This window comes from Zingiber officinale, chromosome 2A, assembly GCF_018446385.1.
Source record: "Zingiber officinale cultivar Zhangliang chromosome 2A, Zo_v1.1, whole genome shotgun sequence".
Lineage (NCBI taxonomy): Eukaryota > Viridiplantae > Streptophyta > Magnoliopsida > Zingiberales > Zingiberaceae > Zingiber > Zingiber officinale.
In genome coordinates, this window is record NC_055988.1 from 107097538 (window position 1) to 107169626 (window position 72089).

The window sequence follows — 72089 nt, forward strand, 5'->3', positions numbered from 1 at the left end:
CCTTCACATTGCCTTGAAGTACGCTTCCCTCGGCTCCACTCCGTTGCTCCTCGTCCGGCGGTCCCTCGGATGTCTTCCACACCATCCTTCACTGACTCAAGGATCTGAGCCCTAGGATGAGCTTCCCAAGCTTAGCTACACTAAGCTTCTCATGTGTGTTTCACCAAGTCCTGCAAGACCCAAACACACATATCAAACACATATGAAAACCTAAGTTAAACTCTTTGACACACACATCAAAACCATGATCATACCGATCAAGCATAGGTCGATTGCACCAACACGGTACACGTCACCAATCATGGTATCCATCATCAATTGTCACCACAACTCAAACGAACAAATCTCTTGGGTTATCCTAGATATTCTCTCTCTCTCTCTCCACGTGACAGTAATAATCAACATTTTACTCAGTCACACTTCCAGTCAGTCAGTTTGGCACTTCCTTCAACTAAACCAAAGGGGGAGGCTTGTGATGTGATGGTTCATAGAAGGTATCACGTGACGTCTAAGGGTCAACATAGCAAGTGGGACGTCTGTCAAAATCAAGGTTGGAGAAGGGAGATACACCGCTTGGGTGATGATCAAGCCAATTGGAGTAGATAACTCATTTACCAAGACAAGCTCTTATGATTTCCAAGCCTTCTCCAGCACATTTTAAAGTGGAGTTCCCTCTCTCGCTTGGACAAAAATTTGAGCGGCCACTCGAGTACCTTTACAGGTCTCAAGGGATTGTGCCTTAACTCGGCATCACTCAGGTAAGCAAGTTACCGAGTTACAGATCAGGAAAACCATCACATTAATCCGATGCAATAAATACCTAACGCTGACTATATTATATATGAGCTCATAAAAGCATGGGAAAAGGGAACAAGTGGAAGAAGCAAATTAATATTCTTATTCATTTATTATGGGTTTATTAATAATAGCTACATAATTAAAAGCTAGAGGAAGACAAAACAAAGATTCCTTGTGATTCATGAATCAATAATTGGTTCATGACTCCCTCCTCTTGTAATAAATGCAACCTCAATAATGAGGAAGGGAAAGGTGTGGGGGAAGTGTATAAAAAGACCGTAATAAGAAAAGAGATGGGCAAGGATTTTTTTTTTTTTCCTTTTCTCCAAGCTTTTTTTACCACTTCTACTGCTTCTTAAAAAATGCTACTGCTTGCGCCATCTCCTAAGGGTGTTCCCTTGCCTATGCATCGGGGAGTCAACCTCGAAGCTTTCAACACAGGATCATGCTACTATTCCTTTGCGTCATTGAAAGGACCGAACCGGCTTAGCTTCTCTTCGGTTAGGCCACATTGTAGGGTCTCAGTAGCTTTAGTGTCGGCCTCGACCTTCTTCATCATGTGTGGATCTTAGTTTTAGCATGCCATCGATACTCCAGTGTCGTCAAGTAGTATTGAGAAGCTCGTTTGGATGATGATCCACATCTTAACTTGAGTCTTCAAATAGTACTCCATTCAACTCTTCTAGTAGCCGAAGTCTCTGCCGGAGAAAAGGGGTAGTCGTGCGGTGTTGTAGCCTTCTTGATGTGCCATAAAGAAATTCTTGCACGCAACAAAAAAATAAAAATATTCCAAGACTTAATCTTGGATTTAGTAGTGTGGGGAAAAAGAGAAATAGTAGTAAGAAAATAGATTGATTGGTGTTTCACCACTTTCGAGCAAAAAAAATGAATGTAAAGAAACTATTGGAAAGGGTGATTACACTGATTTTGTTTAATTACAAAAAAAATAAAAAGATTGCTCTTATGGTAGTTGCATCAATTCAGAGTATCCCTGCTTTGATACCAATTGTATGATCGAGAAATAGCGCTAGAGTGGGAGTGAATAACATTTGTGGTTTTTTTTTCATTTTTTCATAAAAACTTGTGAGATACGCATTGAAAATTAAAGACAAAAAATAAAATGATGCTAACAGTTTTCTTTTTTTATTTGGTTCAGAGCATGTGACAACTCCACTCTAAGAGATTTGTCATCGTTGATCACTTTCGTTGAGCAATTCACTATCAATTTGATAAGTACAGAAAACGTTGAGCAATTCACTATCAATTTGATAAGTACAGAAAATTTCAATTAAAAAAAATATACTTCATAATTGAAATTACAAGTATACCGACAATTAGATTATCCGAAGTAAGATGTAGTTGTTGGAGCAACATTACAGTGTCGTAGTCGAAGTTCAGAGCAGTGCAAAACTTGATTGATGGTATTGAAAGATGTACAGAAGCTACTGTTGTGCACTGCTTATAAAGGGTAATCCAGGCGCCTCTATGCCATTGAGGCGCCTGGACTAAAGTTGATTGATTCCGAGCTTGTCCCACCTTATCCTTGTTTAGGCGCCTCAATCTCTTTGAGGCGCTTGGATTGTTGTTGTGACGAGCGCTGAGTCGAACTCCCCCTGGTTGCCTCTATCCTGCCCTAAGAACCTCAATCCTTTTGAGACACCTAGATTTGACATGCGTCGACCAATCAGAAGATGACACCTCACCTTGCTCTGCTTGTCGAGGTGATAGAGGCACTTGAACAACATTCAGGTGCTTGTATCTTGAGGCACCTAGATCCATCTAAGCACCTGTATCAGCTAATCTAAGCTTAGTTAACTCTGCAAAATTGATTTAGTACAAACAAATATATAATATGAAATAAGAACATTTTGACCGTTTCAGACTGTCTGATCCTGACTTTTAGGTTTCTCTAAAATCCTAGGTCAACCCGACATCTACTGTTTCCTCACCGGATAACTTGTCCTCACCTACTCCTTTCAAGAGAGATTATCTTTGTCAAACACTTGTTTGGACTTTTGCTCAGCTCCGATCTTGACCTTCGGGACTTTCGCTAGACGTCTGGTCCTCGACCCGTCTAGACTTCCGCATGATGTATGTGACTCCAAAACTTCCACCTGATATCCTTGATCAGCTAAGTCTTCTGCCCACTCCATCCGACTAAGTCTTCGTATCCAATCCTCTTGATCAAGACTTCATGCCCAATCTTTTTGGCCAGGACTTCGTGTCCAATCCCTTGATTAGGATTTCGTTGCCAAGTCTCAACTAGGTTTTGTCTGTATACTCAGATAAACTTATTAAATTATAACACAACTTAATTTTAAATTCTTTGTCATTATCAAAATTAAATTTGATTAGTTAGCACTTTCAAGATCTAAGGTTCGAATTCTAGACAAGATGCCTGATCTGTCACTAATCATCACTCTCTTTGGACAATTAGTAAAGTGGGGGTTTAATCCTCAGTTGATATTTTCTGTAGTGTTGGAAAAAACAAACAAAGTTGGATTTCCTCTTATGTTTAGTCAAAGCATCAAGCATCATGATGCGCAAGCCGTGGAATTCAAGGCAGAAACTGAATATTTCATGGTGCGCCACCAGAGGCTGCTGGAGTTGGGTGCGTCATTCAGAGCAACGAAGTCAATATTCCTACTTTTCGAAGAAAGTTATCAATGGCGGCGAGGACTTTTCGCCGCCGCCGAAGGAGAGATGCAACGGAAGCCGTGGTGGCGTATTCTGGCGTGTACAGGTCACCAAAATCAAAACTAAGCTGTAAACGAACTGAGCTAAGTCGAACTTTAGGATGTTCAAATTTGTTTGATAAAATAACCGAGCCGAGCCGAGCCGAGCTAAACTTAAAATGAACCAAGCTTTTGAAATGAGTGTTCAAACTTGGCTTGGTTTATTTTTTATGAGCTTGAGCTTGTTTGAAGCTTGGCTTGATCTTGGTTTGTTTAGATGTTATCAAGCTCTCAATTCAAGCTTGCCTTGGCTTGGTTCGAGCTTGGCTTGAGCTTGGTTTGAGCTTGGTTCGATTAGATGATATCAAGCTCTCAATTCAAGCTTATTTGATTGTTTGAAACTTTTAATTGTTTGATTGGTTATTAAGATTGATAATTTAAATTTATTTTATTTTATTATTTATTTAGCATATTGAAATAGTTTTATTAATAAATATGGTTCGTGGACATTGTTCATGAACGTTGTTCATGAATATTGTTCACGAACATTGTTCACGAATATTAACGAGCCGAACACATATGTGTTCAAGCTTGTTTATTTAGCTTAACGAGTTGTTCAAGCTTGTTTGTTTAATTAATCTTATGTATATTGAACGAACATAAATAAGCTCTTACCAAGCCGAACATCAAACTTGTTCACGAACGCTTGATTCATTTATAACCCTAATCAAAACGATGGAAAGGATGAGCTAATAGACAAACCGAGGCGGCATGCATCTACGGCAACAAGACAGAAAATTAATACAAGTTCAAAGAAGTTTGTCATGTAGTAGATAGATAAATAATCCCTTCAATGAATGAAATTAAAATAAATAGACTTCCGTCTTTGCACGTGATCCCAGAATTTTTTTTCTTGATGTCTTTGTTCAGATGAGACTTCTGTCCAGTATTAAGATTTCGTGTTTAATATTTTTATCAGACTTCGTACTCAATCTTTTAATTAGAATTTCGTTACCTAATCTTAACTAGGTATTATTTATACACTAGACTTCGTATTATTTATACAATTATTAGATTACAATACAGTTTAATTACTTTAAACTCTTTATTATTATCAAAATCAAATTTTATTAGCTAGTGCTTTCAGCACCATGAATTCTGTCCCCGATAACTAAGTCTAGAAGACACAGGTTTGATCTATCACTGTATCATCACGCCTCTTTGGACAATTAGTAAAGTGGGGGTTTAATCCTCAGTTGATATTTTCTGTAGTGTTGGAAAAAACAAACAAACGTTGATTCATCTTATGTTTAGTCACTGCATCATGGTGCGCAAGCCGTCGAATTCAAGGCAGCAACTGAATATTTCACCAGAAGCAGCAGGAGTTGGGTGCGCCATTCAGAGCATTCAGAGCAACGAGTCAATATTCCTACCGTTTCGAAGAAAGCTATCAATGGCGGCGAGGACTCTTCCCCGACGCCGAAGAAGGAGAGATGCAACGAAAGCCGTACGTGGTGGCGTCGACAGGCCACCAAACATGTCAAAACGGTGCGCAAGCCGTCTACAGTAGTTTTTATTTTAAGTAATAATAGCAAGTACTTTATCATTGCATCGTCACTATCTTTGGACAATCAGTAAAGTGGGGTTTAATTCTCAGGTGTGGTACAAAGTAATAGGTATATCATCAAACACGTCATAAGTAGAATATGAAGACAATATTAATTAAATTTTTTATTTTTATGTATTTTTTAATCTATTATTACATGTACTCCTTATTTTTTAAAAAAATATTTGTTAAAAGTTATACATGTGTTTACTATTAATTATTAGTATTTTTATTAATTTATATATATATATATATATATATATATATATATATATATATATATATTATTTTGATCCATATTTTTATATTTTTACAAATAAGAACACATAATATCGACAACTAAAAAATAAATAAAAGATTAGAAACATTTAATAAAAAATTATTAAAAATAAAAATGATAAAAAAAATAAAATTGATAAAAAATCTCGTTAACAAAAAAACAAAACCAATCAAATAAAAACAAATAAAACTAAAAAAAAACAAAACTTGGATGAGGAAATAAAGAAAGGGAGTAAAAAAACAATGTTTAGTCAAATAATTCTAGATGTACTCTTAATTTAATTTATACTATTAATTTTAGATTAAAAGCATAAATACACTAAGAAAATTTTAAACGTAATAAAATGAAGTTCTTTAAATTCATCCGTATGGATTAAAAAAAAAAGGTATTTTAAAAATATGATACGTCAATTGAATATTATAAAAATGAGATATATGATTTAGATAATATTTATTTTTTATTATTAATTGAGTGTTAAATAAATATTTTAACATATTATAAAAATATAAAATCCGTCATCTCCCATCCCCACCCCTACGGCTGTCCCGCAGCAGCAGCAGGAGTAATAAGTAATAGGAAATTAAAATAAATCACTACGTGGCGACCTTGGGGTGATAAATATTTTAACATAGCGGAATAACTCTACCCAAATTTAAATATCTAAAGTTGATTGCTTCTGAAAACAAAGTGACTAATGGCGTTTGAGAGCGTTTCCCTCTGGTTCGTTCCTCCGCTGCTTCTTCTTCTGCTTCTGCTTCTGCGGGCCCAAAGGAAATCAAGCTCTTCGCATGGTGACCTGCCTCTGTCGCCGCCGGGTCTTCCCCTCGTCGGTAACCTTCACCAGGTCGGACCTTTCATCCACAAATCTTTTGCCTCCCTCTCCCGCCATCACGGCCCTCTCGTCCTCCTCCGCCTCGGCCGCGTCCCGACGCTCGTCGTCTCTTCCCCCGACGCTGCCCGAGACGTCCTCCGCACCCACGATCACATCTGCGCCAGCCGCCCCGCCACAACCGTCACCCGCATCCTCCTCGATGGATCCAGCGACGTGGCCTTCGCCCCCTACGGCTACGAGTGGAGGCAACGCCGCCGGATCTGCACGCTCCACTTGCTGAGCCCTAAGATGGTGCAGTCCTACGCTCTGGTGCGCGAGCAGGAGGTGGCCGCCATGATCGCCGCCATCTGCTCCCGGGGATCGGCGGCGGAGATCGATATGTCCGCCGTCCTGTTTGCCTTCTCCAACGACATCATGTGTCGGGTCGTCGCGGGGAACAAGTTCGAAGGGAGGAAAGGGTTGTTCTCGGAGCTCATCTCAGAGAACTCGGTACTGCTGACTAAGATTTATCTCGGGGACTACCTCCCGTGGCTCGGTTGGGTGGATTGGCTGCTCGGGAACGTGGAGAGAGTGAAGAAGAATCAGAAGCGATGGGACGATCTGCTCGATCAGGTTATCAAGGAACATGCGGAGCGAGTGTCGTCGGATGATGAGAAAGATTTCGTGGATGTTTTGATCTCCCTTCAGAAGGATCCCGTGTTGGAATCCATCCTCACTCCGGAAGTCATCAAGGCGCTTCTTCAGGTAGATTAATTCTTCCTCTGTTCAACTTCCACAGCAAATAGGTCGAATAGCCGAACCACATGCAATTGCAATTTGCAGGACATGTTCGCCGCCGGAACAGAGACGTCGTACATAACTCTGGAATGGGCCATGGCGGAGCTGGTTCGCAACCCGAGCAAGATGCAAAAACTGCAAGACCAAGTGAGAAGCGTAGCCGGCGGCGGAGGCAAAATGGTGAAAGAGGAAGAGATTTGCCAGATGCCCTACTTGAAGGCCGTCATCAAGGAGACCTTCCGGCTGCATCCCCCCGTTCCATTACTTCTACCGCGAGAACTGCTGGAGGATTGCCCGGTTCAAGGCTACAACATCCCGAAGAAGACAAGACTGTTTGTGAACGCATGGGCGATAGGCAGAGATCCAAAGTGCTGGGAAGCACCCCTAGAGTTCTGGCCGGAGAGGTTTATGGACGGCGCAATTGACTTCACCGGGGTTGACCTCCGGTTCATTCCGTTTGGAGCGGGCCGAAGGATTTGCCCTGGATTGAACTTCGCCGTGGCATCTCTGGAGCTTGCTCTGGCAAACTTGGTGCATCGGTTCGATTGGGAGCTGCCTGCCGGATTGAGCAGGGAGGAGTTCGGCATGGAGGAGGTGGCGGGCTTAGTGGTTGGGCGAGAAGGGCGACTTCATGTCGTTGCCAAACCGTGGAATGGATAAACTAACTCTGCGTATGCTACGTCAACAATAAACTGCTGAAGCCTGATGCACTTCAGCTTAATAATAATATGTGAATCTCAAATATGAGTGTTACCTTAAAATTTGGATGCTCATTACTCAGTGCTCCTTACTTCTCCGTGTCCAATGAATAAGTTCCTGCCTGATCTGTTTTGAGATCAGGGAATTGGATGACTTCTCGATGTGTCCATGATCGTGCTCTTTAAGTAAGTCGGATGTGCGTTAGGTTGGCTTCTATTGAGTCCGTTCTCATCAAGTCAATTCCTATCGGGTTGACTGTTGTTGTGGCAAATAATCATACAGACTTAGGCAAACATCTCCGGCGCTGTCTACTAAAAGCACTGGAAAGAGGTTAGAAAGGGTCCATCTCATAACCCCTTCTTCGACGCTTAATATGGGATGTTATACGTGAATCCTGAGGTGACGTAGTTGTCAAAGTTAAGATGATAGTCAAAATTAAAGAGAGGTGGTAGTCAATGTATCCCTCTTGACAGTGTTGGTTGCTACTCGGAAAACCTATAGGTTCCACTGTACACAAATTTTGTACAAAGGTCTGAACCTTTTCCTAACTACCATGTGTTCTTTTAAATTAAATTTTGGATCGCCTGCGGTACTTAACACGTTTGATCCAAAACTTAATCTATTTGTTCTTTTAGGTTTTAACTTGGATCTCCTGCGGAACTTAACACGTTCGACCCAAGTCTCCTTAAGTTATTAATTCCATTAAATACTAATTTCCATAAAAGGTTCCCAGTACTGACGTGGCGAGGCACATGGTCTTCTTGGATATGGGAGCAACCACCACCGACTAGACAAAACCTTTTATAGAAAGCTAATATTTAATTTCCTAAAATAATTTTAGGTTAACCAAAGAAAACAATCAAATCACAAGGAAAAGAAAAAACAAAAGAACACAACTTCGAAAAAACATATTCGAAATTCTAGAACGTAAGCCTCTTGTATTTGGTATTATTTCCATAAATAACTAGCATGATGCGGAAAGAAAAATTACTAGTTATACCTTGTAGAAAAACCTCTTGATCTTCTACCGTATTCCTCTTCTAACCTCGAACGTTGTGTGGGCAACGATCTTCCGAGATGAGAAACCACCAACCACCTTCTTCTCCTCCAAGCAAGGTTCGGCCACAAAGGAAAAACTTCACCAAGGAGGAAAACCAAAATACTAACCAAGCTCCAAGAGATGCTAGCTTTCTCTCCTTCTTCTTCTTCTTCTCCGAGTAGTATCCGGCCATCACAAGAGCTCCAATGGAAGAGAAGGGTTCGGCCACCACAAGAGGAAGAGAGGGAGAAGATGGCCGGCCACACCAAGGAACAAAAGATGGAGAGGAATAATAGATGTTGTGTCTCATGAAGGCACCCTCACCCCTTCTTTTATATTCCTTGGCCTAGGCAAATTAGGAAATTTAATTACAATAAAATTTCCTTAATTTTCCTTGACATGAATTAATTGAGAAAAATAAAATAAAATTTCCCAATCAACTTGTGATGGCCGGCCACAATCAAAAGAGCAAATTAGGAGAGTTTTAATCAACAAATTAAAACTTCCTAATTTGTTTCCGGAAAATTTAAAAAAATAAAATTTCTCTTTAAAAATCTCTTCATGGTTAATAAAAGGAAATTTCTATAATTTTAATTTTATTAACATGTGAATAATTTTAAAGAGAAAATAAAGCATCTCTCCAATCTACAAATAAGGAAAGAGATCTAATCTCTTTCTTTAATCTTTTGTAGATCTTTTACAAGAGAGATATTTTAATTTTAATTCTCTTTAAATTATATCTTCCACATAATAATAAAAATTAAAATTAAAATTCTTTTTTAATTTAATTTGGCCGGCCCTACTAGCTTGAGTTCAAGCTAGGGCCGGCCACCCAATTTTATACCTAGGCCGGCCCTAGCTGGTTCCCAAGCTAGCTTGGCCGGCCCCTATTGGGTGGGTTTAGAAGGTGGGTATAAGTGAGTATAGAACTCTATAAATAAGAGGCTACGATAGGGACCGAGAGGAGGAATTGGTTTTGGTCTCCCGATAAAATTAAACATCCCGTGTTCGCCCCGAACACACAACTTAATTTTATCAATGATAATTCATTCCACTAGAGAACTATCATTGAACTACCGCACCAATCCCAAATTACATTTTTTGGCTCCTTCTTATTATGAGTGTGTTAGTCTCCCTGTGTTTAAGATATCGAATGTCCACTAATTAAGTGAGTTACTGACAACTCATTTAATTAATATCTAAGTCCAAGAGTAGTACCACTCAACCTTATCGTCATGTCGGACTAAGTCCACCTGCAGGGTTTAACATGACAATCCTTATGAGCTCCTCTTGGGGACATTATCAACCTAGTATCGCTAGGACACAGTTTCCTTCTATAATCAACAACACACACTATAAGTGATACCATTTCCCAACTTATCGGGTTTGTTGATTCATCGAACTAAATCTCACCCATTGATAAATTAAAGAAATAAATATCAAATATATGTGCTTGTTATTATATTAGGATTAAGAGCACACACTTCCATAATAACTGAGGTCTTTGTTCCTTTATAAAGTCAGTATAAAAGGAACGACCTCAAATGGTCCTACTCAATACACTCTGAGTGTACTAGTGTAATTATATAGTCAAAATAAACTAATACCTAATTACACTACGACCTTCTAATGGTTTGTTCCTTTCCATTCTGGTCGTGAGTTACTGTTTATAATTTATAAGGTACTGATAACATCATCTTCTGTATGTGACACCACATACTATGTTATCTACAATATAAATTAAATGAACAACTACAAACAAATGTAGATCATTTGACCAAATGTGATTCTTTATTGATAATGAATGTTTACAAAGCTTAGACTTTCAGTATACACTCCAACAGACAGGACCTTCATTCCTCATCCAATGCTAAAACCCTTAACCCAAGGACGATCGGCCCACGAGTTGGCCAGATCAAAGGTCCCTAGTATTTCGCTCCTGTACCAAGACACTTAGTGTATATCCGATCATCCATGAGCTGCTCGAGTTTAAGAAAAGACTAGTCTACCACAAGGCCAACATGGCATATATTCAACCGGGTCTAGGAGACCCAAACTTCCACTCTCAGGGTACAATTTAGTATATGACTGGTCGACCTAATAGCCGGTCAAACCCTTAGGCCTTCACTGCTCATGCATTCGTGCTCCCCCATATAGGTGGTCGATTATAATGTTGATCAGATTTATTTCAACATCCTTATCTTAGATTAAATATGCAAGGCAAATCTCCGAAGAAATCCGACCAGACTTCTAGAGTTCAAGCTATCACTGTAGGGACAAGTTTCCAAGTACATAGTTGATTGGCTAAAAGCACTAGTTAGGTCTCTCGAGGCTTGGTTTTCTATCCTTTAGAAGCGAGTATCCTAGCATATAGTTGGTCGGTCATAGAACCGATCGAATCTATGCGACTTGGCTCTTTGCTCATAATTAGATCTCTACATCACACGACATGTAGTCGGGCGGCCCACAGCTTGAACATCTTTACAGGACTCAATACCTTGCTTATGTATCTGTCTGCCACTATAATATACAACCAATCAGCTAAATGTCTGGCCGAGATATATTCAAGGGACAACCTTGTTAAAGAATCACAACAACCTGTTATAGTGTAACAACCATTTGTCAGAAATATTCTTCTATCACAACAAATGCATTCAATGGAACATTCTTCGAAGGTGACTACGCCTACCATCAACTGACACATTATAACAGCATTTTCCTATAACAGTCTCATCAATAGTGTAAGTAAAAAATGGGTACACATATGGGTAACGGAAGATTCCTCGGATGATGATTGTACACCTCCCAGGCTATATGACTTCCCTGGCTCGACAACCTTTGACACTCGACATTCTTCGTCACCCCATGATTGTGGAGGTTATTAGAGGTGGTATATAAAGGGGTTCTCTCCATTGGCGAGGTGCGCAGACATTATACTTTACATATTGCACGCATCTATTGTTCAGCATTCCAATTTTCGCTCGGCCACTCTACTGACTTGAGTGTCGGAGGACCTATGCCAAGGACCCCTTCCTTGGTTTTGGCGTTGACGTTTTGTCTACTTTTTTTTCTGTGTGCAGAGGGGAAGAAAAAACCCCCTTTTTCTACTAGTTTATAGTCTTTGCTCATCATCTTTGCCAAATTAAGGTCATTGCTTAGTCAACCGCATAGCCACCTGGACAGCGCGTCATCCTCTGGCTTTCATATAGGATCATATTTGGTGTCATTTGTGGGAATCTTCGTCTGAATCTGAAACATAAAGATGGAAGAAGTTGGACGACTCACCACGGCTACCTTGACGCAAGAGGAATTAGAAATGCTGATAAACACCCGATCCCAAAAGCTAATATAGCAACAACAATAATTAGCAACCGGTGACACTTTACCGCACCATCCTGTTGCTTCGACGATAGTCCCTCATCTTGAACAAGGAGCCCGAGTGGAAGGCCCAACAGGATCCTAGGCAATCCCTCTAATGCCTGGCTTTGTACAACAACCTGTGCCACCGGTTCACTTACCGTGTGTGCCACCCTCACCAATTACACATCACTGGGTGTTATTCTGCACACCATTCAAGGGCATGGGTCGGGAGGAAAGGCCTCAATTATCATCTTCTGGAGATGCCCCTCCACGGGATGTACGCAAAGGGAAAGCCCCGATGACCAGCAGATCCCCTGAGCGGATTAGCATGTCATTCTCATAGGAGGTACTGGAGGACAAACTGTCAAAACACTACCATCCCCTAACGATAGGGGAATAACTGAAGCAACTGATCTAAAGGACTACCTTCTCAAGTTTGAGAACGCCGCCATCCTCCACCGATATATGGATGGTGTAAAGTGCCGAGTGTTCCTCACTACACTCTCAAAAAAGGTGGACCCGCTACCTTAGCGGCCCCCCTAGTGTCGGCCCCAGATTCCTCACTCACTACACTCTCAAGCTCGACATAAATGTGGTTCAACCGACTGTCGGTCGAATCTATCTACTACTTCAAGGATTTCCGCAAGGTTTTCTTTCATCATTTTGCCAGCAGGCCCCGGTACCATAAAACTACTTTCACTACAACAAAAACATTAAAATACAACGGTTAAAACCGTTGTCATAGGCCCTTTAAAACCGTTGTAATTGATAGTGTTGTTAAAAGTAGGGGCTACGACAACGGTTTTAAACCGTTGTCTTTGAATGAAAAGACAACAGTTTTGCAACGGTTTTAAACCGTTGTCTTTGAATGAAAAGACAATGGTTTAAAACCATTGTTGTTTAGAGTATTTTTGATTAACATTGCAAGTTTACAACCATTTTTGGGGATACGACAACGATTTTTAATCGTTATCTTTGAGGGTGATAGACAACAACAACGGTTTTAAATCGTTGTCTTTTAAATTATTATCTTTTAATACCAATATATCATATTTCAATATAAATATATAATAAAAAATCATAATCACAAAAGAAAGAATTTTCCCCATATCAATGTCATTCAAAATGTTACTTATATAAGAATTACAATCACAAAAGAAGAAGCATGTCTAATATTCAAATAAAATTTATCCTAATACAAATAAACAAATAAACTTCATTTACAACTAATGAACAATAGTCAAAAGAGTAGAAACTTGTGATGGTGGTTCAGGCCATGTAGGATTGCAAGTAATTATTGTCAACCCAAGCCCCATCACAATCTTCAACTTGTAGAATTTCATTGGACTCCTCTTTCTCACTTGCTAATCCTTCCATGCCAACCTTTTCCAACATTCTGGATTTTTGTGAAGCAAAGTATGTGAGCAAAGCACCAAAAATAAAAGGGAAGAATAGAATATCTGTAGAAGACGTAAAACAAGGTTGATAGCTGAAATTTGGAGAAATGTAGTTGCTACAACCACAATAATAGATTTGATAAATCATATAATCTTCAAGTACCCCATTCATATCGGCAAATAAAACCAAAACATAAAAACTTACATGTAGAGGTGGTGGTGTTTTGGTATAATAACATGTTGGACTACAGTACTCAAGCTCCCCCTTGGTAGGCTCATCAGACCATGGAGAACCAAATGTTTTATAAAGACTATCTATCGAGCTCAAGCTCAGTTCTACTATTATTAAATCAATTCCCAATGCAAGAGATGTTAGATCTGGATCATTCATATTAATAACACTCAATAATTCAAGCATGCCAAATGGACCAGGCAGTAATTGTGACCCCTGAGTGGAATTTACATTTTGATCTCTATATGACTAGCTAACATCAGACATCTGCTGTAGTCAAAGTTGAGAAAGACTTTGTGGTTGTTGATATTGCTGAATCAGTTGCTCATACATACTCATACTAGAGGCTGGTGTAGGAGAGTTCAACGGTCTCAACCCAATACTAAGGTCTCCACTGTTTTAAATCTGTATAAAGTTGAGGGCAAAATCATTTAATCCATAGAATTAATAAAGATTAAACCATCTAAAGAATTGCATAAGCCAGGGCAAGGTACCTGTGAATGATAATTATCATGAGAAGGAAAGAAATCAGAGCCATGTGAAAGTAGGTCTTGAGTGTTTCCAGTGGTAAAAGGCAACTGATGACTGGATTCTCAAGAACTGTGGGCGTAGCGCAGACGGTGGGCACATGGTATCTCTGGCGTAATGGCCAGGGGTCGATTCTCAGGAACTGACGACCTGGGGTTTACCCCGCCATGCGCCTATGGCCTGTGTACCTGCATGAACCTCCCTCCATATCCGTGGGGTCAACACTAGGGGGCCGCTAAGGTAGAGGATCTACCTTTGAGTGTTTCCAGTGGTAAAAGGCAACTCACCACTATGGGTTGTGGTATTATGCAGTTGTTGTTGCTGAAGGCTAGATTGAAAAGTTTCTCCTAAGCTAAATCCGCCAGATCGTGTCATCTGGTTGATATCAAACTACCAAATGAATGAAGAAACATGATCAACATAGATAAGCCAATTCCAAAAGTTCACCACAGTTCAACTCACGGGTAAATGTTGCGACTGCATGGTAGAAATATTTTCATGAAGTTGTTCCTTTTGATGCAAATCCACTGAAAAATTTGAGCTACCACCTAAACAAGAATAAAAAATAATAATAATGCCATGACATTCTGATGTAACTTGGAAGGAGCAGCAGTCCATACAATTTACAGACACTATAGCTACAATATGATTAACATCTCTGATGCTAATAACATTCACATGACTCTAGAATCGTACACCCAAAATTTGAAAGTTAATGTAGAACAACAATCTCTCCTAGTATTTATCCCATATGACAGAAAAATTGTAACACTTGAATAAACATAACCCAAGTTGGATGACGTCTCAGTTAGAGGCATCAGATCTTGTATAATATCAATTGCTCAAGCATGGGTAATATGAAGTGCACCTACAAATTTATGGTAAAGATCCAAGGGAACTCATATGTCATCATATATGCAATAATATAGACAGAATACCCAATAAATTCAGGTTATACAGTAAGAAATGTGTTTAGTATAACAAAAACATATGTTACAGCTAACTGATTGAGATTCATTGAGTGACCGGAAAAAATAACTTATGCATTACAAAATAAATAAAAAATGTAATATGAAATGATAATAACCTAGATTACTAAGAGCATAATAATATAACATAACCATCACATAAAAAAATCAAGAAATAACTAAATTCAATTAATAAAAGAAGAATTCCTAACATGGTAATTATACCATAGCCTTAGAAAGTAGCAGTGTAACTAAAGTTAATACCTCAATTTCATTTCTTTTAACATTTTCCAGTGAATCATCTCTATAACCTGAATGCCTTCATCAATAGATAAAAGGAGGAGATCTAATCCATAGTTGTGTTGACGATTCGACTGTGATATAACATATGCAAGAGCAGTTGACTCTGCATAGAAGAAATTTGTCATTTGTGTGAGAGGAAATTTGAAAAAAAAAACATCTTTGAACTGAGGTAATTCTAATTAACTGCAGAATGAAACTATTTACTCTTGAAACATGACAGTAAAAGTTTCCAGTAAACTCCTGTAGAAGCATTGTGTTAATAGAGAAGCTTCACCTTGTATATACAAACACATTTTTTGTTAAAAGGGAAAAGAATAAATATGACTTGGCATTTGATACTTGTAAGAACTTGCCATTCACCTTTTCCTTCCGAATAAATGGCAATCAATGCTCTTATACATGCATCAGAAATATATATATATATATATATATATAAAACACCCAACCAATCAAGCTAGGGAGTATTCTTCAACAATCTTGTGACATAATAGACTAGTACACATTTTTTCTTAGGAAATAATAACATGCCATGATGTAACCACTAGTGATAGAAAGTAATGACTACGTTGATTTTTAAGACCTCAACAGGAAGGTCAAGATACTTATTAAATCCTAACATGGGTTATCAGCGGCCAAATAGAAATGAAGACTCATTCATAAATGCTACTTACAGTTCTCTGGGGATCAATGTTTGCAATCCTGAGAGCGTGCTCAATGGCTTCAATGGATGGTTTACACAATATTCAATATCCTTGCCTGTCTGTTCAAGCCTTCATAACCAAGAAGTTTGACATATTTAAAAATGAAATACTAAAATTTTGAAGTGTAACTAAGTGACCACTGGTTAAGATTAGAGAGTGGCAAATTACTTTAAAAACAACAATTAAGCTAAGTAGATATTCTTTTAGGGCTCACCAAATCGAGAGCCTGACATCAAGATTTGCAAATGCTTTCTCAATTGCTTCTCTTACAACACCAAAGTTATTGCTGGTCAGTACCCACCTTGCAGTGTTGTGACACATTCTTTGTATAATTCCTCCCTGTATTCGTTAAGGATTAACTGTAAATTCTTTTCGATTTAAATCTACTGAGGAGTAGTTCAATATATATATATATATATATATTTAAAATACTAAATCTCTAATACTCTGTTGAAGGAGTAACATAAAATGGATCAGTTTGTTACTTGTAATGAAGTAATTCTATACTAAAATTCTCGAAATAAAATTCTCGGATGCCGGAGATGCCCGCCACTGGTGCCTCCATTTATATAAAAGCAGCTTCTCCTAGTTCTTAAAACAATGCTTCATTACATACGGTTCAAAAATTCAAAGATTCTTATAAACCAATTGATTGTAAAATACTGACAAATAATAAAACAACACAACCCGAAAAGACTCACATTTCGTCTTTGCAAGGCTTGTCACTTATCCCAATGATTTTAAATTCTTGATTTGTATGAGTTATCTTCACTCTCAAATTTTCAAAGCTCTTCTAGCCTAGCAACAACAAACAGTGAAAAAAATAATTTTAGTAGACACAATATGAAGAATCAAACAAGCACGCTAAAACAAGTTGTCTCAATAGGTATATTATATATAGGCATTCAATAACCTCGAAAATAAACATAAAGAACAAATTCTTAATCACCTTGTTCCAGTCCAGTTGGTATGCATCCTTGGCATTTTGATTTGCAAGTAGAAAACCAACCACTGGTCTAGGACACACAGTCATAGTAGTAGAGATATCTATATTCAACAAATAAGAAAGATAATAATATTTTAAAACAATAAAGTGATTGAATGACAATGCAAGAAAAAACAAATAGCAGAAGTGTAGAGACATTGTAAGTTCTTACCAATACTCAAAGAAAGGCCTCCTTGTGAAGTTCTCAAATCACAAGGAAAACCTCCGCATCCTATGACTCCACCACCAATGTCAGTAAAGTTTTTAGGATTGTTTTGAAAAAATGATTGTCTCACAAGAAAACATTCCCTAAAAATGTATTTTTGTAACTATCAAAATGTAACAAACAAACCCACAATTATGTAATCCATAATGCAATGCAAGTAGAACTATAGACTCAGCACAAATCAAGAACAAAGCATGTTTTGCAAAAGAAGGTTAACAGTGAAATCAAGAAATAAAACTCAGGCATAAGTTTGGACGGTATTTCTTTTACTCCAGGTCTGAACAAAAGGAACAAAGAATTTACATAGAAAACTTCTTCGATAGTTTGAGATAGAAAACGACGCATGTGCGAGAAAAGAGATTAAGCATATTACAAGAACCAGACATAAAATAGCTAAAAGATCATATGTTGTGAACATCTACCAAGCTTATCTCCTAATACCAATGTAGCAGGCTACAAGACTCATCACAAATAGCTGTCAACAAGCAACACATTCAATAGGACTTGAGCTCGGTCTAAATTCCTATTCCAAAGTCACATTGGCAACTAATTCTTGGTACAACTCATTCTATCTAGTATTTGAATCATTGGAGAAATCATTTTTGTACCTTTGCGAGCTGGCTAGAGAAATCATTTTTGGTACAGGAGAGGGCCGAATTTTTGTACAACCCTCTCCTGTACCTTTGCGAGCTGGGCGCCGAGATGGCTGAGGATGGAGTAGTAGATGAGGCCGACAGAGGTAACGAGGGAGAGGCAGGCGAGGCAAGTACCGGCGGCGTAGAGGAAGACTCGTTCAGTGTGGTCGAGCACTTGGGGGGTGGTCAGCAGAAGCGCGATGGAGATGGTGAGGAGGGTGATTGCCCAGTTGTAGGCCATCTTGCCCACGCATTTGAAGTCCGTCTCGTCGTTTGGGGCAGAGGGAGGCGGAGGCTCGGGGCGGGAGCGGAGGCGGAGGCGGTGGAGTTTGGGGATTATTCTTCTCCTTCTCCTTGGGTGAGGATTCACCGGTGACTCCTTCACCAGAGATGTTTTTCGGTAGGGAGGAAAAGATCATATGAGGAGAGGGGTTTAGGGTTCGGGAAGGCTAAGGGGGGAAAACAGGGCGCCAAAAAATTTTCGGAGAGAGGGAAGTAAAACATTGCTACAACAAAAACGACGAAGGGGAAAAACGGCGAAAGAATAAAGTCAAAGACAACGATTTATTAAAACTGTTGTCTTTGACTCCTAAAAAAGCGCTTAAAGACAACAGTTTTAGAAAACCGTTGTAAAAGGTGTTGTTGATTTTACAAAAAGCCACTCGACGACAACAGTTTTTGTAAAATTGTTGTCTTTTATTTTTTGGAGGAGCTCAAAGACAACGGTTTTGTCAAAAACCGTTGTCTTTTACCAAATTAACAACAGTTCCTTCTAAAACTGTTGTCTTTATGGTGTTGTCTTTTAACATTTTTGTTGTAGTGTTTGAGTTTATTTTTGCTCAAATAGGGGCCCAAAGAGACGCTCACCATCAAGAAATTCAATTAGGTGGTCATGGATGCCCTTTTGGTTACCCCAAAAATTCTAGTGAGTGTATTTTTCCAAGGGCTCGTAGACAATGATTTTTTTTTCTCCTTGATCTGAAAGCCTCATAGAGATTTTGAGCATCTACTGGCCGAGAGACCAAGTATATTAACATAGAAGAAGTGCAGTCTACCCGGAAAAAAGAGGTCACTATGCTTGCGCCGGCTTCAACTACCGAGGGGCGCCTTCGACTCTTCTTCATAAAGGACCCCGAGCGAGTCCTCCCCCACATCATCCAGAGCCTCAGCCTCAAACTATACAATATGTGGAGGCTGAGCAGAGAGCATTCCCTGAGCCCCTTAGATGGGCTTCACCTAGGGTTTGTACAAACCACTAGTCGGAGACACAAAGATACTCAAGATTGTTATCATTACAATCTTAAGAAGCATCGGGCGGCTAACTATAGGTTTTGCTAGTGCTTGTCATCTCCCAACCGTCGACACTACTAATGGTCGAACGGTCTACCCCGAAGAGAATATCGAGGCACCGATCAACGCCAAAGAACACCCCAGCAACAAGAAGATCGAGTGTAGGCTCCCGCCCGGGTCCAGCAAGAGCAACCTCTGACGTGGTAGGAGGAAAACCATGTTGGATCGTGAAAGTCGATAGAGGGGGAGGGGGGGTGAATATCGATTGAAAGATTTTAAGTGAGTACGCAGTGAAAAATCGAAATCACAACGCTAACAAGAACCGTTTTACTTGGTTCGGAGCCTTCGTCGACTCCTACTCCAAGGCTCGCACTCATCGAGTATTTTCATTGGGCAATCCACTAGCAATTCGAAAAAGGTATTACAAAATGAAAGTACAGGAATGCTAAAAAAATGAAGTACCGGCAATAATTAAGGAAAAGAAGAAACAACGTGTTGCCGGAGAAGCTTCGCAGGAGCACAGCACAGCAGAGCAAGCATTGGATGATGTTGTGGTGAATTATGTTTTGCTCCAGGGCTCACATTCCTTATATAGGAGGCTCTGAGCGCTCGGATCCCTTCCGGGTGCCTGGACTCTGACGTAGCCCAGCCAACCAGAGAGCTCCACGTGGCGAAGCGATGAGGTGATATAATTTGCATTTCAGGCACCTGGACCCCATTTTCTAGCAGCTTCAACTCCCTGCAAGAAAACGTTAGTCCGAAGCACAATGCAAATTATATTACCCTACAACACAAAGTATTAGCATAATTATAATAATCAAACAGAGTATTAATTAGATTCCGTCTCACCGAGTTCGGAATCTAGTCAAGATCTCAACTTAGAGTTCCGAAATGGTTCTAAGTTGGATCGGCGCCTAAGTTCCCTTCCCGGAAATGCATCCTCATAGTCACTCCCCTCCACTGACTTACCTTAACTTACCTGCCAGACATCCAGTCAGTCCTTCGACCCGTCTGGACTTCGTGCCAGACATCCGGTCAGCCCGTCGACCTGTTTGGACTTCTTGCTAGCTATCTAGTTAGCCCATCGACCTAGCTGGGATTCGTACCAGACATCCGGTCAGCCCGTCGACCTGTCTATACTTCGTGCCAGCTATCTGGTCGGCCCGTCGACCTAGTTGGACTTCTCCTGCACACTTGGTCAAAGCATTAGATCACAATGAAACTAACTTAATCTACTTTATCATTCATCAAAACCTAGGTTAGATCGTTAGTGCTAACCGCACCAACAATCTCCCCCTTTTTGATGCAATGACAACCTGGTTAAGTTAGTGAAAAAATATGTAATAAATAAGCACTTACAAGCAATGGTGTTAAGTTAGTCTTGTTTTATTTTTGGTAATTTTTCATTGCTAATTTTATTTTTGGTAATTTTTCATTGCTAACTAACTTAAACCACCTAACCCTCCCCCTTTGACATTCATCAAAAAGAACATAGGATAGATAAAAATAAGCGGTTAAGAAAATAACGCAATAAAGAATCTGAACTAAAATCAGATTGACTTGGGGGAGTTTAAAGTAAAAAATTTTTGAAAATTTAAAAAATTTTCTTTGAAGTTTTTCAAAATAACTAAGTTTTGAAAAATCAACTTAAATTTCAAAATAAGCTTGCAAATGGAAGACAATATTCAAACATAAGTTGTATAGAGGCTAATTTTCAAAAAGTAAAATAAACAAAGCCAATTTTATAAAATTTTAAAGGTAAGTTTGTAACATCCAAAAAACTAATTTTTAAATTTATAGTAATTTTCAAGTATTAAGTTCTGAAAGAGTTAGTTTTTCTAAAATAAATTTGTATTAAATTTCAAAAATAAATTTGAATAAAATTCATCTTTAGATTATAAAAGGTAAGTTTACAAACTCTGATTTTCAAAGTCAGCAAAATCCAATTTTTAATTTTAAAACTGAGTTTGTAAAATATAATTTTCAAAAACTTAGTTTTAAAAACTAAGGGTGAGTTTGGTTTGCGTGTTTTTCATTTTCATTTTTTGAAAAATATGAGTTTCTGAAAAATAATGTTTGATTTGCATTTTTCATGTCTATTTTCTAAAAAAATAGATAGCATTTTCTATTTTCTAGAAAATTTGAATTAATTCTCCTCCTGAATCTGACTTGAAAAATGTTGAACATATTTGCAAAAAAAAAAATTTAAGTAAGATTTTCAAAGTATACTAGTGATCGTGCACACGCGTCGCGTGTGTAATATAATACATTGAAATCAAATTGACCCTTTATAATGAAATTATATTAATTAAAGCATTTTCGCATTAAAATACTAAAGTAGAGTCATTAAGGTAAAGTAACTTTTGAAAATCTGAATTATTTGGGTCTTTGAAAATCTGAATTGTTTGGATTTTCGAGTGTCACCCTTACGACTTCCTTATGAAAAAAATAATTTAATTTAATATTATACTTATCTTAGTAAAAAAAAACTAAGAAAAGTATAGTTTTTAACATTGTTGGCCTAAAATATTTGTAAAAGCTTCTTTGATCATAGTGTTGTCAATTCTAAGATGTGGGACTAAAGAGAACTATATTTTTTTATATAAAACAACCAGAGAAAATTAATGATGAGAAAAATTCATAATAATATGTCACAGCTGAGTCTCGAACTCTAGATCACTGATTGTTTCGCTTGTGGAATTATTAATAAACCTTGGAATTATTTTTAGTGTGAATAGAAAAAAAGAATATTAACGTAAATTCATTTTAGGCTTCACCAAAATTAGTTAGTAGAGGGGGGGGATTTTTAATAAAATAGTAAGATATAGATATATATATATATATATATGAGGTAGGACTTTAAAAGAGATTTTAAAAAGAAGTTTGATAAGAAATAATTTAACAAAAAAACTAAGGGATTTTAAAGAGAAGCTTTAAGTAAATATTTTTTTAAAAAATTAATCCTTTCCTTGAATTTGTTACTCACCTGATTTTATTACTTCCCCTAAAGTCAATACTCCCCCTAAATTTATTACTCTTCCTTAATTTATCTTTCCCCCTTAAGTTAACACTAAGGTTTGGGTATGCTAAATTTTAGAGCCTTAACATATTTTTCTAACTAAGTGTTTTAGGAAATTTAGTAATACTTATTTTTATAAAGTTTGTTATTTATATAAGAACTTCTATATACTTGCTTATATAAGTTTGATTAAAATAAGATTATTTTAAAGTTCAATTAAGGTAAATCTTTAATTAAAATAAATTATGATTTAATTACAGTAAAGTTAAGATTTTGATTGACGTTGAAGATTTATTGAGTTAAATTAAGGTTACGGTTAAATTAACCTATTAATGTGAGGTAAAGTCTAATTTAATTTATTTTAAGTTGATTTTTAGTTAATTTAATTTTAAGTTATTTTAGTTAATTTTAATTTTTAGTTAAATTGATTTTTAGTTAATTTAATTTTAATTTATTTTAGTTAATTTTAATTTTTAGTTAAGTTGATTTTTATTTTATTTTATTTAAATTTGTTTTAGCTAATCTTAAGTTTTAGTTAAGCTGATTATTAATTTAAATTTAAATCTTAATTTAATTTAAGTTATAGTTAATTTTTTATTTTAATTTAAGTTAAGTTTAAATTTAAATTTAGGGTAAAGTTTAATTTTAAATTTAATTTAATTTATTCTTTTTTAAATTTAAGCTTTAATTTTAAGTTTAAGTTTTAAGTTTCAATTGTAAGTTTTAAGTTTAATTTTAAGTTTTAAATTAAGCTTTAATTTTAAATTTAAATTTAAGTTTAAATTTAAGTTTTAAAATAAGTTTTAATTTAAGGTTTAATTTAGGTTTTAAGTTATTTTTAAGTTTTAAATTTAACATAATTTAATTAATTTTAATTTAATTAGTTTAATTTAATAACATTTTAAATTTAATTTAATTTGTTGTTATGTTAATCTTAAATTTGATTTTTAGTTTTAGATTTGATTAAGTTAGTTTTAAAAAAAATTAAGGTAAATAATTTTTAAAATATTTTTTTATGATAAAATAATTTTTATGTTAAAATAATAATTTTAAAATAATTTTTACATTGAAATAATTTTTAAGTTAAAAAGATTTAAAAGAATCTTTAAGTTTAAAATAATTTTTAAATTAAATTAATTTTAAAAATAATTTTTAAGTTAAAATATTTTTTAAAATAATTTTTAAGTTAAATTAATTTTTAAAATAATTTAAGTTAAAATAATTTTAATTAAATTTTAAAGTTAAAAATAATTTTTAATTAAAATAATTTTTAATTTTAATTTAATTTATTTAAGATTAGTTTAAAATAAATTTTTTTTTAAGTTAAGTTAATTTTAAAATAATTTTTAAGATAAGTTTAAAATATTTTTTTATGTTAAGTTAATTTTTAAAATAATTTTTAATTTAAAATAATTTTTAAGATAAGTTTAAAATAATTTTTTTTTAAGTTAAGTTAATTTTAAAATAAGTTTTAAAATAATTTTTAAGTTAAGTTCATTTTTAAAATTATTTTTTTAAAATAATTTTTAATAAAATTTTTAATACAATTTTTAATTTAAGTTAATTTTAAAATAATTTGAAATTGAATTTGATTTGATTTGGTTTAGTTTAATTTTAATTAGATCTAATTCAATTTTAATTAGATTTAATTTAATTAGATTTAATTTGATTTGGTTTAATTCGATTCGATTTGATTTGGTTTAATTCGATTCGATTTGGTTCAAATCGATTCGATTTAGTTCGATTCAATTTGATTCGATTCGATTTGGCTTGATTTAAAGTCTTTAGTCATCTCACCCGATGTAGGTTTTCAATCAGGAAATCCTATAATTTTTGTGAGATGAGTTAGATTCAATTTCAGGGTTTGGTTTATCTTTGTGTTAGATTCAAGCTTAGCTTTGGACTCAACAAATAGACATTCTCTGGATAAACTTCTAGGTTATGGTGAGTCACTCGGACATCATTAGAGTAACCATGCCTTCGAGATTTTTCAAATAGTCTTATGCACTGAACTTAGTACAAAACCTTGGTCTAACTAGTTAGGATTCATAAGGAGTAGCTTCGGTTAGTTTCACTAAGTCAAATGCACCAGGTCGAAGTCATATCTTCCTAGACATGCATAGACAAAGTTTTCCTAACGTACTATCATCCAAAACTTCACCAGTACTGTAGGTCAAGTTAAACTGTTGTCCCTTTTTAAACTAGTCCTAATTACCCTGCCGAGTAGGTTAGTTTTTGTCACCCTATCAGGTAGGTTAGTTTTAGAGGTGCCAGCTATTCTGGAGTCTCCCCTGAATTATTGATTCGATTTAGGTTTTATTTTTAGTTAAGATTTAACGTTTAATTTATAATTTTAAATTTAAGTTTTTAATTTTGAATTAATTAAATTGGTCAAATTGTCCTTCTTTAAAAAAAGTGTATTTAATGTTTAAGTTTTTATTAATTTTTAATTTTCAATTAATTGAATTGTTTGAATTATATCTCTTTAAAGATTTATCTTTTAACCTTTTATTAATGGTTAATTTTAAATTTTCTAGATTATCTTTGTTTAACATGTTATCTTTAATATTTAATTTTAAGTTTGTTAAATTTAATTTTGATTTTATCAAAGTGTTTGATTTTATCCTTATATTTTTTTTTCCTTTTAAGTTAATATGATTAGTTGAATTTATTAGATTAGTCTTGTCTTTAAAATTTATTTTTTTATTAATTAAATTATCTTGGGTTTGGATAGGATTTTCTGGATTGATATTGTGATTATTAAATAATTTATTAAGAAATTTATTAATTTTATCTAGATCAATATTGACTTGTCATCATTATCATTTGAATTTTCAAATTTATTTAAGTTTAAATTTGAATTTTTAATATTTAATTTTTCTGAATTTGTTAATTTATTTAAAGTTTTGTGTAAAATAATATTTTTAATATTATTAGTTGAATTTTTCTTAGAGGTAGAGTCATTCAAATTGATTTGGTTATCATTTGAATTTGTAGGGTTATTAAGTATTTTCAGATTTTCTGAATTTTCTAAATTAATTAGATTTGTTTTATCAGATAATATCTTAGAGGTATTTTTGCATGTATTATCAAATACACTATTTTCACGTATATTTTCAGAAATATTAACATGCATATTTTTTAAACTACTACTAGTAGAGATATTTTGGTAAATATTACTAATATTGAGCGCAACCCCTAATTCAGTAGGCTTTTCGATTGGATTTAACTCGAGTCCAGATTTGATTTTGACTTGATCTTCTAGTTCCATCGGCTCCTCTTGAAGCTTGATCAACTGGGTCCAAAGCTCATATGCATTCTTGTACATTTCTAGTCTGCATATAACATTGTTAGGTAAAACATTACAAATTAATTTACTTACATTTTTGTTTAATTCTAAATCCCAAGAAGGTTTTCTCAATATCAGCACATTATCAAAATTTAGGCTTCCTAAGAACCATTCCATTGATCGCCTCTAGTAGTTGAAATCTTCTTGATCGTATGGTGGTGGTTCGTGGATGCTTTGTCCTTCTTGAAGAGCCATTAAGCACTAAAGATAGAAAACTAAAAAAGAGGTGCCAAGACTTGGTCTTAGATTAGCAGTGCTTCACAAAAAATATAGTATTACACTAATTTTAAAAATAATAATAATAATAATAATAATAAAATATTTTAAAAAATATTATTTCAAATTTTGATAAATATGATATTTTGTTAATACTAACCACTGGTGAAAAAATGAAAATGAATTTTTTTAAAATATTTTTGGAGGGAAAAAATGAAAGGCGTAAGAATATATTTTAAGCGAAAATGATATCTAATTTTTCTTTAAAAAGAACCCCCCCTTGCTCGATTGGTGGTTGCACCAATTCAGAGCGATACCCGCTCTGATACCCCTTGTTGGATCGTGAAAGTCGATAGAGGGGGGGTGGGTGAATATCGATCGAAATATTTTAAGCAAGTACGCAGCGGAAAAACAAAATCACAACGTTAACAAGAACATTTTTACTTGGTTTGGAGCCTTTGTCGACTCCTACTTCAAGACCCGCACTTGTCGAGTGCTTTCGTTGGGCAATCCACTAGCAATTTGAAAAAGTTATTACAAAATGAAAGTACAGGAATGCTAAAAAATGAAGTACCGACAACAATTAAGGAAAAGAAGAAACAGCGCGTTGTCGGAGAAGCTTCGCAGGAGCACAGCACAGCAGAGCAAGCGTTGGATGGTGTTGTAATGAATTGTGTTTTGCTCCAGGGCTCACCCTCCTTATATAGGAGGCTTCGGGCGCCTGGATCCCTTCCAGGCGCCTGGACTCTGACGTAGCCCAGACAACCAGAGAGCTCCACGTGGCGAAGCGATGAGGTGATAAAATTTGCATTCTGGGTGCTTGGACCCCATTTTCTAGCAGCTTCAACTCCCTGCAAGAAAGCGTTAGTCCGAAGCACAATGCAAATTATATTATCCTGCAACATAAAGTGTTAGCACAATTATAATAATCAAACAGAGTATTAATTAGATTCCATCTCACTGAGATCGAAATCTAGTCAAGATCTCGACCTAGAGTTTCGAAATAGTTCTAAGTTGGATCGGCGCTTAAGTTCCCTTCCCGGGAACGCGTCCTCACAATCACTCCCCTCCAGTGATTTATCTTAACTTACCTACCAGACGTCCGGTCAGCCCTTCAACCCGTCTGGACTTCGTGCCAGACATCTGGTCAACCCATCGACCTGTTTGGACTTCGTGCCAGCTATCCGGCCGACCCGTCGACCTAGCTAGGCTTCGTGCCAAACATCCAGTCAGTCCGTTAACCTATTTGAGCTTCGTGCCAGCTATCTGGTCGATCCGTCGACCTAGATAGTCTTCGTGTCAGCTATCCGGTTGACCCATCAACCTAGCTGGGCTTCTCCTGCACATTTGGTCAAAGCGTTAGATCACAATGAAACTAACTTAACCTACTTTGTCATTCATCAAAACCTGAGTTAGATTATTAGTACTAATCGCACCAACAAACTGTAATAACACCTCTTGGGGAGGATATCAGCATGATCGCTAGAGGCCTAACCGAGTGAGGAAATCGCATGTCTGCCGATTGAAAATCCATGCGGTGGGTTGTAGTCAGGAACATGCCTAGGGACCTGAAATAAGCTTTAGGCCCAAAGACTTAGAAGAGGTTGAAGTATCCCCATGACAATGCTTTAATAATTAAAGTTGTTATAGACAATTATAACATTCATAGAACTTTTGTTGACAAAGGTAGCTTAGTCAACATTATCTTCAAGCAGGCATTCGAGCAGTTGTAGATCGACAAAGTCAAGCTCTAGCTTATGATGATGCCGCTCTATGGCTTCACAGGTAATGAAGTGTAGCCGCTTATCCAAATAAAGCTGGTCATATCCCTAGGGGAAGAGCCCCTAATGAGGACGCGCTGATCAACCTTTATAGTGGTGACACACCCTCATCATACAACGTTATTTTGGGTCAACCGATCCTAAATGAATTTCAAACAGTTGTTTCAATCTACTACCAAAAAATAAAATTCTCCATAGATGATCAGATGAGGGAAGTTAAAAGAAATCAACTAGTAGTATGCAAGTGCTACATTGATATCATCAAGACGGAGGCCAACACTACTCGGAAAAGTCAACTGTTGAAGGTTAACACCATTTGTGAACAAAGTGTTTCAGAAGCAGTTCAGGTAGAATATAGAGATTTATGTGGATGATATCCTCATCAAATCCCTCTGGGAAGTGGATCTGTGCACATATGTTGAGAAAACTTGTTAATCTTAAGTCGTATGGACTCAAGATTAACCTCAACAAGTGTTTGTTCGGAGGAAAAAGCGAGAACTTCTTGGGTTACATTGTGACTAAGCGGGGGATCGAAGCTAACCCATGCAAAGTACAGGCTCTTCAAGATATTGCTCCCCCACGCAATCTCAAGGAAGCACAGTGTCTAACCGGTCGGATCATAATGTTGTCTCATTTCATCCCACGGTTGGTCGACCAGATTTTATCTTTATTCAAAATACTCCGTCGGGCGACTAAATTTCAATAGGACGCCAATTGGGACAAAGCTTTCGAGGAGTTGAAGAATTACTTGTCTGCCCTGCCCATACTTGTTAAACCAATAGTGGGTGAGCCTTTGTGGGTTTACTTATCTGCCAATGAACATACAGTTGGGTCGATATTAGTAAGGCAAGAGGAGAAAGATCAGGTTATATTTTTTTAAGTCATTTATTGAAAAGTGCCAATTGTTGCTATATCACGCTTGAAAAGTTGGCATATGGATTGGTTTTAGCCGTCCGGAAGTTACACCCATATTTTCTCTCTCATCCAATTATTGTACTGACTAATAGCACCATGGACCAAGTGCTTATTAACCTAGAGGCCTCAGGGAGGTTGATCAAGTGGACCACAAAGCTTAGTGAATATGATATATAGTATCAGCCCGGAGTTGCCATCAAGAGTCAAGCCTTAGATGATTTTATATCAAAAGTACAAAGTCCCAATTTTGAGGAAATTTGAAAAATATATATGGATGGATCATCCACTCCACAAGGCAGCAGAGTGAGAATTCTTATTATATCATCCAGGGAGGACAGAATGCTAGTGTACCAATAACAAAGCTGAATATGAAGCACTGATAACTAACCTACAAGCAGCAAGGCATGTGGGGGCCGCTCAAGTCTTAATTTATTTAAACTCCCAGTTAGCCGTTCAACAACTATCAAGTAATTTTGAGATCAACAACGAGCGACTCATACTATATGCAAAGGCATTTGACAAGTTGAAAGTTGAATTCCATGAAGTAATTATATAGAAGATTCCCCTATTGGAAAATCAAAGAGTAGATGATTTAGCTAAGTTGGCCTCCTCCATTGCTCCTTGGAATCTAGACAAACCAGTAGAGCAAACACTCTTGGTAGCTCACATTAAGAGGCAACTCGACCTGGAATTACAAACTGACTAGAGAGTGTCATTGATTTCATTTTCAGCAGGGCATCTTACCAGCCGACCGAGAGCAAGCATGTACAATCAAGAGAAAAGCTAGGTGATTCACCCTGATAGGAGATCACTTATACAAAAGGGTTTTCTCTCGACCATTACTCAAGTGTGTTGGTCCTGAAGATGTACAATATATCTTACAGAGGTACATCAAAGATCTTGTAGGAGTCACCCGAGTTGTCGATTGCTCGATCTAAAAATATTGCCGACAGGATATTTTTGGCCTACATTGCAAGCCGATGTCACCCGGTTGATATCAACTTTATTATCATGTCAAAAGTATCAAAACATTCTCCACCATCCTATGAAGCTATTGAGAACTTCAATTGTTTCTTACCCGTTCGACCAGTAGGATATGGATATTGTGTGGTCATTCCTAATGGCACCCGTCCAAAAATAATTTCTCCTAGAGGTGGATTATTTCTCTAAATGGGTAGAAACTGAACCAATAGAGAAGATAATTGAGCAGATTTTTATCAAATTCCTTTGGCAAAACATTGTTTGTTGATTCAAAACTTCATACAAGCTCGTCTCCGACAATGGGAGGCAGTTTCAAGGATGAAAGATTCAAGAATGGTACTCAAGTTATGGCATCACACAAACTTTTATATCAATAACCTATCCTCAAAGAAATGGTCAAGCAGAAGTCACCAATAGAGAAATCATCAGGGGACTCAGGACTAAGCTCCATCAAAAAAAAATATAATTAATATAATGGTCAAAAAAATATATAATAATTAATATAATGGTAAAAAAAATTGAAATATTTTCTTGTAATAGAAAATATAATTTTCTATCACAAAAAAATTAATATTTTCAAAATTCAATTTTTTTTAAAAAAAATAATTCTAAATACAATTTTCATTAATAAATTTATAAAAATAATATAATTTTCAAAAAAAATTGAAAATGTTTCTGTTAGCAAAAAATATTTTTAGTTTTTCATAGAAAAAGTGTAAGCAAAAAAATTGAAGAGAAGGTTTACAAAATAATTAATTTTTCTAACTATGTGATGATTAAAAAAAATAAAACAATTAAAATTTCTAACAAAAAAATATAATTATCTAACATGATAGATTTTGGAAGTCAAAATAAGTTTCTAGCTACTGAATTTAACAAGTAGTTTTTAGGAATGGAATTTCTAGCAACTTTTACAATTTGACTCATATGATTTTTTAATTACCAATTAAATCCTTTATAATTTCTAAAGTTTGAACTATAAGTAAAGTTTGAATTTCCACATGCAGAATTCTTTTCTAAACACTCTATTTTTTTCTTTAATTTTGTATTTTCAGTATGAATTCTGTCAAAATGTTCTAATGGGCATACATTAGCTAAGTTTACTTTCAATTCAATGTTATCCTTTTTAAAATTAATATACTTGGTTCATAATTTGCATAAAGATCTAGATAACATTTGTATTGCATTATACAATTGATCAGGAGGTAAGAGTCCTACCTCACTTACCATATCAGACTCGTAGTTCGACGCTCTCCCTTCATTGATGCTCATATTAGATGAGCTTTCTTAATCTTCATCTTCTTGATTACTTGCCATAAGTGCAAGTCTAGCGTAGGCCTCGATTTTGGACTCTGATGCTGACTTGTCTCACATGGCTTTAAACTATTGTGCTTTGTCCGTCTTGGCACTTTGTCTTTTTCTTTCTCCCTTTTTTTTAGCTTCAGGCAGTTGACCTTGATATGTCATTCTTTTTTACAATTGTAGCAATGAATCTTTCTTTTTCTTTGAAGTAGCTTCGTTGCCTATTTCTTATCAAAATTATTAGTTCTAAGAAATTTACAAAACTTTCTTACCATGTAGGATTTTTTCTTACCATGTAAGCTTTTTTGTTTTCGTTGAGGGATGATTTTGACTATGGCTTGATCTTCTTGGCTTTGAGTGTCAGGTTCTGACTTGACCTTTCTTTTTTATTTCTTAAACCTATATATCTAGACTCATGTAATTCAAAATTTGAAAATAAATTCTCTAAAGTACTTACCTTGAAGTCCTTGGAGATGTAGAAGGAGTCCACTATAGATTTCTATTCAGGTGTTTTTGGAAAAGCATTCAGCGCATACCTTAGCGAGCTCTAATTTGTTACAATTTCTCTGAGATTCGTGAGTCCGGTGATCATCTCTTTAATCCTTGTGTGTAGATGAGCTACTGATTCTTCCTTTTCCATTCAGAGGTTGCTGAGTTGGTTCCGAAGTAAGTACCATCTTGTGAGTTTGGCCTCCAAGGTTCCTTCGTGCAGCTCTAGAAATTTCTTCCAAAGTTCTTTATGTCAGTACCGTTAGCACTGACAATCAAACTTAGATTTTGATGTATGACAAATGGTTGAAATTAGATTCTATGTGATTTAATATTTTTATCAAGTGTGTAGGAATTGACGGATCTAGAGGGCCTGATGCCATACTGAAGTTCAGTTAGATTTGAGGACCTGATAACTAGCACGAAGTCCAAATGTGCAATTATGGCAGGAGATCCAATCAAGATGTTCAATTCTGGACAATTGGCTGAAGTCCGGATATGTGATTCCGGCAGGAAGACCTGGTGAGTAAAGAGGCCAGCAAGTCAAGTGATTGCAAATGGCAAGTAAAGGTAAGCCACTGGAGGAGAGTGATCAGTGAGAACGAGTCCCAGAGGGACTATAGGTATTGGTCCAGCTTAGAGTCATTTTAGAAGTCTAAGTTGAGACCATGACTAAATCCTGGTCTTGGTAAAACATGATCTAATTAATAATCATTCTATTTTATACTGTATTAACTCTATTTTACATGTTATACTTGGTTGTACTAACCTTGTGATGCAGGAAATCAGATAGCTGGAAATAGGGTCTCTAGGCGCCCGGGAAGGATCCAACCGCTCAGAGGTTAGAGTGCCCGGAACGAGTCCAAGTGCCTGCATTGGGCCAAACCCAAGCACCTGAGTAGATGAGTTGGTGTTGTTAATTGGCCATCACACATCAAAGTCTAGGCACCCGGGGATGGATGAAGTTTCAAAGATAAAGCTTCGACGAGGCATGGACATGTCAGCCATCCGGGAGCCCGAACTGAGCCCTAGCGCCCGAACATAGATAAGTCAGTGAAGTCCCAAGATCGGATAGGCCTCATTGGAGGGGCTCAGGGGTGGTCCGGGTGCCTAGAAAAGGCCTATAAAAAGGACTTCAACTAGAAGCTTTAGTACATCACTCACTCTAACTTTCGTACTCACGTGCTGCTCCAAAAAGACTTCTATGACACTGAAAGGATGCTCTGACAACCAACGACTAAGCTCTTACTTCTTTCTATTGTTGATATACTTTAATTTTCCTACATTGTACTTAAATTTCTCTAATCATTTTGAGCTTATAGTGATTTTCCAATGAAAACACTCAACAAGTGCGGGCCTTGGAGTAGGAGTCGTCGAAGGCTTTGAATCAAGTAAAGTGAACTTGTGTTAGTACTTGATTTCCTTTTTCGTCTCCCTTCCTTTTCCATACTTAGTTACATTTCCACTGTGTACTCACTTATTATTAAAATTCAAAAGAAAATACTTTAAAATACACGTGATTCACCTCCCCCCCCTCCCCCCTCTTTCACGTGCCAATAGTCCTACAAGTAATATCATAATCAGGTTCGCTCTGAATTGGTGCAACCACCAATCAAGTAGGGGGTTTTCTTTTTCTTATTACTTTATTTATTACTCGATTTTGATGTTGTCAAGGGGAAAGTTTAACATGAGGGGAAGTTATTTCTATTAAACTTAACTCTGGATTTTTATTAAACTTAATTTGAACTTGGACTGTCAAATATCAAAAGGGGGAGATTGTTGGTGCAGGAAGCACCAAAATCAAATCTATATGTTAATGTTATCAAAGGTTCAAGTTAAATTTTGTTGTGATATAATGAATTAATTAAGTATGCAGGATGCTCAACTTGAAAAGTCCTAGTAGGTCAAATGGACCCGATACTAGGTAAGTAAAGTCTCAGTAAATCGTGAAAACCAGGCCGGAAGTCCAGATGGGTCATGTGGACCTAACATCTGGCAAGTGGATTCGATAAGTCTAGAGGACCCAATATCGAATCAATAGGAAGCCCTGGCATGGTGATCTGATACTAAGCGGTTAAAATTTCAAACAGGTATGGAGGACCCAATTTTTGACAGGTGAGTGAGGTAAGCTCTTGGAGAGAGTGCAATGAGGTTGGGACAAATCTTAGGAGTTGATCCAACAAAAGAAACCAACAGAGATTTCTATGTTGAGATCAAGATAGTCTTAACTGTAATACTCATGCATATTTAATATCTATTATCTAATTTTGTTTTGCAGGATTATAACCTCTTGAATTTCAAAAGGTCATAATTTTTTACTCAAGACTCTGAATCAGGCTCTGTTAGCGGCCACGTGTGTAAAATTCATAGATCAAGATTTGTTAAGTCAATCGAACAAGGGAAGGGCCTCAGTCAATTAATAAATGAGATCATTTGACTGATCTAGCTAGAATGACACAGATCAGATCAAAGTTTGCAAACTTGGTATAATAACCTGTTCAGTCGACCAATCTATAAAAGTAAATGACAAATGATCATATTGGATCTCATAGGAAAGGAAATCTAGAGGTTTAGTCGACGGATAAGCTTGATTAGTTAATTGAACAATAAAAATCATGAGATCAAGCATATCGATTCAGGGAAAAAAAGGAAGGGCACGGAGTTCAGTCAATTGATAGGAGGTTTAGTCGACGGATAAGTACAGTCGACTAAATAGTATTTCAGTCAATCGAACGATGTCTACAAAAGAAGGCCTTAAGGTTCGAGATGAATAGAACTTTCTACTGTGTTTCATTTTGTTCCTATTGCTTCTGCTCGTGCAAGTTCTGCTACTACTATACTAAGATGTCATCCGACAACCTACGCCTAAGATTTAATTATTCGTTGTCGGTATATTCATTGTATTTGCATATTATTGTAAAGGCTCATTTTTTTACTTGTACGATTCAATTATTTAATAGATTGCCCAACGAAAATAATTAAGGATTACGGGCCTTGGAGTAGTGGTCGTTGGACTGCAAACCAAGTAAAAAAAGGATCTGTGTTCTTGTTTTTGTTTCCGCTGCACTTTAATTTATGTTTTAAAAGAAAAGATTTAAAACGAACAAGATTCACCCCCCCCCCCCCTTCTCTCATCTTCAATGATCCTACAAGATAACCTCAATCGAACATCCGAGGGCCCCATCTCCCCAATCAAATGCCCTAGGAGGCTTTTCTCCCCTCCACATTCCAGGTAGATAACCTCGACTGGACATCCAAGGAGCCAAGCTCCCCAATTAGATGGCCTAGGGGGCTCTACTCCCCTCCACATTCTGGTTGGATAACCTCGATCGGACATCCCAAGGACCCAACTCCCTAATCAGATGCCTTAGGGGGCTCTATTCTCCATATTCCAGTAAGATAACCCCAATCAGACATTCTACGGGCCATCTCCCCAATCAAATGTCCCAGGGAGCTCTGCTTTCCTTCACATTCAGGTCGGATAACCCTAATCGGCCATCCCAGGGGCCAAGCTCCCCAATCAAATGCCCTAGTAGGCTCTGCTCCCTTCCACATTCCGATCGGATAACTTTGATCGGACATCCGAAGGGCCAAACTCCCCAATCAAATGCCCTAGGGTTCTTTGCTGCCCTCCACATTCTAATCGAATAATCCCGATCGGGCATCCTAAGGGCCCAACTCTCCATTCAAACATTCTCAGGGTGTTACTTGCCTATCATTTCTTATAAGATAAGCAACCTCGCGATTAGGCCCGTTTACCCCAACTAGGGGTTGGTCTCCCCATCTTGACCCATCATCCTATAGGCAAGTTCAAACTCTCAAAGCCCTAGTAGGATTTTTCGCCAATGGACCCATGTTATAATTAATACCTCACATGGATTTGTCGGAATACCAATGGGATAGTATCTTTGGTAGATACAGGAAACTCATTGCGTATATACAGTAGGACTGTTTAATACATCAAGACGTGTTGTCTACTAGTGACATGATGCCTCATTAATGTAGGGATTATTAAGGCATTATAAAAGGGGTCCCTCTCCACTAGTGTAGGTATGCGAGCCCAAAGCTCACTACTCGTCTCTCTACTATTTTTCTTTCACTTTCATCCATTTCGTTAACTTGAGCATCGGAATGATCATGCCAGGGACCCCCTAGCCCACTCATTGACGTTCCTTTCTCCAATTCTACCGGGTGGTCTTACAGATTTTTTTGATTTTCAGCTTGAAGTCTTTTTCTAGTCAACATCAACAACACCTCACTGGAAATCTATCTCTCACTGATTTTAGATAGGATCATTAGAGAGGAGAAAACCTATCTCATTCTTCGATTAATAATCTCCTTTTTATAGTCTCTATTGATTAATGGCTCTCATTAGAATATCCCTTCTATAATGGTCGTCGACCTTCACTAATGATCATCTTTTCATAATCATTATCAGTTACCCTTCTTAAAATGTTTCATTTTCGTATTAAGCCAAAGATAGTAGGGCTCGAATTCTGAGTGTCAAGCATCAAACGATCCCAGGCTCGCACATACCCCCAGGCCCAAGTGTCGAGCCTCATACCCTCCTCCATGACCTGACCCGGCCAGACCTATCCTTCGACCTGACTCACATATCCTAACCTCTCGAGCTACTCGACATCTCAATCGTGAATTATTGTGGGTAACAACGAGTAAAAAGGATGAAGATTGTGTTGAAACGCATTCAAAACCTATGAATTATACTTGGGATTACACAATTTGTTGATGTTTTAATTGCAAAGTTTTCAAGGAGATTCTTCCTCCATTCTTTTACAATATTTTCCTTTTGTGATGATTGATTAATCTTATTCTGAAGCTCTGATCAGCTGGCGATCATTACCAGTTTAAATTGAGCTACTTTCTTTGACTGATTACAAACAATCACGTAAACTAAAGCAAAGCAGATGCAGCAGCAACCAGAGGATTGCAGACCTAATTGCGCAAATCAATGGCAACCAGCAAGTTGTAGTGGATGTCTTTAAACGGCCACTAGCCGCTCAGCCTTGGAACGGCCGGTAAACCTTGAGGTCACTGACCACTCCGGCGATGGAGCCGGCGGCCGAAGCTATGGTGATGGCGAGACACGCTAGGCTCAGAAGCTGGAGGCAGACCCACCTCGTGCTCCACCGCTCCACATTCTTCTGCACGATGTACATCTCCACCGGGAAGTACACCGTCAGCGGCCAGAACCCGATGGCGCCGAGCAGGCCGACCACGTCGTTGAAGAACGGCAGCAGCATCGACACCACAGTCGTCACCACCGCGAACCCCGTCCGCCACGTCATCCTAAAGAGGTTGAGCTTGTAGGTCCGCTCCCCTGGCAACGCCACCTCGATGTCGCCGCAGACGAACCTCGACTCTGGCCACGTCCTCTCCGCCCACCTTTCCACGAAGGCGAAGAGCGGCTGGCAGTACACCTGGTAGGCGCCCACGAGGTGCACGACGATGGCGACGTTGGCGATGTCCAGGAGCCAGTAAGGGTTGTAGAAGCCGAAGCCGGTGAGGAGGTTGCCCGGCGCTAGGTCACCGAACGCCGCGTAGCCCATGCACCCGCAGAGCATGTAGAAGACGGTTGTCACCGCCACGCTGATCAGCGTAGCCCTCTTCATCACCTTCGCCTCCGACGGTGGCGGGGCTTTAATTGTGTCCTAAAGGTGTATGTAAAAATGACTGACCGAGCATTTGCACATGGTAAGCGAATTCTTTTACTTGTGTTTTTCAACTAATCAACTACCTGGATCTCGATGAGAATGATCGAGTAGGAGTAGGCGAAGGCGATGTCGCCGAAGGCTTGCAGCGTGCGCCAGATTTTGTCCATTTGGCTGACGACGCCGATGCTAATTCCGGTGAGGCTACCTCTGAAACCACCATTTTCTGCGAAGATAAGAATGTTTAGTTTTCACAGCTCTTTGTTCATGGAGTTGAATCGAGCAGTGGATGAGTTTGCAGCTTACTTATAACTTGGGCGATGCCGAGACCTAGGCCGATGGAGGAGTAGGTAAACGACATGACGGCGGCGACGATGGAGAGCCACCATATCTGATCGAAATCCGGGATCTGCGAGAAGATGATCTGTGCCACCCCGAACATGATCATGTAAGGATTGCTGTTAACTTCGCAGGGGCTGTCGTCTCCTTTCTCGTGGAAGCAATTCGACCTTTTCACTGCCCTGTTTCCACCCAAAAGTAAACATCAAAACACTCATCTTCATCGTTTGATGATCAACCTGTTTGAGCAAATCTGCTTACACCATGCTAATGGAAGCAGCGATGGTATAGCCAATCGCAACTCCGACGATGTTGAGGTACTGGAGGCAGCCACAGAGCTTGACCTTGAAGCCATCTGTCGGGAACAAGAAGACGCATCCACGTTAGTAACTGTAATTTAATTTACGGAGTCCTACTGATGCTCAAGCGTACGAAACGCACCGAGGTTAGCACGGACGGCATCCATGTAGGTGTAGTTGCGCTTGCCGGTGCTGGGATCGCCGGAGCGGTAGCAATCGGACAGGAGAGAAGATGTGTAGTAAGTTACAAAGGAGAACAAGAGCATGACGGCAGGGCCGGCGACCCATCCGAGCTGACCGATCGCCCAGGCCAAAGACAGCACGCCGGAGCCGATGACCGCCGTTATGATGTGCGCACTCGAAGTCCACACGGTGCCTGAACACAATTATAATTCAGAAAAACAAAAAACAAAAAACGTAGAGCATAGAGCAACAGAAAGAACACAGTGATCCTATCTCACTCCTCACCGGTTCTCTTGAGACGGCCATCGTCGTCGAAGCATTTGGAAGCTCCCTGCGGCAGGCCAATTTCCAAGGCGGCATTTTGGTAGTAATTGGCAGCGCCGTTCTCGCCCATCTTTATCCACGCGGCAAGAATTCAGTTCAGTGAAGCCAATGCAAATTTAGAGTACAGCAACGAAATTTCTCTACAAAGAAGAAGAGTACGCGGGATGAGATGCAGAGAACGCTGAGGAGATCGATCTTTATAGGAACAAGGAGCGTACTGATCCGCAGAAGTCAACTAAGGTAGACTCTTGGACCCCACTCACCCATCGATCACTACTCGGTTCTCAGGCCATTCCCCACCTTTCTGGCCTCCCATTGCTCACTGCTCATAAAGAATGGTACTGCCCGCACTCGAGTCGGCAACCACAATCCCGTTGACTCAAAGGTCGGCTGTGGTCTCGACGGCGGGAACTTTCCAGGTGATGGGTAAAAGGACAAACACAAAAAGTAACAGAAGAACTCAAATCCAAATTTTATAATTCATCTTTTTTTTTGCAAAAAAACAAAAACCCTTTAATTTTTTGATTCCAAAAATATGTTTTGACCCAATACTATTATAAAAACTATTATTAGAATGAATTTAAAATTATTGAAGGGGTGTCTATTTATTTTTTATTTTTTAAAAAAGGACGCATTTGATATTTCTCATAATTTAAATTTTAATACAACTCAAAATATCCCAAACTGGACGTTAAGTTAAACTTCACCTTCAGCATTGGATTCTCCTATTCCTGGTGCTGTTGAAGCTTCAATTAACTAAGCAGTGGCTGTAGTCTTCGCGATGAACACCGTAGCTTTTGTCATGCCAACTTGTGTGAGATCTTAATTTTAAACCATCCTCTTTGACCGAATTTGTTCTGGCCGTACGTGAGCTAACATTGATAGATAGATATGTATTTATATTGTCTTCACATATATTCCCACTTTGTGCGATAGCAGATGAAGCACTGTATTCCATACCACTCGTTGAAACAATTGCTTTTAGGGAGCATCCATATGGTTCATTGAATTTTAGAATTGCAGTGATTGGGAGTGAAACAAGGCAAAGATTGGATTCAAAATTCATAGGGGTCAGAGCACTCGTACGGTTTGTATATATGCTTGTTCGTAAAGGTCCTTAGGCTTAGGTAGGGGTCAAGCATAACCTAATACTTTGCTTTCAGTGGGGAATTCTTTCAATGTTGAATTAATAATTCTCTTCTTTAGTAAACTCTTTAAAGTCAGCAGGAATTTTTGGAACAAAATCATCAGAATTGAATAAGTTCTTATATATTTTTTTTACTAAGTTAGTATGCATTTATTTAAATATATGTAAATCTTATTTATTTTTTTATAAAAAATAAAAGATGATTTTATTTAAGACTTATGGTAGTAATTAGGAGTAGCTGCTCTGCAACTTAGTTAAAAATAAATATAAAACACTTTTAAATTAAAAAATATTATACTAAGTCGGTTAAAAAAAATAAATTTATCAAAATCATATATCAAATGCATCAAAATTATATAATTGTATTGGTTGTTAAAACATTATAATAATTATGTAATAATTGTAATATTATTATAACAATTATTCGATATAATAATATTATAATGATTTTAATTTTTTAAAATTGGTTTAAATAATTTTAATTAAGTTGATAAAAAATTATTATATGTATAATATTTTTTTATTAAGCTGTACTAGTTTATTTTAACACGGTGTAACTATTAGAAAATAATTATTATAAGTAAATAGTTATTTGTTTCCTAATAATAATTATTATTAGAAAATAGTCATTTGTTTCCTAGTTATTAGGAAATAATTATTATTAGAAAATAGTTATTTATTTCCTAGTTATTAGAGAATAATTACTATTAGGAAATAATTATTATTTTTCTAATTTATGTATTTTCCTATTTTCACTTGTAATGGTATTTATATATACCATATGCTATCATTAATAATATGTGTTAATTCTATCATCAATATGATATCAGAACTCTAAACTTAACAGTAATTTTTTTTCTTTTCTTTCTTTCTTTTCTCCACAATGGTTGTCGCCGATGACATCAACCACCGGCTCCAGCTGCCTTCTATAATGGCTACCGCCGATGATATGACCCGCCGACTATCTCTCACAAATACTTCTAATTCTCCTGCCTCTCTTATGGTTCTCAACGTCAATGCTCAGGTACCGTTAAAACTCATCACTTCCAATTATTTTGCTTGACGCTTGCAGTTCACGTCTCTTCTATTCGGATATGACTTACTCGATTTTGTTGATGGCTCACGTCCCTGCCCCCCCCCTGCGCAGATAACGCATACAGATGTCATGCTCCCTCAGACGAATCCTGATCATATTCTCTAGCTCCGCCAGGATCAACTTCTCCTCAACACTATTATAGGTTCGATGTCTCCTACTCTTGTGCAATTTATTTCTTCATCAACTTCATCTAGAGATGCATGACAGACGCTGGAGAGAACCTACGACGCTCCCTCACGTGGCAGGATTATGACTCATCGTCAAAATCTTGCCAGCCCTTAACAGGGTAACAGGTCTATCGCTGATTATATGCAGAACATCAAAAGAAATATTGACGCTCTTGCGCTTATGAATGTTAAAGTTGGCTTTGATGAGCTCTCTATTCGTGTCCTGAATGGTCTTAGCCAAGATTACTACAATATCTCACATGCTCTGCAAGTTCGTGACGCCCCTATTACCTTTAATGAGCTATTCGAGCAGCTCCTCAACTATGAAGCCCAGTTAAAAGTCTCAACACCATCTCTATCTTCGATGCCAATGACTGCTCTTGTGACTCCAACAGGGAATTCTCGTAATTGGTATTCAAACTATCGTGGTGGTCGCCAGCAGGTCCCGCCTATATCCCATCAGTCATGCATGTCTACTCCTGGGCTATCTGCGTGTCCTCTTGCACATCCAAATGTGTCCAGTCCCAATCATTATCTTGAGCACTGTCAGATTTGTGGTGTCCAAGGTCACTCTGCTTGCTAGTGCGGTCATATGACTGCCTCGATGCTTGCTCTTCTTACACCAGCTCCTCCGCGTCCTTCACGTCTCATGTATAGTGCGCCGATTGCACACACTGCCATTCATTATACACCTTCGTCTGATTCTCGGGAATGAGTTGTTGACTCTGGCATCTCTCGTCATGTCACCACTGATCTCGCTACTCTCTTGTTGCATGAGCCTTACTCTGGGAATGATAGCGTCGTCATTGGTGATGGTTCTAGACTACTTATTACACACATTGGTTCTTTCTCTTTCTCTACTCCATCTTTCCTTTTAGTTTTATCCAATGTTTTATTTGTGCCATCTATATCAAAAAATTTGATTTCTATCGCAGCACTTTGTGCTACTAGTCCTATTACATTTCTTTTCTTTGATTCCTATTTTCAGGTGTTGGATCGTTGTACGGGAGCGACACTGGTCAGTGGAGTCCATAGAGATGGTGTCTATTATAGCCAAAATTTATGTCTACGCTATCATCGCCTTCTGCCTTTTCTATGTCTACCTCGTCATCTATTTCCTTATGACATAGTCGTTTAGGTCATCCATCATTAGATGTTTTGCAACGTTATTTTTTATCCTTGGGTCTTTCGTTTTCTGCGAATACTTTGTCTAATTTTTCATGCACTTCGTACAATATTAATAAGAGTCATAAATTGTCCTTTCATAAATCTAGTATTTCGTCTCGTGCTCCTTTGGATATCTTTTCTGATGTTTGGGCATCTCCTATATCATCATTTGATGAACTCAAATATTATGTTATCTTTGTTGATCATTTTACAAAGTATATATGGCTTTATCCTTTACGCAATAAATCGGATGTATACTCTACCTTTATTGTATTCAAAACTCTTGTTGAAAATCGGTTCTCGATGACTATCAAAATACTATTCACTGATAATGGAGATGAATTCTTAGCCCTTCGCTCCTTTCTTACTACTCATGGTATTAGTCATCTTACCACTCCTCCACACACTCCTGAATACAATGGATACTCTGAACATCGTCATCGTCATATAGTCGAAACTGGTCTCACTTTGTTGCACAAAGCATTTATTCCACTCACTTTCTAGCCTTATGCCTTTGTTGCGGCTGTCTATTTGATTAACCGCATGCCTAAGGTCGGTCTCTCCCATATGTCCTATTTTAAAAAATTATTCACCACTGTTCCTGATCTTTCTATGCTTCGAGTTTTCGGGTGTCTATGTTTTCCGTGGTTGCACCCCTACTCTCACCACAAACTTGATCTCAAGTCAACCTCGTGTCTTCCTTGGCTATTCTCTCACCTAGAGTGCCTTCCTGTGTTATGATGTAGCTCTCAAAAGAGTCTTTGTATCTCATCATGTTAAGTTTGTGGAGCATATTTTTCCATTTTCCATCACCTCCTCCTTGGATTCCACAGTAATAGACACTGACTTTGAGCTTTCTGCTGCACCGGTTCTCTCATGGGACCCTCCAGCATCGATGCTGCAACCTGCCACTAATCGTAGCCGTCCGCAAGTGACTTCTTCACCGCCATCATCTCCACCATCATCACCTCTTGTTGTTGGGTCGTTCATGCTGCCTGGTGGTAACCGACCCTCTAGCCCACCGACTCTTTCTCTCTCTCTCGCTTCTCTAAACCAACATCCCATGCAAACTCGCTCCAAAAATATCATCTACAAATCCAATCCAAAGTATCTTCTTCATACTGGTCTTCCACAACCTTGTGAATCCTCCTCTGTCACGCAGGTACTCAAAGATCCGAATTTGGTACAGGCCACGCATGAAGAGTACGATGCTCTTCTCCGTAATCAGACTTGGACTCTTGTCCCACGTTCGTCAGACCAAAATCTTGTGGGTAATAAGTGAGTGTTTCACATTAAGCGTAATTCTGATGGCTCAATTGATCGATATAAGTCTCGCCTTGTTGTCAAGTGGTTTCATCAGCGCTCTGGTGTTGACTTTCATGATACATTCATCTCTATTATTAATCCAATAACAATGCGCATTGTTCTTAGTTTGGTTGTGAATCGGAGGTGGTGTCTTCGCGAACTTGATGTAAACAATGTATTTCTTAATGGTCATCTTGCAGAGGAGGTTTATATGGCGCAACCTTAGGGTATGCGCAGTGCTGAGTTTCCGGATCATGTGTGTCGTTTGCATAAGGCGCTTTATGGCCTGAAGCAGGCTCCGCGCGCTTGGTATTTGGAGCTTCGCGCTTCCTTGGTCTCTCTTGGCTTTATCGCATCCCGAGCTAACACTTCCTTATTTGTTTATTCTTAGGATGATACTGTTATCTATTTCCTTGTATATATTGATGATCTAATCATTACAGGGAGTGATGCTTCTTCTGTTGACATCATAGTATGTAAACTTCATGTAAAATTTACGATTAAGGATCTTGGGGCTCTTTCCCTCTTCTACGGTATTGAAGTTCGCCCAACCTCAAATGGTCTTCTCTTGTCTTAGCAAAAGTATATCACTGATCTTCTCTCCAAATACAACTACTTGATTCCAAGATGGTCTCCACTCCTATTGCTGCTGGCTCTCATCTTACTTTGTATGATGGGTCTTCATCTTTTGATATGACTAAGTTCCAACAAGTGGTTGGAGGCTTACAATATCTCCATATGACTCGTCCTGATATTTCTTTTGCGGTCAACAAGCTTTCATAGTTTATGCATGCTCCTTCAGAGACGCATTGGGGTGCTATGAAGCGTCTACTTCGATATCTTAATGGTACTAGGGATCTTGGCATTCGTCTTCTTTGCGGATACACCTTTTACTCTTCATGGTTTCTCCAATGCAGACTAGGCAAGAGATCCAGATGATCGATGTTCTACGAGTGCATTTATTATTTTTCTATGTGCTAATCCGATTTTTTGGAAATCTACCAAACATCGCACGATTGCACGCTCTTCGACTGAGGCTGAATATCGTGTCATTGTCTCTGCAGCAACTGAGATCCAATGGATTAAGTCACTTTTGACAGATCTGCTTCTTCTGATTATCACGCCTGCTGTGCTTTTTATTGATAATTTGGGCGCCACGTATCTTTCAGTTAATCCTATTTTTCACCCTCAGATGAAGCATCTCACTATTGATTATCACTTTGTTCATGATCTGGTGCAGACCTCCGAACTGCGAGTTACTCATATTCCTGCTGAGGATCAGTTGACTGATGCACTTACACAGTCGCTTTCTCGATCTCGGTTGTTTGCTATTTGCAACAAGATTGGTGTTATTTTTGGGACACCATCTTGAGAGGGTGTATTAGGAAATAATTATTATAAGTAAATAATTATTTGTTTCCTAGTTATTAGGGAATAATTATTATTAGAAAATAGTTATTTGTTCCTAATTATTAGAGAATAATTATTATTAGGAAATACTTATTGTTTTCTTAATTTATGTATTTTTCTATTTTCACTTGTAATGATATTTATATATACCATATGCTATCATTAATAATATGTGTGAATTCTATCGTCAATAATAACAATTACTCAAAATTTCTACATAATTTTGGAACACCTTGGAACATAGTTGAGTTGGTCACTGTATAGTAGATTTATAGAAATAGACAAGGTTAAATTTGATAAAACCATATTCAATATTTTGATTTATTTCTCTATAGATAATATGCGAGCAATCGTCTTAGACGTCCGAGGCTAATTAATGATTTTTTGGAGGAAAAATAAAAAAGGGGTTTCCTTATTTCTAAATAATTTTTTATTAAAAGGACATCCCACTCCACTAATTTAATCCGTGTATAATTATTTAATATTTTCATTATTATATTTCATTTAAATTTTGCATCAAAATTATGAATCAGTAAGATACATTGTATCAACTATAAAAGCACAATTACTACATATGTTATAACCGTTATGAATTTGTAACTTTTATAATATGAATATTAGATAAATAAGTTGAATATATTGTAATAACTATAAAATTATAGTAGTTATAATGTGAATGGTAAATAAATATGGTTGAATCTATATAGTAACAGTTACTAAATCGTAGCTAATATAAATATATATATTTTTAAAAAGGTTAATTATATATTATAATAGATATGAAAATGTATTAATCAGGATTTAGAGGAAAAATAATAATGATTTTTAGTCTGAATAATGGGGGAGTTGTTTTGATTAAAAAAAATAAAAATGGAGCGTTTTGATTTGGAAAAAACAAAAGCGCCCTGTTTTTACTTTATATTTTTGCCTATTTCTCTCTCTCATTCTCAGAATTATTAGCGTTGAAATATCTATGAAAGCATGATGTTTGATTTTCTCCGCCACTTGCTCGTATCTGCAACCGTGTTCGTCCATTGCTTGCTTTTCTTAACAGCTCGTGTCCAAAATGTAGTTAAAGCCGGTCAACTTTAGCATCGTTGTGCGTAGTTCACAACAAAGTCAAAGTCAAATAGTCAAAGAAAGTATAGGTTAGCAGTCGTTATCAATCGAGACGTTGTCGATCGACAGTGAGCTAAGTGTGTTAGTTAATTGTTGCAAACTAAGCTAGAATAATTGGACCTGCAATCTGAAATTCGTAAGGCATACGTGCTTTCTTCTAACAAAAGTCAACTCATGTCAGTGAATGGACGATTGTTCTTGCGGGGTGGATCTGTAAGATAAGATGGTCCTCTCCGACGCCATCAATTCTGTTTTATGAACCAGAGGCGAAGATTCGGAGATGGATCTCGTGGATCTGCAGCGAGATAAAGTTTAAGCGGCTTTTATGACTTTGCTCTGCCTTCTACTGTTCTTCCACTGCAAGTTGAAGAAAGGAAATGGTGTGAGGACCAATTTGATGGTGGTTCAGGGTTCAATTTCGACTTGAAAGCCTTTAGTGGACAAGTCGAAGACTGAATTAGCGTGTGTGAGGGAGGGGGAAAGTCAAAGGAATGGGCATTTCTTTAATGTATTTATTGTACGGCTAATATATAATCAGCGTGAAATTGTCCCATTACGATAGCGATTAAACACATGCTGGGAGTCTATTGCGCTCGATTTATTAAATTTTTTATAGAATTAACTTTAAAATTAGTTAATGTCAACTAAAAAAATTTAATTTTTTTTTTAAAAAAAACGAGAGAGGCGATTGAAAATTAAAAATGGTCCAGTATTAGATCTTAAAACAGAGCTTGACCTGGTAGGCGACATTAAAGAAGAGACTATTGTGGCCAATTTTACCATTGTAGTCCGCACTGCCACTTTAATACCAGAGTACTACCCCTAAAGCTGATCTTTTCTATCTTCATTTATTTATTTATTTATTTTAATCTTCACTTTCATCTCCGATTACAACGTCGTCTTGGCCCTTAGATTTACCATTGTTGTGAACGTGTAAAACTTGGTCCTTGAGCCGCGTTCAGTTGGTAAGTGAATAAGATAAGTCAAAATTTAACAAGAGATTTCATCATCTCTTCAAACATACGCTTATGCACTTTCTAATTTAGATTCCTATTAAACTTCTTTTTAATAATGTGTGGTAGTTATGAGAGGGCCACTAACGTGGTGATATGTAAAGCTTGGTCTTTTTGATGTTGTTGTAATAGCTATGATTTATAACTACTATAATAGGAATATTTTTTCAACTATGGTTAATATTATATTATATCCACTACGGAATCATAAGATTATAATTGCTATACACAATTGTAGTATCTACGAGATCATAACTATTACAATTGTATAGTTGTAATAACTACGATAATTGTGGAGCAACTATGATCTCATAGTTATTACATCTATATCAAAACACAAGAGTCTCTTCGAAAATAAAAATATTAATGTGGTGCTAAAGCGAGCTCATCGAGTATCAGTCAAGGCGGCCAACGTAGAGGTCAAAGTGAAAGCAATCAAAGGCAGGAAACCATTGGCCCACCATAGCCATCCAAGTGAATGGCAACGGATCGAGTGGGCCTGAAGGGTTTGATCGGGTCGGAGGCTCATCGGAGCAGATTGCTTGTCCGACCGGGACGACTATAGAGAGGATATCATGTTGGATATATATGAATGGAGAAGACATGGAAGATAAAAAAAGTTCCATTGTGAATGGAACTTTAGTCCCACATTGGGGGTTTTAAGATATTTTGGTTGGTTTATATTGATTCACATGCTTTGATGATATGAACAAATGCATGGGGAGAGATTCTCTCTCACACATGGGTGCGCAGAGAGGGTGCAAATCTAGGGTTTGAATTGCGCTAAATCATGTTGACTCGCGTGCGGGCACGACCTGCACACGTCGAATGCCGGACCAATTAGGACAAAATTTGCCTAAGTAGAACAACTAACATTTTGCTCAAAAAAGTTGAAGCTCTCCATCTACGTTCTCCTCTATCGTGCATCTCTTGTTCAGTGGAGAGCTTATGATAGCAGTCAAGTACCTCCCGTGACCATTAGGGTGCGTTTGGTTCAAGTCATCATCTATAACCTTGGTTATGAGATTACCAGATAATCACATAACCAAGGTTATGAGGAATGCAACATAACTTATTAGGTGTTTGGTTCAACTAAGATTATACAATTACTTAGTTTACATTTACTAATTTACCCTTAGAATGTCGTTTTTTTATCCCACTGTTTGCAGTGAGAGCAGAGATCTCGAGCAATGTGGCGATCGGCTGTAGCCTTCGCTCCATGGCGCAAGGGCCGGGCGTTCTCCTCCACCTCCGCTGTTGCGTCAAGCAAGAAGTGGGACGCTGTGGTGATCAGAGGCGGCCATAACGGCCTAACTGTTCAGTTGTCTTTTTTTCTGTCTTTTATTTTGGATTATGGTTAACTTGGGAGAAAATTCCTGACATTTTCTGGATCTTTGCCATCCTCTAGAGTTCATTGAGGGAAGGGGAACTAGAAATTGCTAGGGATTTGTTTGCTTTGCAAAGAGATTTCATTATTCCCTTTACACAGCGTCGCATTGACTCTCCGCAACTAACACCTCCGCCTGCTTTCTTTCCACCTTCCTACCACCACGGGATCATCGTGTTTCGGAAGGGCGAAATCCAATCCGTCGACGACTTGCAGATCTAGGTTGGTATATGTTTTCTGGATCTTTGCCCAACTGCCGCCGCCTACCTCGCCCGTGCCGGCCTCTCTGTTGCCGTCCTTGAGAGGCGACACGTCCTTGGCGGCGCCACCGTCACTAAGGAGATTGTTCCTGGGTTTCGCTTCTCACGGTGTAGCTACCTGTAGAGTCTCCTCCTTCCTTCCGTCATCCGGTATTCTCTTCTCATTCGCAACTCTGGAAATCTCGTCCTTTGTCCTATTGACTTGGGGTATCTGAAGGGATTTGGAGTTGGCGAGGCACGGACTGAAGCTTCTTCGGAGGAATCCGTCGTCGTTCACCCCTTGCCTCGACGGCCGATACCTTCTTCTGGGTTCTGATGTCGCGATGACATTCTTGCTCATCTCCTCTTCGAAGGGTAATTTTGGAAAAAAATATTGATAACCCCGGAATCGTAGAAAACCTAAGGTTTCTAAGGTTTTCTGATTCCTGGTTCTATTCCCTAATTGCTGATGTGGCGGGAATGTTACATTACCAGGAATCACCAATTACTTAAACCAAACAAGATTATCGTTGATAACCAACTAAGGTTATCAGCGATAACCCTGAACCAAACACGCCCTTAGTGTTTGGTGGAAATCACGGTTGAGCGTTGTATCTTAGGAAATAGACGATCACCTCAAAGCACAACCGGAGATTGGGTGAATCTGTTTTAAGGAAACTACATTCATGGCAGACCTCGATTCGCTTGGCCATAAGTCCTCTTGCCCAGCCGCTCATTCAATATGCTTGGTTGAACACTCACTTGCTCGGAAGGTCTAGTGCCCAAACGTTCACTTCGCTCGGCTGACCACTTCATTCTCTTGGGCTGCTAGCTCGCTCAGTTCACTAGCCTAGTTCGCTCGGTTGCTCGTTCATTCGCTCGGTCGTTCGACCGCTCGCCCTTTGTTCACTCGACTGCTCCGCCCGTCCGACCTCAACTCTCTCAGTCTACTCTCCCGGCGGCTCGCTTGGATTGCTCGACCTCTCTGCCTTTAAGCCGTCTTGCCGTCCACTATAAGGCTAACTGTTCGCTCGACCTGTCTGCCCAGTCGATCAATGTACTGCTTACCCGCTCGGCTCTTCAGTTTGCTTGGACTAAGAGCTCGGTCTACACTCAGCAATTAACAGAAACCAACCCCTGCTAGCAGCCTGAGATTATCTGCTCAGGTCATCTCTACAAATAAGTTAAATTTAATTTCGTGTAATTTAAATTCGACAAAGTCCCAAATATCTCTGGCAGATTATTTTTTTTTCCAACACATCAGATGCTTACAACTGTGACCAAATGAAGGCTAGTCTGATCGGACCGCTTGTCCGGATGGGCGATGAACAACCTTCTGAGTCGAGCGACCATGGAGAACAACAGCCTTGAGTGACTGGGCAAGGAATACTGGCCGAGCGACTCCCCCACTGAACCAAATAGTAGGATCCCTTACATAACTCATCATATTCTTCTAGGAGTCAGTGTCGCTGACAGGGGGCATGGTCAACAGACAAATCATACAACGAAAACTTCTATTGTCATGTTAGGGATTTGCACGTCCTGTTAAGAAATGGGGTCAGAGACATTTTTTTCACATGTCTTTTCATAGGATAGTTTGGAAAACGTACATACACCTTAAGAAGTATGCACGTCTGCTACTGGAGTACTATATAAAGGGGGGATCCATGCATCAGCGGAGATATGCGTTATTTGTGCTTGAGCTCCTGTTGTTGCTACAGTTCTTTGCCATCTTTTCTACTATTTCGGTGACTGACTTAAACGTCATAGGGTCAACACTGGAAACCTCTTTCCTGACTCAATACTGACATTTTTGATTTTGTAAAATGAAGCGGAGTCTTCCAAAATCAACTGTTGAGTTACATCCTCAATCAATTGTCTTGATTTTTTTTAGACAAGATCAAATATATTGAAATGAGGTAAGACATTTTGATAATAAATGAAAAAGAAGACAATTCTTTTAATTTTTGGTCATCTATATTCCCCTTTATCTCTTCACTCCCAAAGTTTCTCTAGATTTCGGTGAGGCTACATTTCACTAAAAAAAACCAAGGTAATGGATTGATTCTAAATCATCACTCGTCTCTATGTAAATAGTGGATCTACCTATATGCCTCTTCCCAATCCTTATCCAAAATGCAGATTTGCAGTCCATCCCTCCTAGGAAATCGGCTGAGGCCTGTTTACCTCAAGAGAAACTTTATGGAAGGTCGTAGGAGTGCTCCAATTTTGAGGATCTCTCCCTTGTGTATCCAGCGCAACTTCAAAAGGGAGGAATCAAATTTCCTCTCCAAGAGTCATTGTTTCCTTCAATAAAGATTCTCCAAGGAAATAGAGAAAGGATAGTAAACATTTCATCTAAGGGAATAGAGAAAGGAAGGGTATTTGCATCTCTTACGATGGTGGCGAAGGAGAGGGAGGAGGGAGGAGAAGGCATAGAAGAGAGGAGAGTGATAAACCAAAGTCATAGTCGAGGTCGACCCAGATCCAAACTATGTGGTGAAGCCAAGGCCACCTTGATTGTGTCGGGTGAAGTTTGCAAAATTATTGACTCAGATTCTATTTACTCACATCATCTTCAAAGAAGAAAACTCAAATTTAAAGAATTTAAATGGAAATCTGACAAAGAGGATTTAAGTTTACACTCGGCCTTAATTTTCTAGTCTTTCTTGATGTTGAATAGCAAAGTATAAATATTCTCCTGCCTTAACTTTTGTTTCATAGTGGAAGGAAGGGCATTTGCAGCTCTTGCAATCATGGTGTTGAGGAGAGAAAGGAAGGAGGCGAAGGTGAAGAAGATGACTGATGAGCCGAGGAAGAGCAACATCAATTCATAAGGTTAACAAACTAATCCAACACAAGTTATTAAAGAATCAGATCATAAAGCTTTTGTGATTAATGTGTTCTATGACCATATCTTCAGTATCAATTGTACAAATGAAGAGACGCTGCAAACTAATGGCCTTTGGTAACTGGTGCCTCTCATCTCTAGCAGTGAGTGATGTGAAACATCAAAAACTTGCAGCACCTTCTGTCGAAATCATCGATTAACCAAATATTTGCGTTTAGATGAACAATGCTAATACCCTCACCAGCTTCTGTGACTGAAGAGGAATGAATGAAACCAAAAATATAGACTTCTGTCCCATAGGAGGAAAGCGACTAAGGCATGGAGGATTGTTTTTGGGCTACCAAACTTCACAAGGCTATCAAACACTGAAGCTTGCAAAGTATCAAATCCGTCGTCCAACGTCCTCTAGCAACCAACCTTCATCAGCTTTGCATTAACAGTGAAAAGAATGTTAATTATGACACTTTTCTCATACCTGTGCAGCATCTTTGAGAGCACCCCAGCATTCTAATCGATTGTATTTCTTTGATTTCGAATGGAAGTACACCCATACTTGAGCTTCCATTAGCTCAGGATGCTTGCTAAAAAGGGCAGAATCTCCATGAACCACAGCTTTCAAAACCTGTTATATCGAATTAACAACTCAGTAATCTGACAAGGACATTAAGTTCAGTGACTAATATCGATCTTGTATGCTTACCAATGGCAACTCTTTCGAGAATATATGGTATCGGAATTCAGCAGCTAGATCTTGGAGGCTAGTTCCACTCACAAAGCAGTGAACATGCAAAGAGATTTCCTCGTTCATCGTCTTCCACTCTGCCACCACATCATCCTTATTTAACCTGGCTTGCCAGTCCATTAACTGTGATCGTATTAAGTTTTCACAGGTCATTGTTGTTATGATCGTAAAGTATTCACTTTCATGCGAAATATTAACAAATTTAATGAGGACGTAAACAATGTACGTCGGTAGTGATTGAGATACCATCTTAGTGTGGATATTGTTGGAGACTGATAAGGTCAGATTTGCTGTGAAGTCGCAATGTGTGAGTGTGTAAGCTCGGTGAATGGTGCTTGGAGCATGCTTCTCCATTTCTTCTGCCGTGAACACTACTTTCAGCTTCGAGGCTTCGAATTTTGTTGGAGGACCCAAAAGTCTAGCAGCCTGGTTATGGAACGACGCAATAGAATGAAATCATTGAAACTCAGAAATTGTGCTTCTAAAAACTTGAATTTGGCCGTAGTTGGAGCATTAGATCGAATAGGTTGAAGCATTAGGAGATGGGGCATCGCCCTAAAGATTCAACCTTTTTGATACTTTGAGTCAGCATTGTTAAAGGAAGGGAGGAGGAGGAAATAAGGTTGGGAATTCCTCACCAGAGGTCCGTAAAAATCTCTCCTTTGGCAGCTCAAGACCACGAGGCCGCTGGCCGGGGCTACAGCTACGACGAACATGCGAGACCTGCCGCCTATTGTGGAAGAGGAAGAGGAAGAAGGAGAAGAAGAAGAAGAAACAGGGGGCACAATGAAGGCATTTCCAGCAGAGAAACAAGCCATGGGGAAGAACCTTTCTGGCGTCTCAGGCGTGGCCTTCCGCAGTCCTCATGACCTTCCTCGAAACGGAATCGACGAGACGTGGAGGCTCGGCGTGGAGATTGACGAGATGTGGAGCTGTGGCTTGGGATCGTTCAAGCCTTCCTTCGCCACGGAATTTGACCTCGTACAACACGCGCTGCCGCTGCGTGACCAGCTTCTCTGCCATGCGGACTGGTGGGATTGGCTGGCATGGGAAGGAAAGGATAACGTGGATATATATATAAAATATTTGATTAATAAGTATGCATATTTGATATCTGATGAATACGGGACGGAAGATATAGAATATTCGAATCCATCAATTGTCATCCATAAGATCCCCTTTAGTTTATTTATCTGATAAATTCGGAATACAACTGATGCACATTGACATCCATCTCTAAAATATTCATTTTTATTAGGATTTGATCCCTAAGGATTTGTTTGGTTTATTTATATTTTCATTACATTTTTCAGAAAATCACATTCTCATTTTTTAGAAAATGATTTTTCTATTTTTTTTCGTTTTCTTAGAAAATATTTTCTCTTTTTCTTAAAAATTAATGTGGAAAATACAAACCAAACATTTTTTTTTATTTTCTCATAAAATGAAAATAAAAAATAACATGAGAAATGTAAATCAAACGCCCTCTAAGTGTTTTATTAAATCTAAAAAAAATTGACATAGATGTCAAGGGTGAATTGTACGGGAAGAGTTTTTTTGCGACCAAAAAGCGTCTTAACGGGAATTATACGTAGAAAGTTGAGTTTCTTTGTGATTAAAAAACCTCAAGAGGAATGTAATTCTTCAATTCACAACGAAAGCACTTTTAATGATTCAATATCGATCATTTCTCTATTAGAATAATTGAGAAAAGAATAATAAGGAAAGACACTTTGAGATTAGTTCTCCACTTAGTTGGAAGTAAGCAATGGAACCCTCAATGTTTTGTATGATGCTAGTAGGCGAAGATGTTTGTAAGATGTGCCTTGATTATATAGTAAAATTCTACTCCATACAAAATCTACATCTGACTTGTTACTAGAAGAAAAGAGAAAAAGTCGAAGAGGAGATCATATGGCGTCATGTCGTGTGCTCTAATGGAAATCGGGTTTGGATTAGTTGAAATTAATGGATGTCTATGATACACAAAAATACAAGTAGCTATAGTGGACGATGCGAGGTGTTCTAAAAGCGTAGGAAGCCATGGTAGATGATGCAAGGTGTGATATGGTGATGTATGTGACATTGGAGGAAGAGGCAAAGTATCATCAAATCAAGACAACGTAGAATTAAATGAAGGGGAAAAAAAGAAGATAAGTATGATACGTATGAGTCCTCTCAATGGTTTTTTGAGATGATTAGATAAGGATCAATAATTGTAAGGATCCCATGTTGAAAATAAAATATTATATTACAATTATCAACATAAATACAATTTGTTAGAAACACTATTTCACTATTTCTCCCTTATTGTTGAGTTAACGGTGTCTTATGGTTTATCAATAAGACTTAGCCTCTATTTGAATAGGGTGAGGTAAGGTTCATTAATAGAAGGGGATGGAAGGGGAAGGGAGGAAAAGGAAGGGAAAGTAATATATTTATCTTGCCCTTGTTTGGAAGGGAGGGAAAGTTTATGTGAGAGGAAAGGGATGGAATGAAGGTTAAATATATAAATTTACAAAAATATCCTCTTATTTTTTTAATAAATCTGCATGTGAAAAAATAAATAAGGATATAATTGTAATAATTTCTCCTTATCCTTCCTTACACCCCAATTTGGGGTGTAAGGAATTTCGTTTATTCCCGAACATGCAAGGGGAAGCTTTACCCTTCTCTCCCCTTCCCCTTCATAGCTCACTCTCTCCCAAACAAAAGTAAAAATTCATTTTACTCATGTTTACCTTTCCCTCCCCTTTACTCACCTCCTCCCAAACAGAGGGTTAGTGTGTATTTGATATTTATCCATCACATGAATAGGGTTTAGTCATGCCTAGGGTTTAAATCTAATATTTATGAACAAATTTAGTATTTGATTTGGCAAAAGTTTATTTATGTTCAATGGCATAGTCAAGATTTCCAATTGGGTGGGGACGCATTTAATAATTAAAAATAATAATAATACAATAAAAAAATTATAATAAAAGTCGTATATTAACTTTATATATTTTACAATATGACTCTTTTAGATTTCATACTTTGAAAATACTAAATAATAGTTTCATTATTAATTGTATCAAACATATCTCGCTTAATATAGGGTATCAAATTAACAATCATTTACCATATTATCTCTCAATCAATTTCGAAGTGAGGTTCTGATTATTTTCATTGTTGAAAATACTCTCTCTACATTTGCAGTTGTAACAGGTAATAGCAATACTAACTTCCAAAATAAATATACCAAAGGAGACTGGCGATGTTTTTTCAATTGAGTCATCCTTTTAGCAAGCTAGCTAATCCCCACAATCTTAGAGAATTGATTGCTACTCCGCATATAAAAATAAAGTTATCAAGTTGGAGATCAAGATGCATTAACTCCATTGAGAAAAAATCGGAAGGATAAAACTGAGCAAACTGAAACAATTTTCTCTTATCATAAACAAAGAATGAATTTGATGGATCAAGACAACTCATACATAACAACAATTCCGTGTTCACCTCGTTAAAGCGACTGCTCAACTTCTGAAGTTGCAAATCTATTACTTCATAAAACGTTTCAATGCGATAATAGTGAAGATTTGTCCTTTTAATATTTCGTCATGATCTCTCATGAAAGACGAACAAGTCTTCCATGTGTCAGGTGATTACCTCATATTTAACACAAAATAAAGAAACTTCATTCAGTAATAAATCTCAACCATCATCTCTCATAGTTTGCAGTTGATGTTTACTTGATCTGACAAGAATCATGGGATTTACAATGTCTTGATCTTTTCTTTGTAAAGCTTGCAACAAATCATTCATGCTCCCAAGATATTTTTCATTAAGTGCATCTGAAATATATTTTTCATTTAATTTACACGAATATCTTATAATAACGATATGCATATAGAAGGAATCATCTCTATGATAAGAATTAAAATTTGATAGTTATATAACTAGAAAAATATGTTTTTATAATGTAAACATTTGACTTTGTATCTCTATCAATATGTGTGAAAAATAAGGGATCATTAACTCTCAAATTAGTTTTATCAATTTCGTTTATTATTTATTTTTTAATATAAATTGTTAAAAAATAGTCATTAAATTAGATGATTATGTTTCTGAAATATTATGTTAATAATAAATTAGGTGAAATAACAATGTTGAGGTATTTTAAGAAAATACGAGATGAACTTACTTCAAACAAATCATCTCCCCATCCACCACCTCCTCCTGCTCTGCCTCCTCCACTAGCTCCTCTTAATGCCGACTCAAATGAGTATCCTAGTGATCTTAGGCTAAGAAAGCACATTCTTAAGTATAATGTTAATGAAAGGGAGATTGTTTGACGTTACTATTTACAAAAAGGTCCTTTTTAGTCTAAGAATCATGAATTTTCTTGGAGTTATTGTCCAAAAGAGAAACATATATAGATTTCAAGCTATATGGTTTAGTCTTCATCCTAATTGGCTAGAATACCAAAAAATGTGGAACCGCCACATCAGCGACCCCCTAGAGTCGGTCCCACGGATATGGAGGGAGGTAAATGCAGGTACACGACTGAAAGCGCATAGACGGGACGCTAATCTCAGGCCATGACACCCCGAGGATCGAATCCTGGACCTCTCGACCACGAAACCATGCACCCCCAGCTGTACTATGCCCTGGGGACTAATTGGCTATAATACAACATTGCAAAAGATGTGACTTTCTGTCTTTATTGCTATTTATTCAAATCAGATCATGGTGGTCAAAGTGGTGGTTATTCTTTTGTTATTGAGAGATTTAAAACTTAGAGAAAGAAAGAAAAATTTCATGAACATGTTGGAAATCAAAGTAGCATTCACAATAGGTGTATGATGGTGGCTTCTGTCTAAATGAATCAAAAACAACATATTGAAACTTATTTGATCAATCACTCTAGTCAGGTAGTTGTCGATTATCGTGTTCGCTTGACAACATCAATTGATTGCATAAGATTTCTTGTGCGTCGAGGATTAACATTTCGTGGTCATGATGAATCAACAAACTCACTCAATCATGATAATTTTCTTGAACTGTTAAGATTTTTTGCTGACCATAATGAGGATATCAATAGAGTTACACTATACAATGCTCCCTCAAATCTTAAATTGGCATTGCCCGATATTCAACAAGATATTATCATGTCCATTGCCTATTTAACCACTAATTCTATTCTTGGAGATCTTGGTGATAAATTATTTACTATATTGGTTGATAAGGCCTGTGATATATATTAAAGAACAAATGGTAGTTGCTTTACGGTTTATAGATGACAGGGGAAATATTGTTGAACACTTTCTAGGTATTGTACATGTAAGCGACACTACTGCCTTATCGCTGAAAACTACTATTGATTCTTTGTTGTGCCAACATGGATTATCTATATCTAATTTACAGGGGCAAGGATATGATAGGGCTAGCAATATGAGAGGAGAATTCAATGGCTTAAAAAGCTTAATTATGATGGAGAACAAGTTTGCTTATTATGTTCATTTTTTTGCTCATCGACTGTAACTTACACTTATAGCTATTGCTGAAAATCACATGAGAATTTCTACGTTTTTTATGTGGTTGCACAATTGAATAATATTGTTGGAGCGACATGCAAGCGAAGAGACATACTTCGTGAGAAACAATTTGAAAAAATTTATTAAAGAAATTTGCAATGGTGATATCTTCACTAGATAAGGTATGAATCAAGAGAAGACATTAAAAAGAGCTAGGAGCACACGTTGAAGTTCACATTATAATACATTATTAAGTTTGATATGCTTGTATCATTCAGTTATTGATGTCCTTTTATTTGTTGAAGAACATGGGATAGAGAAAAAAAGGAAAGGGGAATAGTGGAGGAAGAAAAAAACAGAAGAGGAAAAAAAGGTTCGATGGGAAAAAGGGGAAAAAAGCTTCTGTAGGGGAAAAACCAACTTAGATGGTGACAAAGGGAAAAAATAAGCTTCACTGGTAAGGGGGAAAAAGTGAAAAAGGGAAAATAAAAAACTTCAACAGAGAGAAAAAATGCAGAGAGAAACAAAAAAAAGTTTGGAAAAATGAGAGAGTGAAAAACAAAAAACGGTGCTGGGTTTTAATTGTTTTTTTTCATAAAAGTCTAGATACTTTTAGATTTATAAGTAAATCTTTTTTTTTTAACCGTATTAATTTTTTTCTCCGGATTTGAGAGAGGGGGGGGGGGGGGGAATCGCACCCTCCTGCCCCAAGGTAGCTACACCCTTATTTATGTTCATTCTATACACATAAGATCAATTAAATAAATAAGCTTAAACAACTTATTAAACTAAACAAACAAGCTTGAACACATATGTGTTCAGTTCATTAATGTTCGTGAACAATATTTATGAACAATAATCGTGAACTATGTTCATTAATAAAACTCTTATCAACATACTAAATAAATAAAACTTTTAAAATGAACAAATAAGTTTGAATTATCTAACTCAATAACCAATCAAACAAGAAAAAATTTTAAACAATCAAATAAGTTTCAATTGAAAGATTGATAATATCTAAATGAACCAAGCTCAAGCAAAGCTTGAATTGAGAGCTGATAACAACTAAATGAACCAAGCTCATAAAAAATAAACTAAGTCAAACTTAAAAAAATTATTTCAATAGCTTGGTTCATTTTCAACTCATCAAATAAGCAAAAATTTCAAACAATTAAATAAGTTTGCATTGAGAGCTCGATAACATCTAAATGAGCCAAACTTAAGTCAAGGTTGAATTGAAAGCTCGATAACATCTAAACGAACCAAACTTAAGTCAAGCTTGAACAATCATTTCAAAAGCTTGGTTCATTTTAGACTCAGCTTCGCTTAGCTCAGCTACCTTATAAACAACCTTGAACACTCTAAAGCTAGGCTTAGCCTTGGCCTATTTACAACCCTAGTCATGCCAAATGGAAAAGTAAGTAGCTAGAATGGTGTAATAAAGATGGAAGAACATGGCATTAGTTTGATTTGTGTTGGTATGTATAAAGTTATCCTCTTTGTCTACTTTAGAATAGAAATAGGACTCTAAATGAGCAAGTCGAGTCAAATTTGCATTGTTCAAGTTTATTTGATAAAGTAATCAAGTCAAGCCAAGTTTAGTCTAAAATAAACTAAATCGTTGAAACAATTATTTAAGTTTAGTTTGTTTTTTTTTCTGAGCTTAAGGTCAGTTTGAACTTGATTCATTTAGATATTATCAAGTTCTTAATTTAAGTTTGTTTAATTGTTTAAATTTTTTTATATTTTTAAATTTTCTTGGTTAGTAAGTGAGTTTGATGTTACAAACTTATTTGTTTGTTTTAAGATTTATTTATTTATTTACATATTGGTAAGAGATTTGTTAATGTTTTATAAGTTTTGTTCATTAAATATTTCTCTTGAATAATGCGCAGTCTCTATTCATGAATATTAACAAGTTAAATACATATGTATTCATAACTTGTTCATTTAGCTAAATCAGTCGTTCAAGCTTATTCATTTAATTATCTTATGTATATTAGAGCAAAATGTGATATTGCTCACCTCAAGCGGTCTAGTATTGCTAGCTCCATAACAAGATACAAGCAAGCAAATCACAAAGGGAGGCATTTTATCCTAGCATAGTGACCCTTTGCATAAGGAAGGGCAGACACTCAACTAGATATTTTACATCCAATAAGAATTCACCCCAAGACCTATTGGAGCAAACACCTATTTATATCACTGCGCCGACCCATGGGAGCAATTACCTCATGTATATTAAACAAATATAAACAAGTTCATACCAACTCAATACTAAATTTATTCATAAATATTTGATTTGCCCTAAATAAAAAGATTTACATGAATTGTGATAAAGTTGTTGTAGTATCATAAGGTGCTATTTTTTTGTCATAGAAGATATTTGTATTTGTTAGTGCAATCATATTTGGGTCAAAGTTGACCAGTTTGAGTAAGGTCGAGTTAGCTCAATCTTAAGTTTCGATGTTTGAAAATATGTGAGAGAGAAGTCATGTAGGTCAAGGGAAGACCAGATACTTGTCTAGGAAGTTCAAACTAGAGGTTAGGCAATGAAATGTCTTAAGTCAAAGTTAGGCAATAGAAAGTCCTACCTGGAAGTTAGACAACAAAAAAGTTCTAGTGGGTGAAGCTAGGCGATAGAAATCCTAGCGGGGTTAGGTAGTGAAAACCCAGTTGAGAACTAGGTAATGGAAGTCCTAACGAGGCTAGGAAGTGAATACTTAGTTGGAAACTAGGCAATGGTATTGGTGCTAGAAGTGGCAACTAATCAAACTTATGTTTTGATATTCACAAAGGGTCAAAGTTAAGCTGTGGTGTGATCTAACAAGTCTAACTGAGTGTGCCGAAAAGTCCTAAGTGATTTTAGGAAAGGTGAAAGTCCAAGGCTAGATAAAGAAGTCCTAGTGGTCACTGGACAGGTGGAAAGTCCTAGTTGCGACTAGGCAATAAAGTCCTGATCCATGGGACTGGGTAAAGTCTTGGCAGGTCGAAGATGTCGGGGAAAATCCAAGGTTGAGGACACTAGGTGAAAGTCCAAGGGGTTGCAGACACCAGGCGAAAGTTTGGATGAATCAGGATTCAGATGTCCAGCGAAAAGTCCTAAAGTCTCAGATACTGAGCAAAAGTCCAAATGGTCTGGAAGACCGATTTGACAAAAGATAATCTCTCCTGAGAGGACTAGATGAGGACGTGTTTCCCGTAGAGGGAATAGTAGGCATCAGTCTACCTATAGTTTCAGTGAAACTCAAAATTAGAACCTGACAATTTGAAGAATGTCAAAATTATTCTACTTTATATATTATTTTTACTTGTGCTGACCTTGTATTGTAGAAAGTTTATGGTCGGAAAAAGAGGAGTACAGGCGCCCGGATGTCCGGGCGCCCAGAGTAGCTCCAGGCACCCAGAGCATGTCCAGGCACTCGAATGTCCAAGCACCCAGAGTAGCTTTAGGCGCCTAGGTCAATAGTGAAGAGGGAGCGCCTAGGTGGCTGCTCAGGACACCTGGATGGTCCGAGTACCCGGACGGGTCCAAGCACCCAGATGGGTCCAGGTGGCCGGATCGACAAAAGTTCATCTTCATTCCGAGGTGTCACGCTTAGACTAGGCAACCCACATCAACGGTCCAACCACCCGGACCTGTCTGAGTGCCCGGACATGGATAAAACTTCCTGGATCCAGCCACGTCAACCCTCTAGGGGTGCTCGGGGAGGGATCCAGGTGCCCGGATGGAGCTATAAAAGGAGGGTTTGACCATCAACTTCAAGACATCAATCCAAACAACTTTCGCTCTTGTGTGATGATCAAAAAATCCCTCGACGACGTTGTAATGCTGCTCCAACGACAGAAATCAAGAATCTTCAGATCCGTTGTTGTCGATATAATTTAGTTTACAACATTTAGATTATTGGAGTTCTTTTACTTAAATATTATATCCTTATTCAAACTTCTAGTGGATTGTCCAACGAAAGCGATCGATGATCGCGGGCCTTGGAATAGGAGTTATCACATGTTCCGAACCAAATAAAACCAACTTATATGTCATCTCTTTATTTTTTTTTGTTTACTTTATTCTTTCCACTGCGTATTCTGTGTTTTCTGAAAATGTGAAGTCATGAGCGCTATTTACCCCCCCCCCCCCCCTCTAGTACAATGATCCTACAAATGGAAGTCCTATCGGGGATAGACAGTGAAGGCTTAATTGGGAACTAGGCAGTGAAACTCTTAGCGAGGCTAGTCGGTGAAGATATAGTTGGGAACTAGACAATTAAAAGTCCAACAATAAGTTGACATGAGATGGAAAGTCTAACTAGAAGTTGACACAAGATAAAAAGTTGAAGTGGATCAAGAGTTGACCAGATACTTGGTGAAAAAGCCTTGGTAGGTCAAGGTTGATAATACTAAGTAACGAGAAGTCCTAACAAGTCACGGATAACATGAGGGTTGGGCAAAGGAATCTTAAACTCAGATTAAGGGAGTTAGAGTTGGATAATATACTAGGGTAATCAATTGACCCAAAGTAATCGATTAGGATAATCAATTGAGAGAATGTCTCTCAAATAGAATATGCTGAATCGATTAGGCAGATTGCCTAATCGATTGGAAATTATTTTAATCGACTAAGCTGATTACTTAATCAATTAGGGGATGTTTTCGTGGAGCATAGAAAGGTGTTGAATCAATTAGGCTAATCGATTCAACATAGTCCAATCGATTAGGGTAATCGATTGGGAGTTTTATCGTAACAACGTAGAAGTGTTGGAATTGATTGAGTAATTGATTAAGTCTAACCCAATATATTAGGGTAATCAATTGAGAACCTTTTCATGATAGCACAGAAAGTTTCGGAATCGATTGGGGTAATAGATTACAGGCTTCTTAATCAATTGGTATAACTCACCAATCGATTAAGCATTCAAAAAAGAGCCATTCTATAGGTTTTTGAACGATTGTTTGACGTGACAATCAATTAAGAGTAAGCTTAATCGATTAGGAGGTGTTTTTCAACCTGAGAGATATCTTAGAAAAGGGGGTTTCATGAGGTGTTCAAGCCGCCAGTTCTTGGTGATTCTAGAGTGAAGTGTTGATGTATTTCTGAGTCAACATGAGATATTTCCAAGCAACAAGAGATCAAGAGCAAGGTGTTCATTGTATTTGTATTTACTTCCTTATTCTTGTTGTATTCTCATGTTCTCTTTTTGTATTCTCGTACTTGAGCTTATACGAGACTTCTTTGCCTCTGAAAAGGTGATTTTCATAGTGCATCTGTGAGTGTGAGAAATGGATCATTGGATTAGTCACGTTAAGAAGGTGGATACCAAGTAAAACGAAGATGCTAGCATTGCTTTCAAATTTTCTGGTACAAATCAAGTTCAAAGAAGCGATTGAAGCTATTCACCCCTCCCCCCTCCCCTCCTCCCCATTCTAGCTCTCTACATGTCCTAAAAGTATTAACTTGATGTACATTATTAGGCATTGCTATGGTTCATGATATTGCTAGTATTATTTTTTTTGGCAATACAGATATTCAATTCGTACAATCACACTAATCCTAGAGGTAACCGGACTGACCCTATAAAAGTTTATCACCCGCCACCAAAGTAAATCAGGAAACGCATATGGATCCTAACAAATGGTCTATGATCATAAGTTTTTCAAACTTCCCAAGTATAATATGTCATGAGTGAAATTTGAATCCTTTTTACATAAGAAGTCTGCCTCACCTCTTACCATTGCACCATAGTGGTAAAGGAAAGATTTACTGTTGGTCCTCTAGCGGCCGACTAGAGGGGGTGAATAGCCCTACACAAAAATAAAAGAAACAAAACCTTTCTCGAACTTTATAGCTTGATTAACACTTGTATAAAAAGTAATAAGTAGTAAACTAAAGATAGAGGAACAAAAGGAGTTACTTGGTTTGCAATCAAATGATTGCTAATCCAAGGCAATTAAAGCTTACAATCACAATCATTTTCAGGTGAAGAAGCCTCTTATAGCGTTGACAGCTCACAAAGTAGAAGAACAGATAAAAAATTTGTTTCATAAGTGCTGTGTTAAGCTACCAGGATCAGAGTTATATTTATAGCCCTGATCGGGGCACCTGGAAGGGTTCTAGGTGCCTAAATGTGGATAGAATTTTGTCCCTGTCGCATGGGATCACGACAGCGCGTGTTTCGATAGCATTTCTGGTCCGAGCACTCAGAAGAGTTCCGAGCGCCCGGACCGGGTCGACACAGCCCCCGCTAGGCGAGACGCCCAGAGGGCACCCAGGTGATCAGGGTGTTCAGATCAGGTCCGGGTCTTCCGTTCGGGTTTCGCTCGCTTGGGTCCGGGTCTTCCGCTCCTATTCCGCTCGCTTGAGTGATTTCGGCCATTCAGAATAGGGCTCACTTGAAATCATTTTCTGACCTTCTCGAGCAACTTTCCGCTCTCGCTTCTTGTCCCTCGGAAACACCGCGCACCTCCTTCTCGTTCGTCAGCGTACTCTTCTGCAGCACCTCGTCCTTCGGATGCACTGAGCCCGTCGACTCTCTCCCGTGCCGTCCTTCTCACGGGCTGCTCTTTCATTCGACCTCTTGTGTTCCTAAGTTCTTGCACACTTAGACACAAGGACATCAAAATATAGCAGGACCTAACTTGACTTGGTTGATCATATTAAAACTACCATGGGGTACTTACAATCTCTCCCTTTTTGATGTGAGCAAATCTAAGTTAAGTTAAGGTAAACAAAACACAAATAATAGAAAACTAGCAATTACATATTTTGCTTTTAAGAAAAAAAAAATACAAAAATCAAGTTATACCCTCCCCCTAGACTTAACGTCTAATTCTCCCCCTTTAATCACATTAAAAATAGGGGTAGCTTAAATTGACTCAGAAATAAATTTAAAACTAAGTCTAGGGGATAAAAAGTTGGTGACTATCATCTAAAAAATCATCAAGTTTGATTTTTAAAAATCTAGATTTTTATAATTTATATATAATTTTGTAAAAAAATAATATTAGAATTATGTTTAATTGTTCAAAAAATTTTGAAAATTTTTAACTGTGAAGTAGAAGTATCAAAAGCTATGAGAAATTTTTTTTCATGAAATTATGAAATTGATTTAATCAGTAATACTCATTTTTTCAAAAAATTAAATTTTTTAAAAAATACTTTTTAAGCTCAAAAAATTGGAAAAAAAATTTCTGAAGATGTAATAGAGAAAGTATTTTTGTAAAAAAATTATTTTTCAAAAATTGAACAAAAATAGAATACGATTTTTGTATGAAAAATCATAGAAAAATAATGCAATGGTCAAAAAAATTAAAAATTTTTTTTTAATAGATGCGTAATGAAATTTTCTTTCTCAAAAAAAATTAATTTTAATTAATTTATAACAAAAATTATGTAGTACAATTTATTTGATAATTTTAAGCAAGAATATAAAATAAAATTAAAGATAAAACATACATAAAAATTTAATTCAAGCATGATTTTGGAATCGAAAATATATTCCTTCCTACTGGATTAATAGAAAATATTTTAGGAATATGTTTTGGCGATACTTTTTTGATTTGGTTCTTATGATGTTTATAATACTAATTAAGTCCTTGATAATTTTTAAATTAGAAATCGCTATATTCGAACACGCAGAATTCTTTAGATTCTCTATTTATATTTTTAATTTTTCATTTTCAATTTTTATCTTGTCTAAATCCTCTAGTCAACAAGATGTTGCTAAGGTTAATTTTAATTCTTTATTTTCTAATTTATAGACATTTTTGATAATATTTTTATAAACTGAAATAAGAACTTATCAGGAGGTAGAGACCGTACCTGATTTACCTTGTCCATCCCGTAATCTGAAGCTCCCCCTAAAATGCTGCTTCCTTCTAATGTTTCTTCCCCTTTATTGATGCTCTCGATACTCATTTTAGATGAGCTTATTTCGTCTTCATCTTCTTGGTAACTTGCTACTAGCGCAAGTCCGGTGATGACTTCGATCTCTGACTTGAACGACGGTTTATCCCATGTCGCCTTTAGATTTTGATGCTTTGTCTAGACAGGTCTTTTGTCCTTCATCTTGTTCTTGTACTAGTCCTTACTCTTCAATTTAGGGCAGTTATCTTTCAAATGTCCTTCTTCATTGCAGTAGTAACATCTTACCTTTCTTCTTCTTCTTTTATCCTGCACTTATTTAAATTTATTAGTTTTAAATAAATTTTTTAATTTCCTTACCATGAACACCATTTCGTCATCATCAAGAGAAGTTTCGGATTTCAGTTCATCCATTTTTGCCTTTAAGGCAATGTTGTGCTTGGGCTCCTTCTTTAGAATTGCACATCTTGTTTCAAGAACATCAAATGTCGAAAATAACTCTTCTAAAGTACTTACCTCTAGACTCTTAGAGATATAATAATCATCTACTAAGGATACCCATTCAGAAGTCGTAGGAAAGGAGTTAAGCATGTACCTTAGCGAATCTCAATTGGTTACCTTTTCTCTGAGATTCGTGAGTTCGGTGATGAGCTCCTTGATCATTGAGTGAAGGTGTGCAATGGTTTAACCTTCTTCTAATCGGAGGTTGCTAATCTGGTTCCGAAGCAAATCCCATCTAGCGAGTTTGGCTTCGGACTTACCTTCGTGTAGCTCCAGGAACATTTCCCAAAGTTCCTTTGCAGATTCATAGGCACATATTATGTTGACTTCTCGCAGAGGTAGCACGCTCAATAGATGAAATTTGGTTCGTCCATTTGCTATGAAATCTGCTTATTCCTTCTTGGTCCATTGATATTCTTCTTTGTCCTTTGGTGCTACAAAACCATACTTTAAAATTAGTAATAAATCAAAGTCTATTGTGAAAAATACCTCCATCTTTTTTTTCCAAATTGCGAACTCCCCCTTGAACTTCGGTGGGAAGATGCTCGGTCCGGCCATCTCTTATGCTTCGATCGATGGTTAGTCCTCTTGAAGTGTCCTTGCTCTGATACCAATTATTGGTCCCCTTGGTGGCCGGCTAGAGGGGGGTGAATAGCCATACACAAAAATAAAAGAAATAAAACCTTTCTCGAACTTTACAGCTTGATTAACACTTGCATAAAAACTAATAAGTAGTGAGGCACAAAAGGAGTTACTTGGTTTGCAATCAGATGATTACTAATCTAAGATAATTAAAGCTCACTATCACAATCTCCTTCAGGCGGAGAAGCCTTTTACAGCGTTAACAGTTCACACAGTAGAAGAACAAATAAAGAGTTCATTTCACAAGTGTTGTATTAAGCTACTAGGATCAGGGCTGTATTTATAGCCCTGATCGTGGTACCTAGAAAGGTTCCAGGTGCTTGGACACAGAGAGAATTTTATCCTCATCGTGCCGGATCGCGATAGTGCACGTTTCGATAACATTTCTGGTCTGGGCACCCGGAAGGGTTCCGGATGCCTGGACTGGGTCGACATAGCCCCCGTTGGGCGAGGCGCCTAGGGGCACCCAAGTGATCCGGATGCCCGGACCCAAAAGTCAACCTCATGTTGACTTTTCGGCCCAGGTCTTCCGCTCCGACTCCGCTCGCTTGGTTGATTTCGGCCACCCGGAAAAGGGCTCATCCAAATCCATTTTCCGGTCTTCTAGAGCAACCTTTCGCTCCGACTTCTCATCCCTCGGAAACGTCATGCGCCTCCTCGTCCGCCAACACACTCTTCCATAGCACTTCATCCCTCGAACGCACTAAGCCCATCAATTCTCTCCCGTGTCGTCCTTCTCTCTAGCTGCGTCTTTTACTCGACCTCTTATGCTCCTAAGTTCCTGCACACTTAGACACAAAGACATCAAAATATAACAGGACCTAACTTGACTTGATTGATCACATCAAAACTATCATGGGATACTTACATTTACAAGTTCATGAATTGTGATAAAGTTGTTGATTTTTGTCATAGAAGATATTAGTTTTAGCTTGATTTACATTATTTGGCCTTTTTTTTTTTTTGATAATATAGGTATCCAGCTCTTTGAATCGATCAATCCTGAAGGTGACGAATTTGGTTCTGTGAAAGTTTTCTATCGACCACTAGATTAAATTCAAAAGTGTAAACTACTCATTGCCTGATGCATTCCAGGATTGTCTTCCCAAATTAATTTTGTAGTATGTCATAGCTAAGAATTGACCCGTGAATGCTTAATTAATTGTAGAAGCGCTATACCATTGCATTGTAGCTCGGGAGCTTGGCATTGCTATTGTTAATTATATTGCTAGTAATATATATATATATATATTTTAGCTAGAATCATGTATCCAACCCTTCGGGTCTAATACTGGGATGATCAGTCTGGTCTTACTGAAAATTTTCATCGACCATCAGGTAAATATGGAAGTGCTTGTAGTAGGCGGCTCAATAACTCAACATCTTAGATTTGCCATCTTATTGGAGGAAAATGTCCTATAATGCATTATAGCTGGGAATCAAACCATGAATATTTGGGAGATTATATGAGTATCCTACCATTGTACCGAGGAGCTTGCTAGTATAATACATAAAAAATGATAAACTAGGTAACACCGAATCTGGGACAACCAGCCCGCCACCACAGAAGTCTTTCACTAGCTACCGGGGTAAATTGAGAAGCGCTCACGGCGGGTGGCCTAGAAGTCCAACATCTTGTGATTGCACACCCCATTTGGAGAAAAAAATCTCTATAAATGTGCCATAACTAGGAATTAAACCGTAAATGTCTGAGTAATAACTTAATACCCTTTCGTTGTACCATAATATTGCAGACTTACTAGTATCATACATAAAAAAAATGATAACCCTAACTAGCCCTAGGGGTGACCGGCCTAAATCAACGAAAATTTTCCAATGGCCACCAGGGTAAATCAAAAAGTACTCACGGCTGATGACCCAAAAGCCTAGTACCGTTAGTTATGGGGCCCATTTAGAGAAAAAATTCCTACAAATACATCATAACAAGGGATTAAACCACGAGTACTTCGGTGAAAACTTAGATGTCCTACCGTTGTATCATTGCCCTGGGGCTTTACTAGTATCATATATAAAATAATGATTAATCAAGCTGGGTAGAGTCAAGCCTGGGGGATTAGTCCGGTCTCACGAAAATGTTCCACCGGCCATCAAAATAAATCGGGAAGCACTTGCAGTGGGCGACATAGAAATCCAACATCCTTTAGTTGCAAGTTTTTTTTAGAAAAAAAAAATCCTACAAATATACCATAGATGGAAAGAGATAACTGAGCGTCTTTATCGCTAGACCATAGTCTCGAGGATATTACTAGTATCATACATAGTTAATGGAGATGGTTGTCTATTTAACATTTATTTTGATTATTAGTGTAGGCACACCAATTTGAGTGCGTGGTTATTGTTTTAACTTAAAGTTGAGTCATGTGAATGCGCTACATAAAATGTCATATCACATGGGCGGACAACTAGAACAAGTAAAACCAATGGAATTATTTGACAACTAAAGATCCCCACCTCTCTACGACTAAGGGCGGCATCTAGATTTCGACACCTCCGGCAGAAGCGAACACCACATCATCCTCTACCTTCTCGGTTCCTATTATTTATTCTTCACGAGACAACATCTAATCTACAGTCGAACAGTCTTGAAAACAACTCGACCAATTAACGTCAACAGCCAACTCTAACTTTGCTATGCAAAATTCAACAGGGGTCTCTTTCACATGGCTGCAGATCTATCTGAAAAGAGAGAGATCATCTTAAAATATGAGCTGCTTTAGCTACGTTCTTCAGCCAAACAAGCTCTTTATTCTCCGTAAATTTCAGAATTACGCAAATATCATATTCACTTGAAATATTACTCCTTTTCTTTACGCCCCAAGTCCATAAGTCAATTTCGCCCAAAATAAATTTATGGGCCTAAAAATTCTAAATTACTTCAAACTCTTTTTTTTAATTGTATTTATACCTTCAAATCTAAATTTGATAGCATAAATTCAGAATAGCACATTTTTAAACTTATAAAAAAAATGTATTTAAGACGAAATTAACGGATGGATCGGTAGAGAAAAAGAAGGAATATTTTACAAATATAATACGTAATTTAGATATTATAAAAATTAAGTACGGTTTTAAATGATATTAAAACTTAAGCTAGTAAAATGCCTTTAAAAAAAAGGTATTCAGCAAAAGACAAGACCACTGCAATTTCTGCAACACCAAGACCCACCTCTCGGTGCAGTATAAGGAAGAACAAATTGATGTGAGTGCATCTCTGCAGCCAGACAAAGCCATACCTTGTCGAATTCACTGATTCGTATGTTAATGAATTTCTTCTTCCTTGAATCGACAAGTGCGGCAGCTGCTCATCATCACGGGGAGGTTCCATGGAACCGATTTTCAAACTTAAAAGACAACGAGATCTGTTTATCATTTATGGCTAAGAAAGAAAAAAAAAAAACCAAAGATAAGAAAGAAGAAGAAAATCTATGAAAGCAGGGAGCACTTTGAGGGAGAGGGCCCTCGCTCCACTTGAAGCAGAAAGAGAAGTAAAGATTGTGGTGGCCTCCCCCACACCACCCACTCCATCATGGAGATGCATCAGTCACTGAGAGGAATTAAAAAGGTGGGAACCAATCTGAGAACAGGAAGCAGTCCAAGGAGAAGAGAGCAATGAACACAAGTCATCTTCCTTTCTGCCACTAAACAACTCAACATGGCAGATTCCTAATCATCCTTCTCCCCCCACAGGAGACACTCATCATTGTCCTCAAACCTTCCCCTTTCATCTCCTTAAATCTCCTCTCCCCCCGTGGCTCACCTCGACCCACCATCCTCCTCGCCATGAGGCCTTCTCCTTACTCCGTCAACGGCTTCTTCTGTTCCCTTTCGGCCGGCCTAGATGAGCTCGACCTTTCGTCGAACACCTTCATGTCGCTGCAGTTTTTGCAGCGTGCCATCGCTCTCCTCCGCTCGCTTCACTCCCAGCTCATCGGCTTGGTGAAGAAGCTCCACCTGCCTGCCGGTGAGCGGTGGCTCGACGAGTACATGGACGAAAGCTCCCGCCTTTGGGACGTCTGCCATGTCATCAAGCTTGGCGTCTCCGGCATGGAGAGTTACAACTCCCGTGGAGCTGACATGGTCTCCTCCCTCGAAGTCTGGCACAGGAATCCCAATCCCGACCTCGCTCTCCAGGTCCGGGTCGACTTCCTTGGCTCCTCAAAATTCTTTCTTGAAGTTGCGTTTTCTAATCTGATTTCCTTCGCTAATAGGCGCTGCGAGCCATCACACTTTGTAGGCGAGAAGCAATGAGACTGGAGGAGGAGAACAGGGTGTTGGCGGAGACTAAATTGGAGCCGGACTCGCTTCGGTTGGATGATGAGAGGGCGTTCTCGGAGTCCAGGCTCTACGGATTCAACGGCTTCAGAGGAGTCTTATACGCGCTGAGGAACGTGAGCTCGTTCCTTCTCTTAATCTTGATATGGGGATCGGTCTATTGCTGTCCCGATCAGGGCAACCTCGACGGCTCCGCCTTCTACGCCGGAGGTTACGCCACTCCCCTGGCGAGACTGCAACAGAGGCTGCTGGGGGAGGTGGAGGAACTCGGTGGCGGTCCGGGAACATTGATGCACGAGTTCCGGGCCTCGCGGGCGGCGACGGAGGAGCTGAAGGAGGAACTGGAGAAGGCCGACGCAGAACCAGACGTCGCCGCAGGGAGGCTCAAGGAGAAGCTGGAAGGACTAAAAGACTGGTTTTTGACGTTAAGGATCGGGACTGAGAACCTCATCGGGCAGCTGGACGACTTGTTCGATGAGATTGTGGAGGGAAGGAAAAAGCTACTGGACATCTGCAGCCACCACTGAGTTCAAGTGTTCGATTACTACGGCAGCAACGGAGAGAAGTTTGAGGAAGAAGCCTCTTCTACCTTTTAGATTTGTCTTCATCAATTATTGTTTCTCTGATGAAAGAAAAGTGTTCTAGTGATATACAATTACAAAGAGCAACACTTCTTAGCATCTCTGTAGTCTTTCCACGGAAACAGTGAGAATAGAATGTGAAATCTCTGATTAAAAAAAAAAAGATAAAATTTTTAATACTGCAAATGCAGGAATCTTATCGCAGCTTGTTTGTTGAAGAAGATATCGTCTTTTCTTCTTTACCTTTACAGGAAACTAAATCTGTTAGTGTTCAGTGGGATCACCAAAGTCGAAATTGGGTGGACAAGAAGACAAGTGGAATCTCCTTGTCGCGTGAAATGGACGTGAAAAAGGACGGCGACTGACATGGTAAATCCAGCAAACAGACAGAAAACTCCTGTTTCCTTACTGCTTCATGGCTCTGATTTGCCTCCAGATTGTCGTTTCATAAATTAAGGGGGTCATTTTGGAAAATTAACTTTTAATTTTTATAATTATAAAAATCTATATTTGATTATTAGCAACCAAATTTTTTTTTTAAAAAAAAAACAAAAGTGCTCCGTATCTCCAATTTACCTCTTGTCCCTATCACTCAGTCCACTAGCTCACTCCCTCACGATTGTGGAGCGTCTTAGGTAGCGGGCTCACCCCAACCCTTAGCTAGTAGCCGTCACCACCCACACGAGTCGTGGGTCATTCGCAATCGAAGAAGACGAGCGAAGGGATAAACCTTTTTTGACTAAGTCGATCTCAATTATTGAAAGATAAAAAAAATGCACACCTTCTTAACATGATTTTGAGATGATGATCACCATTAGATAGAAGTGCAAATAAGAGAGACAAAGATAAGTGGAA

General features: G+C 37.8%; 4 protein-coding genes across 5 annotated transcripts; 2 read left to right on the top strand and 2 right to left on the bottom strand.

Moving 5' to 3' along the window:
- Positions 1-6004: 6004 nt before the first annotated feature.
- Positions 6005-7830, top strand: LOC122041879 (cytochrome P450 71A1-like). The gene is made up of 2 exons (XM_042601744.1): positions 6005-6935; positions 7014-7830. Exons 1-2 carry the CDS (start codon positions 6054-6056, stop codon positions 7626-7628), a joined length of 1497 nt encoding a protein of 498 aa, XP_042457678.1. The 5' UTR covers positions 6005-6053; the 3' UTR covers positions 7629-7830.
- Positions 7831-36223: 28393 nt separating this feature from the next.
- On the bottom strand, positions 36224-38364 carry LOC122041880 (amino acid permease 3-like). Its single transcript, XM_042601745.1, has 6 exons — positions 38159-38364; positions 37833-38066; positions 37653-37746; positions 37359-37573; positions 37139-37278; positions 36224-37052 (listed from the first exon to the last, which is right to left on the bottom strand). The coding sequence occupies exons 1-6, from the start codon at positions 38265-38267 to the stop codon at positions 36402-36404; spliced, it is 1443 nt and encodes a 480-aa protein (XP_042457679.1). The 5' UTR covers positions 38268-38364; the 3' UTR covers positions 36224-36401.
- A 12745-nt stretch (positions 38365-51109) lies between these two features.
- On the bottom strand, positions 51110-52812 carry LOC122039859 (magnesium dechelatase SGRL, chloroplastic-like). Of its 2 annotated transcripts, XM_042599284.1 has the most exons (6): positions 52669-52812; positions 52479-52570; positions 52087-52266; positions 51799-51963; positions 51574-51720; positions 51110-51503 (listed from the first exon to the last, which is right to left on the bottom strand). In XM_042599284.1, exons 2-6 carry the CDS (start codon positions 52554-52556, stop codon positions 51336-51338), a joined length of 738 nt encoding a protein of 245 aa, XP_042455218.1. In that variant the 5' UTR covers positions 52557-52570; positions 52669-52812; the 3' UTR covers positions 51110-51335. The 2 variants fall into 2 exon arrangements, with proteins under 2 accessions (XP_042455218.1, XP_042455217.1); XM_042599283.1 differs by having other exon boundaries at positions 52479-52798.
- A 16955-nt stretch (positions 52813-69767) lies between these two features.
- Positions 69768-71438, top strand: LOC122041881. The gene is made up of 2 exons (XM_042601746.1): positions 69768-70512; positions 70590-71438. Exons 1-2 carry the CDS (start codon positions 70162-70164, stop codon positions 71178-71180), a joined length of 942 nt encoding a protein of 313 aa, XP_042457680.1. The 5' UTR covers positions 69768-70161; the 3' UTR covers positions 71181-71438.
- The last annotated feature ends 651 nt before the right edge of the window (positions 71439-72089 follow it).

What these genes read in the sequence shown, in the direction of transcription:
- LOC122041879 (XM_042601744.1), top strand. Translation starts at nt 6,054, where the DNA reads ATGGCGTTTGAGAGCGTTTCCCTCTGGTTCGTTCCTCCGCTGCTTCTT. An exon ending in TCATCAAGGCGCTTCTTCAG is followed by an intron (nt 6,936 to 7,013) that starts GTAGATTAATTC and finishes TGCAATTTGCAG; the next exon opens with GACATGTTCGCCGCCGGAAC.
- LOC122041880 (XM_042601745.1), bottom strand. Translation starts at nt 38,267, where the DNA reads ATGGGCGAGAACGGCGCTGCCAATTACTACCAAAATGCCGCCTTGGAA. An exon ending in TGCCGTCCGTGCTAACCTCG is followed by an intron (nt 37,747 to 37,832) that starts GTGCGTTTCGTA and finishes TGTTCCCGACAG; the next exon opens with ATGGCTTCAAGGTCAAGCTC. An exon ending in GCTGCTTCCATTAGCATGGT is followed by an intron (nt 37,574 to 37,652) that starts GTAAGCAGATTT and finishes GGGTGGAAACAG; the next exon opens with GGCAGTGAAAAGGTCGAATT.
- LOC122039859 (XM_042599283.1), bottom strand. Translation starts at nt 52,658, where the DNA reads ATGGCTTGTTTCTCTGCTGGAAATGCCTTCATTGTGCCCCCTGTTTCT. An exon ending in GAGATTTTTACGGACCTCTG is followed by an intron (nt 52,267 to 52,478) that starts GTGAGGAATTCC and finishes TTCCATAACCAG; the next exon opens with GCTGCTAGACTTTTGGGTCC. An exon ending in CTCTCAAAGATGCTGCACAG is followed by an intron (nt 51,504 to 51,573) that starts GTATGAGAAAAG and finishes GTTGGTTGCTAG; the next exon opens with AGGACGTTGGACGACGGATT.
- LOC122041881 (XM_042601746.1), top strand. Translation starts at nt 70,162, where the DNA reads ATGAGGCCTTCTCCTTACTCCGTCAACGGCTTCTTCTGTTCCCTTTCG. An exon ending in ATCCCGACCTCGCTCTCCAG is followed by an intron (nt 70,513 to 70,589) that starts GTCCGGGTCGAC and finishes CTTCGCTAATAG; the next exon opens with GCGCTGCGAGCCATCACACT.